At 28.2% G+C, this 67,794-nt stretch overlaps 3 protein-coding genes and 1 non-coding gene across 13 annotated transcripts; 3 read left to right on the top strand and 1 right to left on the bottom strand.

Annotated features, from left to right (window-relative positions):
• Positions 1-1,853: 1,853 nt before the first annotated feature.
• Positions 1,854-1,943, bottom strand: Trnay-gua. The gene is given in 2 exon segments: positions 1,854-1,889; positions 1,907-1,943. It is a non-coding gene; the product is annotated as a tRNA-Tyr (tRNA).
• Positions 1,944-13,294: 11,351 nt separating this feature from the next.
• On the top strand, positions 13,295-22,058 carry LOC113548241 (sodium/hydrogen exchanger 9B2-like). Of its 3 annotated transcripts, none has more exons than XM_026949019.1 (8): positions 13,295-13,384; positions 14,896-15,434; positions 17,495-17,680; positions 19,019-19,194; positions 19,673-19,827; positions 20,391-20,768; positions 21,546-21,647; positions 21,775-22,058. In XM_026949019.1, the coding sequence occupies exons 2-8, from the start codon at positions 14,992-14,994 to the stop codon at positions 21,946-21,948; spliced, it is 1,614 nt and encodes a 537-aa protein (XP_026804820.1). In that variant the 5' UTR covers positions 13,295-13,384; positions 14,896-14,991; the 3' UTR covers positions 21,949-22,058. The 3 variants fall into 3 exon arrangements, with proteins under 3 accessions (XP_026804820.1, XP_026804822.1, XP_026804821.1); XM_026949021.1 differs by having other exon boundaries at positions 13,305-13,384; positions 14,941-15,434; XM_026949020.1 differs by lacking the exon at positions 13,295-13,384 and adding an exon at positions 14,709-14,744.
• Positions 22,059-23,601: 1,543 nt separating this feature from the next.
• LOC113548028 (sodium/hydrogen exchanger 9B2-like) lies at positions 23,602-35,117 on the top strand. Its single transcript, XM_026948672.1, has 8 exons — positions 23,602-23,811; positions 29,738-30,166; positions 31,913-32,098; positions 32,180-32,355; positions 32,663-32,823; positions 33,434-33,814; positions 34,051-34,152; positions 34,737-35,117. The coding sequence occupies exons 2-8, from the start codon at positions 29,742-29,744 to the stop codon at positions 34,908-34,910; spliced, it is 1,605 nt and encodes a 534-aa protein (XP_026804473.1). The 5' UTR covers positions 23,602-23,811; positions 29,738-29,741; the 3' UTR covers positions 34,911-35,117.
• A 6,576-nt stretch (positions 35,118-41,693) lies between these two features.
• LOC113558664 (sodium/hydrogen exchanger 9B1-like) lies at positions 41,694-54,095 on the top strand. 8 transcript variants are annotated; one of them, XM_026964167.1, is made up of 8 exons: positions 41,694-41,883; positions 46,452-46,926; positions 49,742-49,927; positions 52,186-52,361; positions 52,651-52,829; positions 52,908-53,285; positions 53,461-53,562; positions 53,727-54,095. In XM_026964167.1, exons 1-8 carry the CDS (start codon positions 41,808-41,810, stop codon positions 53,901-53,903), a joined length of 1,749 nt encoding a protein of 582 aa, XP_026819968.1. In that variant the 5' UTR covers positions 41,694-41,807; the 3' UTR covers positions 53,904-54,095. The 8 variants fall into 8 exon arrangements, with proteins under 8 accessions (XP_026819968.1, XP_026819961.1, XP_026820015.1 ...); XM_026964160.1 differs by having other exon boundaries at positions 46,449-46,926; XM_026964214.1 differs by lacking the exon at positions 41,694-41,883 and adding an exon at positions 45,867-46,033.
• The last annotated feature ends 13,699 nt before the right edge of the window (positions 54,096-67,794 follow it).

The raw sequence follows: 67,794 nt of genomic DNA, 5'->3' as shown, positions 1-67,794 counted from the left end.
CGATTCGACCCGTTGTCAGATCGGATTTCGAGTTTTATCTTTTGTTTTTACTCTTCTGAAACTACACAATAAAGAGTAAAAATACAGAGCTAATATCAGGCTATATATCATAGAAACAAGCAAACCCGGATTAAGAGTTTTGATTGACTTTTGAGGCCCTAATATAAAATAAAAAAATTATGTAATATTAAATTGTTATTATCATAGAACATTGCAGTACACTTGTACGAATTGTACGAACTCGTACTTATAAATATTCAATATAAAATTGTATCATACCTTATTATTATTATTATTTTTTTTTTTTAATTTCACTGATAATAATATTAAATCATAAGAAGGAAATTGAAGAACATCAATTTTTTTTCACATATAATATTTAATAAGTAATAATTACAATATTATATATATATATGGTATCAAATTAGAGAACACTAAAATATCTCTAGACTTTTGTCCCTTCAGTAATCACGTTCCAAAAGATTTTCTTTAATCGATACAGCTAGTGTACTCTCGATTATCCGCGGAATAGAGTGATAATGCATCAACGGATAATCCGCAAAATTAAAATTACGAAAATATTTTAAATTTTATAATAAAAAATAAATTGGAAATTTAAATTTAAATTTAACAATCAAAATTGCGATATTTTGGTTATTAGGTTATAATATAGAACGACTACGTATCTCCAACGATACATGGATGGACTTTATTTTTCTTTTAACGTATCAACAATTATCAAAAAATATTAATATATGTATTAAACCGTCGTATTGTATTTTACGTCGTTATCGAATAATCGGCAATCACAACCCAATTATACCGATAATTATGAATAGGTAATGTAAAGATATATATATTTTTTGTATACATATAAGTATGTAGATGATTCCGCGGAAGACAACGGATAATCCACAACGCGGATAATCGAGAGTACACTGTAGTTATAGAAAGAAAGAAATATATAAAATAAAAATAAAACCTTGAATATCGTTTATTAACGTACAAACCATGCTATTCAAATAGTAATTATTATTACTACAACTTAAATAGAGTTTATATTCCTAAAATAAATTTAAATAACATTTATAGTACTTTTTTAAGACAATTTTGGCTACTTGTATAATATTATACTAAACAGTATGATATGCATATGATTTAATTTTACAAAAGTGATTAATATGTCAGATATTTTTCGTATACTTTAATTTTAATTACTCATATTTAATTCACTTTATTTATAAGTTCTAAGAAAAAAGAGTCATCTAATGCTTTTAACCTCTAACTATAGTCATAAATAATAATATTTACAATATAAAATCTTAAATTTTAATTATGGAATATTCTATAATTATTGTAAAACTGAATCTATCCTAGTATCATTATATATTTTAAAACTAATAATCTTTGTTGTTGATATTTAAAAAAAAAAAAAAAATAAAAATGCTAAATAGTATGTACAAATATATTTGTTGTTAATAACATTTTTCGTAACTTATTTTTGTGTTAACATTGTTTCTGGATTCATATCTGAAATATCTGTTGTGGTTGCTCAGAAAATGTTTTGTATTAAATAATAATAGTTTATAATCAATGCAACTATATAATTAGGTACTCTACGTTATACAACATAGGTACGATTTTTCTAGATATAATTGTATCTCAGAGTAGTTATAATATTTATAATAAAACTAAATGAAACATAATAATTATTATTATTATTAAAAAAAAAAATAATAAATAACAAATATATTTTAAACGGAAACGTTTGCAAATAAATAAAATACTAATAATATGTTATACTATTCAAAGCATACTAATGTAATGTGCTTAAGAAAAAATTGCAAAAAATTTCCTTCGAACCGGATTTGAACCAGTGACCTATGGATATCTGTGAATTGTACCACTACAGTCCACCGCTCTACCAACTGAGCTATCGAAGGATGCGTTTGTGACAGTAGATTAGACTATTTAAGTACATTCTGAAAAACTTTTATTTTAATTCTATTCAATATTAACATTTCATAAGTAGAAAAATGATTTATAAACATAATATAATCTATTTATTAAAATAGATATTGTATTATAAATTTATGTTAAATAATTTTTAAACAAGATTTGAATAATAAAAAATAGTATGAATTTGAATATATATTTTATGCATGACTAATGTACTACAAGTATCCATAATATTCTAAACTCGTGTAAATCTAATGTAAAAACGATATTTATTTTTATAATTTAAGCATTGAATGACACTATATCGAATGATTTTATAAATTAAATAAATAAATATTGTTTGATTAATTAATAGTTTAGTTGTCTAAAACGTGAATATATTATACATCACTACAGACAGTATTTAATAAAAATAGGAATAATATTACGATACACGTTGACAGGATATTTAGCTATTTTTTTTGTAATATTTTAACGTTGCACAATTAGTAGGTATATTATAATAGTGTAATACCTAACTACCTACCCAATACATATTGTATATAATTAAAAATTACACCCAACATATATATTGGTAAATTGAATTTTTTTAATTTAAAAAAATGCCTTACTTAAAATTAATTTTTAAAAAAATTGTTTACCCAATATTGTCGTGTGGATATGGTAAATATTTAATAATTAATATTTTTTTAAATGAACTTTTGTAAAAATATTTACAAATGTTCAATGAGGAAAAATGTATAAAAATAAGTTAAAATTCATTAAACAAATCTTATATATATGTATATATGATAATATAAGGTTAGATATTAACCTTTATACCTATAAGATCAACATTAATCAATATTATGACTATTGCATTTTTATTTTTTATGGAATAAAAATTAATTTATTAGATTATAATTGTATTTATATACTTATACCAATCAATATAAAATTTCAAATTATTTTTCTTTACAATATTTACAAAACAATTTAACTTATACATCACCACAAAAGCACGTTAAGTTGGGTATATTTTATTTTATTTTTACTTATACAGTATAATTATAAACAATTTTAAATATATTTTTAATTAACATTAACTTGCTAGTTGCGGGATTATTTTTAAATTAACTAAAATAAACTAAGTTATTTCATTATTCAATTAAACTAGTTAAATTCTTAAGTTAATTATAAAACAGTTAACTAGTTAAGTTATCATTTTGAGATAAATTTACTTTTTAACTTAACTTAAACTATTTAACTACTTAAAAACCTATCTTTGCGTAGGTACCTATACCTACACAAGTACACAACTATAACAGATTAATTCAGCTAAATTATAGATATAGGTATAGGTACTGGTACATACTACATATATATAATACAATTTATGTTATATTATCGTTTTACTCCTTTTTTGTTCAATCATAACTTATATATATATACTTACATATACTTTTTGAGAATGCTGTCTTAAGCAAAATTACCCATGCATAGATTGAATTTATTTCACATATTTTTCCGTTAATACCTATTGTGTACAATTTATATTCCTACTTGATTTTTAGTAGTAGTTGAAAAAAAACTTTTATTGGAAAAAAAATTGAATAAAAAAAAATGCAGGTATGAAGTTTCTATTGGTATTAACGATAATCATAAAACTTAAATCCATAAATAATTATTTTGGTCAATATTTTATGGTAACTTTTCAGTATCGTTGAAAGTTTTTAATTCTTTTTGTTTGTTTTTTAGCTTATACTTACATGAAACCTATACGCCTTTCTGTATTTTAAAATAAACTTCCATTAACTGTTCATCATATTATTATATGGACGTATATTTTATTATAGTTTCTAGAAACGAAAACAAACCAGCCATTTAAAGTTTGCTAATTAATTTTTTAAGTGTATCAATTATAGATTATACAAAAGCGTATGCGAAGTTTAAAGCATTTAAAATGCAATCTCATTTTGCTGAATACTGTGCATCAAAGAGTCCAATTAGTTATTTCAGTAAATTACATGGGTATAATATTGAATACCGTAAACATGCTTAAAATACCTTTATAAACAACCTTTATAAGAAATATACAATATATTAGTGTGTACCTCTATACCAATGCTATATTATAATTCGTGGTTATTGAATTTTATTGATTGAAACTGGTCAAAACTGAAAATGATTGAACAATCAAATTAATTGAAAATAATAATTACATCGTTTAAAAACAAAATATTATTAGGTACATAATATATAATATTATATGCGTATAAACCAATTGGTGTTTGTGTTCAACTAAGATCGACAGGCTTAGATAGCTCGAGGTCAAGGTCGTTGTTTAAAAAAAAAACCCTCAAGAAGAGCGTACAAATTGTATTTTAGTGTGCTATCAAATGTTTGGCTTTGGTCCACCTCGGGAGAATAGTATAGCGGAACGATTTGGATCGTGACAATAGTTATTCGATTTATTATTATTGTTTTTTCCATTCGACAGCGGAAACTTATACGGGGCGCGTGACGAACCCTAAAGACTTTACAAAATGCGTTATTGTCAACTACTAAAAATGTCAGTCCTCCCCCCATTCTGTACAGAAAATGCGTTTGAAAAAACCTTACATCTCGAACATAATCATTTTTCCAATGTACAATTTGAGTGTTTGAAAGACGATTGGATCGTTGTCTGCAATAAAGTCATATAATAATTTCCTCTACTCCGCTGACATTAAAATTGTATGAGTTTTATTGATCCAATCATTTTACAATATAATTATAGTATATATTACGTGCACACTGCACATAGGTAATTTAAAAATACAATAAATATAATATGATAAATCATATACCACACTGCGAACAAGTATACCATTTACAAACGCTACATTTTAAGTCCAAAAATACAATCCTAATTATTATTTAATTTTCAATCACTATTAATAATATTTAAAATTTTAAAAATAAATATATTAAGTAGCATAGTAAATATTGAAAAGATAAAAGATACGACATCAAATATTTGATGAATTATGTATTTACATGAAATTATAAATTAATAGTATACAATTTTATATAACGTAATTTAGTTTAAGGTAAAATAAAAGTTTATAAAAATAATGACGTTTTTGGGCACAACTCTTAATAAATAAATGATAAACTAATTAATATCATTAATGTTTATAAATTATATTATTTTTTAAATATAATATGTGACGGGTATACTATAACAGCTTATGATATATCGCATTACTCAATTGGCCATTGTGTATAGACTGATCCTGGTGGATATTTCAATAATTATATTATATTACTAGCTTTAGGGTGTAGTCATAAATTATGTATCTACTAAATATTCTATAGAATCATAATATAATTAATATATTGTTTGTTAATAAGATAATAATCTTAATAATAATGTCAGTATGTCACACTATTTAAATTGTAATATTATTGTTACAAACTTCAAGTATTGAACCAAAAGTTTTATTTTCTTATTGACCTATTAATTTGCATGTTTTAACAGAGTGATTATTACGGTATGTACAATAATTTATTTTTATTATTACATAATATTATTATCATAATTTAATTACCATGAGATAAAAATGATTTATTAATGTATATTATTTATTTGATCAGGCCAAAATATTTAATATTAATTATTATTATTTAACATAATACTTTATTAACCATTATCTATGTTGTAAGATAATATTAGAGGATAATATCTGATATCGTGTCACTTCTTCCATAGAATAAAATTAATAAAATAATAAGTAAATGTTAATTTTTTTGTAATAAATAATATACACTTTCAAAGTTTGATTAATGTCAACTTATCAGTATTTTTTTTTTTTTACATAGCTTTGCTTCACAGATTACGTTCTATTTATTTACTATTATATAGAAGAACTTAACAACACCTAACAGTTTACTATTATTTGCTTGATGACTTTGATTTCTACATCAAATCTTTGATAATTGTTAGATAACTTATGTTTATAATATTATTATATAATATTTTATGTATCGATGATTTATTCTGATTATAATATTGTTATTTATTATGCAGTTAACAAGACTCTAGTTATTAGAACGATTTAATAAAATTTAATTGATAATGGTATAAGGTGGTGATTAGTAGTTAATGGTTATTGATTATAGTATAATATATTCATATAACCTGTACTTACAACTTGGCGATAATAATCCAATTTATATTCAAAGTATCATAATAAAATATAATTTATATTTTAATTAGTGAAACATAATTATATACAAACATACAAAGTACAAGTAAATCATTGGGATTTTTTCTAACTCTTTATGATAACAATAACGAATTAAGGACTAAAGCCAACCAAATAATTGATTAAGTATAGAGCTGAAAAAATAAACTATTATCGAGTCTTGAAATAATAATAATAATAATAATAATAATAATACAAAATAAAAAACAATATGTTATACATAAATGTCAAACATGTATCAAATTATATTAATTGTGCAAAATATTATTAATATCAAATTAATAAGTATAAGAAAAATACAATTTTAATTATATATCGATATCCAAAACAAAATACAATCAATATAATTCCCTTCAAATCAAATGTACAATATATATTACTGCCAAACAGTTAGATGGATCACAGGTAATAAATTATATCATTATATAATTATGAATTATCAATGATAAATAAAATCACGTTAAATTATAGTGGGAATGTAACGGCAATCTTAGCGCGATATTCGATTATGATTTATGATAAATCATTATTTATTGTTGGGAATAATGCAGTATAATAATCGCAAATGAAATTTAGAAAAAGGAATTGTAGAGAGAAAAAAATGGGCAAGATAACTCAGAGAAAGATACCTATCTTTACATTTGCCGTTACAAAATGTATACTAGATGATTATATTATTTTGACGGTAAAGTCTTAAGACTTTAAACACTCGTTATCTGAAAAAGCATAGGTTTTTTAAAAAATATTTATTTACACAGTGTAATTCCATTTCAAAACGATAGTAGTTTTTATATTCTATCGCTATTATTATTTTTTTTAAATGTAATTTTATTTTAATATTGGACCTTCACTATTAACCCATTTATGCTTATATTATAATGTAATTTTTCAAAAAAAAAAAAAAAACAGTTTTAAGGTATTTTTTCGTGAAGTCTTAGTTTATCGAAATTATTACTGTTGTGAAAGATAAGATGACCTTTCTTTATACATTCTAGTATATTTGTAGAAGTCTCACAAACACCTTTTAACACCCTACAATTTTAAAAAGACATCAAATTATTTTTTTTTTCAAAAAACTAAAAAACCGTCAACACAGGTGATCGTGGATAATATAAGAAAAGAGTGTCTTTTTACTTTTGTATATGCTTATATTTTTTCAGCAACACACCTAATTGTAGATGTGAAGTTTCGAAATTCAAAACATACTCTTCTACTGTCTTGAGGAGTATGAACATTGAACAATATTTCTGGAATGATGATAATCCTCGCAGTTTTGGTATTGCATTTTATCTTTGCACTTGTGGGAATCTTCTTCTTTTATTTTATTATTATTTTTTTTTTTTTGTAGTAACTATGTTATGCGAAATATGTTTTTATTGATTTTGACTGAATCAAAGTACAACAAATATGAGAAGTTTATTTATTTTTTAGAACACATTTTTAACTTTATGAACTGTGAACTCAAATTCTCCCTTTGGTTGTATCTATATCTACTGTAGGAGTCGATAGATATAGATAATAAATATATTTTTTCAGAAGATTTTAATTATATTTTATAATTTATTATATAATATTTATTTTAAGAAATAAACAATATTATTACAATTTAAAAAAATCAATTCTACATAAAAAAAATAACAGTGTTGATAACTTCATTTAGGAGCTTACACTTCTAATTAAAGTTATCAAAATAGTTTGTTAGATAAGGAATAAGGATGTAATCTTTTACTTTGTTTTCAATTATAACAAGTAGAAAGAATCTATTTACAAATATGAAAATATGATTTATAATTGTATTAATATATCAGTTTTTAACCAATTAGTATTAGGTTTAGCATTGGTGTTTTTTTTTTTTTTTATTGTACCCATTTAACGATTTAACTAATAAACCATTTTACATTTTTAATATTTGAATAAAAGGATATATAGACAACATTAAAATAAAAATTAATAACGTATGAAGCGAATGACATTGCGTGTTCATTTGCTTCGAAATATAAATTTAAATATGTATGTTGTCTTTAAAAAAAGTAAAATCCTAACCCAAGAAATCGTAACAAATATTAAAGAGTATATGTTTTATTTAAATATTGTTTTGTAAATTATTCATACGCGTGTATTAATTTTTGTATCCATAAACGCTTATGCTTCTATAAATATAAGTTGATACTACTAAAAGAATCAACATGTAAAATATATTACGCATCCGTGTCATGGATGTTCATGAAGTATGATTGTCTGGTTGAACGAGATGATGAAGTTACATGATGAATAGATACTATTCGTTCTGTAAACGGATGGTTTACAGTGGTCTTGGACGTTACGACGGCCGTTAAAATTTGTTGCAATTTTTCGCACGTTTTCTTGTTTGGCGTCACCATAAAACGAAAAGCGCCAAACACTGCATACACACATTATCAAAATATATGCACATTCGCAATGTATATCGTATAACGGGAACCGAACCTGAAATCTCTATAATTATATGGTAAAGAAAAACGGCGCATGGCTATGAATACGTTATTGTGGGTCGCACAGTGGTGGGGTATATTGTTATGGTATATTACATGTTCAGTTTATAACCTAACGCCCGATATTTATATACGCGATGGTCGTTGTACACATCATTATAATACGCGCATCGTCTGTGTATATGATGGACTGAAGCGGTTAAAATGGATATAAACAAGATTGTCGTTCTTTGATAACGCGTGCGGAGATCGTGTGTGGTTTTAAATCAAAACAGCAACGTAGTATCGTAGTATTATAGTAGTAATATATGATAATATTTATAAACAACCGAGCACACGCATATACTGATCGCGTGTATAGCATGTGGTGAGGAAATATGAGAGCAAAAACACGAGTAAAAGACAAAAGATATACACGTTATAGAGAAAGAGGGAGAGAGAGAGCAATTATCATTCTCGACGATAAAATAGCTGTTCTGTATAGTAAATGGTCCGTTAACGATTTTAGTACAGTATACGTTAAGTTCAAAAGATATAAAAGCTCCACGATTGTTGATAGAATGATAATATTATGATACAACGAAAAAACTGTAAATCTCAAAATCTAAGATTAAGCTGTCTATGATAAATAATTATTATTATAAAATAATAACTGCTCACTGCAGGTTATGACAAGTTAGACTTTTTACTATAAAAAAAAAACTATTCACAACTAAAAAAATGTATACAATAGTTATACTATAACTGTAAATATACATTGTTCAGTTAGAAAATACTTCGGCACAACGTTTACCGACGAAGTTTGGTTCTTTTGCGTATCCCCACACGACACCCCATGGCCTATAATATTGGAACCAGTCTCGGTAGCATGATATCACGCGGGGATGCACAGAATCTGCGTGTTCTCTCGTTAAATAAAGTGTGATTATAAATTATATTGTTGTAATAAATGTATTTTTACTGTTAGATATTAAAAAATAATTATCATTCAAAAGCTATTCTTAAAACTGGTTTATGATTCAAAGGTATTATTAAAATGTAATTTAATTTTTTAAAGGTTGTACAGAACGGAATTAGTATATATATATATATATATAGGTTAGAATTTTTCAAATAAAAAACTTTTAATGTTATCAGTGAAAGGTATCTTAAGCAGTATATTTTGATACTAATAATAATTCGAAACACCATTTATATGTCACTGATGTACACGAATATATATATATATATATATTATAAAAGTAATAATAATCGTCAAAATATATGACTACAAAAGTGTACTCTGCCACAGGACGATTGCTGTTACGTTTATAATAATATACATTTTAATTTTTTACGACGAATAATAACACAATGAGTTTAACAAGCACTGTGAAAAACAATAAGTCTTGCAAAGGTAATGTTTGTTTTTGTTTTTTTTTTTCCAGAAAATTGTCAAAAGGCTACAATAGTAATATGACCTATTATAAATGAATAGTACACTTCGTCAGCAGTTATTAATATAATACGTAAACGGCTTATTCCAGGAATTGACGATAAAACAATCCAACAACCGACCATGCCTACAGTTGAATTCATCTCAGTATTATCTGTCGTAATTAAAATTGTTGTAACTTTCAACTTTCAATAGTTCACATCATCTGTAAACGTTTTTTGTAATTATTTTTCTGTAGAATTCTTTGTGTTACAACATAAATCCCTTTTAATACTACTATTGATATAATACCTGTAACCTGTATATGTAATATCTTCTTGGAATGAATTGATAAATCTCTTTAATTGACTGATTAAACTTTAGCTTAACACTAATTAAATAAAGATAGTATACTTACACTGAAAAAATAATTATAATTTTATTTAAATATTTGGCCAGTATTATTAAACATTATTTTTTAATATTTCTAAAATGTCTTGGTATCCGTAGTATATTCGCCAAAGATATGTAAACAAAAAACATAACAGTGAAAAGTAGAAAAAATCTATGTCAGTCCTAAACTTTAGTAAAAAAATAAAATAATTTTATTCTAAAATAAATACAAAATTTATATTAAATATTTAAAAATGAAAACTAAATAAAGTCAAAGCAAATAATTTTAGAAATTGTATTACTTATGAAAATTCAATAATAGATACATGTAAAAAAAAAAGAATTAGCAACAAAACTAAAACCTTTGAAATAGGATTTTTTTTCAGTTCTAAGGGAATTTTAAAAAAATATATAATTACTTTTGTATACTAATGTAAAAGAGAATATTTCCAAGAGTAAAGTAAAACTGGTAAACGATTCATGTTTTAACAATGTTATAAATTTAATAACATTACTGCATTACACTGTATTATTTTATAACAAAATACGCTATTGTAAACATACAAAACAAATTTCATCATAAAATAATACATGCATTTATACATAATGTATTTATAATCATTGATTGTTACAATGTAGTGGATATTATTTTCACCAGTTCACGACATTGTGTTATTTTTTAAGTGCACCTGCCAAATTTGAACTATACCTAATAATATTTCGTTGATTATCGTCATTTCACGTATTAATATTTGTTCATTATTTATACGTGTATACTTATTCATAATAATAAGGTCGTAAATTATTACTATTATGTATATTATTGTGGAGCTCAATAATTTTAGACGAAGTTCATTCATTATATTGCATTTCTTAATTCTTGTTGTAATACTATAGACATATTATTTATTCATGTAAAGCGTATTTTTATCATTTTTGGATTTTGCAAAATATTACACTACTGACGTAGCTTATATCTGGCGAACTGCATGTGCTTAGATATTTTTTTCTTAATCTAAATATAGATGTCTAAACTCAACAATTTTATAGTTATAATATAGATAGCCAGATAGGTAATGAGAAACTAAAATATATTTAAATAGAGATATTTATTTTAATGTTTTATTATTAAAAAACTTAATTTAGTAACATATCTATATTTTTCTTGCTATACATAAGAAATATATTAATACTAATACTAGTAATAAGCTTTATTTAAACTTTGAATCATTAATGATTGTCAATACATAAATGTTAAATAATTTAAATAACTATTCAAATTTTTCTAGATTGCTAAATTCTAACTTTAGATGCCAGTTAGATATAACAATTTTGTAGTTCATCTGAATACGTGTATCTCACTAAATGTATCTATTGCACATTACTGCCAAACATATGAACTAGATATTTTTATTATTTTTCCTATTAGTAAGGTGGTAGTTTTTTTGTAAAAAAAAATAAAAATAAATCATTTTATAATTTATAATTATTATGCTATTGATAATATATTTTATTATAATAATATTATTGTTGTTAGTATAATAGTCGATATACAGCGTAGGTACCGTATGAATAAGAGCGTCATAGATTTTGTTTAAAATTACTCTAAATATTTTGAAAATTTAATTGTACATAGAAATTAATAACATCATACATAATGGTAAAAAGTTTTAATTCCCTCAGATAAATATTTTATTTTTTTTTTTTTGAATTAAAACATAATAACTGAAATCAATTTTTCATTAAAATTGTATAATTTATGAATTCGTTTATAAAAAAACACCTAGATATGAATGATATGATGTATTATGTTAATTATTTTTAAAATACAGTAAGAGCAGCTTATAAAGAACCATGTATTTAATTATCAAACTTTAACTATAAATAAAATCATATAATAATATAGTCACGATTTTTTTTTTGACAGGACGTGTTTAAAGTTCAAATTTTGACGAAAATATATATGCACGTGTAAAATTACGATTTACCCTCCGGCAATTCTTGTTGTTTTGTTATAATTCAAAAAATATTTGTCTTAGAAACTTCAAACATTCAACTACTACTAAGATTATTATTTTCCACGCACATCGAAAATTTTAGATTATTTATACTTATTTACGATGCCATTCACACGAGTGTAAAGTACGTCGGTGATCGCTAATTACAATCGGTATTGTCTTATGAGTTGAAGTCTCCATTCAAAATCATTTTTCGTGTATTGTAATAATTTATTATTAAATTCAAGTTTAACAAATCAATTTCAACAACCTTCTTAATGACTATAGATATTCTTTAAACCTATTATACAAAAGGTATAAAACATAAAAGAATAGACAGTAAAAAAATACACATTGAAAATTGCGTAGGTACCTTTTCTGGAAAAATTTAGCGAGCTCCCATCTGCAATAATAATACGTATTAAATTTCTAAATGCCATAAACGTCAAAGTATTGTTTTTACCCGAAATCGTTGTGGATATTAAAACTTAATAATATATGATATTATCTTAACGTAACGGCATTGATTTCCGGCACATGTGTGAGGTTGGAACAAAATTATATCAAAATACGCGTTTATAAATGAACGCACCATATTTTCGGTTCACCCTATGTGAACCACATCGAAAGCAAAAATAATAATAATTATTACTTTTGACTTTAAGAACAAAAATATGTTACCGACACGCATCGTATTATTATAATAATATTACGCTATCCGGAAACACCACGTGCGCTAGACGCCTTAAATCCAAACCTCAATCATTAGACCCGTTTTTGGATAGGCGCTTGCGAGACCAACAGACCGGTTTTTCATGTCAGTACTCGCTACTCGGTAAGCCGATGATGTCGTAACTCGTAATATATACGTATATAATAGTCCTAAGTCGTATATAGTGTGCAATTCACGGAATTGGCGACGTAAGTATACAGTTATTTTTTCATGCTCTCTCGAGCGATTTTTCAATTTTTTTTATTTATGAATATATCATATTTTGTAACATATACTTACGAAATAATGAAACGTTCTACAACTGTTGACGAGTTAGTTATAATATAATATTATATAATAATTGATCGCTATCCACATACTGGACATTTGTATCACACTAATTGATATTTTGATAGTCAATCACCTTGGCGGTGGACATGGGTATTTTTTTATCGTTTATTACTTTATGAAATTATAATAAAAATGTGTTGTTTAAAATGAATATACTAATTGTGGAAGATCGTACTTTTGTGTGGTGGTTCTTCGATTAACCGCGTTCTTGTTAAGATATTACTCCTATAATGTGTTTTCGTACCTAACGTATTGCAACAATGTGTTCGTTTTCTATCCAAGTAATTATAGAGGTTAAGTTAGACATTTTATTTTACATGTCTAATATTTACCGTGTACGTTGGTAATTTTATTAATACACGTAGTAACTATAATAATTATAGTGCAATAATATTCTTAATAAATATGTTTTTTTATATACAATGTGCATACATAAAATAGTGAGTATAGTTAGTATGACATTCTTTACTGTCTGAAGTATCTTTCAAAAATAAATACCTTTATGTTTCTTGAACATAATAATAATTGATAAAACATCAAACATGTACCTTGCAGGTTTAAATCATGCTGTATTATTACTACGCTACTACGCTAGTATAATTAAATAGTGAATATTAGATATATTTTCAAATTCTGGAATTAACTATAATCTCTGTAAATGTACATGTTTATGTTTCATCATTAAATTTATTACATTTCTAAACTTTAACAAAACTATAACGAAGGTATAGTTGGCTAATATAATACGAGTACAATATAAAATTTAGCTCTGTCGACCAATTCACTTTGATGTATATATAATGTATAAAATACTATATACTTATACTACGATTTTTACAAACTTTGAATTATTTTAATTAAAATAATATTTCAATTGCTATAATATGGTTTCTAGTGGCTTTTTACTTTTATTTCAATGCTTAATTACTGATAGCGTATAGGGTATAGCATGAAATGTTGTTTTAATCTATATAAATTGAACAAATCTAATTGTAATTATTACATATGAATAAAATGATGTGTTTCGACTGTCGTATTTTAAATATGAATAAACTGAATGGAGTTTTTTGTAAGTCGTAATAATTCCATAGATATTTGATATTGGTTTGATTTGAATTACATAAACAATTTGTACGTCATAATATCGATTTGTGTTTTTTCATTATTTTCAGCAGAAAAACGATATATCTAATAATTACAACAAATAGCGACTTGCAGGTTTCAGTTAATGTTATTATATTTATTTAATATATTTAGTTTTTAATTTTGAAATTAGTTTTATAAAACTGCAATGTAAAAAAGTTCAATCTGATAAAGATAAATATCAACTTAGTAAATTTAATTATGTATATATTATTCTATCGGATAGTTTCTTAACAACAACAAAAAATACACAAACTGTATACGTGTACAGCGAAGTGATCAACTTATCGGGAAGACGTCGTGCCGGACAGGTGCAGTTGAAATGGGAGACAGCGTCCTGCGGTTATCGGACCCACCGGACGAACAGCCACTGCAGTTGCAACGGCGTGACGACGGCGACGGACAATGGCGATTCGACCACAGTGACGACGCCCGCGAAAACGGCACAGGCGACGTGGTTGCCATGTCGTGGTGCGACGACCGACTGCCGGCCACCGTGGCCAACGTTGCGGCCGCGATCATCGGTGTGGCCATAGCGTGGTCGCTGCTGTACGTGAACGTTTCGCCGGAGCTGATGGCCGTGCCCGGCGGCAGTCTGTCTTCCATATTCATGCTGTACGTTATCGGCGCGGCGGCCGGCTGGGTTATCAACAAAATTATTGGCCTGCCGCCGCGGTTTGGCATGCTGTTAGCCGGCATCGCACTCCAGAACGCCGGTCTGTACACTGTCACCGGATGGTGTTCACATCTGGTATCCTTTATCAGGTGATCCGATAACATTAATTATTGTTAAAAAAAATACTTTTAAAAATTATTTCCTGTTTATTAACTGTGTATTAAAACCATAGGGTAATTATAGAGTATTATTAAAACACTTCAATCGAAACAAATTTAAAATTCTTTCTTTTACCTATTGAATTGTCGGACTAACAAATCGTAAAATAAATAAAACTAATAAAATTTATAACTAAATATTATGTAGAGACAAAGTTGATTAATAATGCAAATTAATTCTATTATCATATACATATTTTATAATATTGTTAGAATAGTTGTACTAATTTTAAGTGGGTATGATGTTGAAATTAAAAAAAAAATCTAATCTAAACTTTTGTTTTATACTAAGAAATACAAAAAATACTAAAAGAGAGTATTTATGTATAGTATTTCAATTATTTATTTATCAAAATATTTTAAGTATAATACAACGAAGGTATTTAAATACTTAAAAGTTACAATAGCATGATTATTATTTTGTTCTCAGTAGGTGTTATATAAAAAAATCAAAAAAATCTATTAAGATGAGACGTCACACACCCGTTAGTTCAGTAAAATGAAATTTAAGAAAATTTTAAATGTATTTCAATGCTAATTCAAAGTTTAAAAGTAGTTCTATATCAGTACTGCAAATTACAATACTTGTTAATAAGATTATACAGGAAAACGGTTTCGCACAAAATACACAACCTACTTACATAAAATTTATTAATTCTTTACTTTTAAGTAATGAAAAAAAAAATATTTAAGTTCCATAGTGTTTTTCTTGTTCTGCCATACCAATACTCACAAATTAATAATAAACATAAATGAATCGTTACAAACAAATTACTGTATTAGATAGGCTTTAGGTTAAAAAAAGGTTACGATACGTACAAAGCTTTTTTTCACCATTACAATTTGGTTAAACTATCAAGAATTCTATTTCCATTAGTTTTTCCTATGTGAAACTGGAAATGCATGGATAAATTACTGGCGGTGTGAAAATGCGGCGTCTTCTTAAAAAGACGTCGTACCCGCATACATATGGTGTTGACTCAATGGCGCCATTTAGGTTTTTAATATGGGTGCCAAAATTTAAGAAGTCTAATTTTTTTCATCGTCAGACTACTTTTTTCTTTATCACAGTAAATACATATATTTTATGTGCGTATAGCGCATGCATAGTGTTGAATAGTTATATAATATTTAATGAATTAATGAATTAAAAGATAAATATTACAGTTGGAAGTTGTAAATAACATTTATTATACATACTAATGATATACATCTATAAACAATAAATCTATTAAATAATCAACTCGCTTTACCTGTATACATATATTTTGTATTATTATATTATAGGAATTGTTGTTATCATATAATAAAAAAATATTTTTATTTTTATTCATCAGCCGTCGGTGTATATATACATTTTATGACAGGACATGAGACGTAGAAGAAAATAGGAGTTTCAAAATTTTAGTACGTTGCCCCTCTCTTTATGGCACCTCTATGTCGTTCCATCCTTCCAATTCATGTAATAGATTTTACTTTAAAATTTTAGAAGAAAACATTTTACTCTGTTATTTTTATTATTATTAGTATTTATACTAATCAACGGGCATTAGTTCTTTAACAAAATATTATATATTTAATTTTTTATCAAATGTAAAGATAGTGGTAGGTAGAAAGAAAAATATGATGATAAATTCAGAAAAATTTCGTTTTGAGTTGTATCGTAACTCATATCTAAGAACCGCTGACTAACTTTTTGAGTCAGAAAAATACATTTGTGTACATAAAATTAATTTAATTGCAATAAAACTAAAAATTAATTATAATTTTATTTATTTATTTATTATCACTAATTAAAATAAATATATAATATATTATATTATATTTTCATAGTTTATTTAAATTAACCGAATCTATTAATTGTTGATTAAATGCAGTTAAATTAAACGTTTTGAGTTTTTCAGTAAATTTAATGCGTTTCGGTTTGGTATATAACTATGCGCTACTTTGGCCATAAACCGTGTGCGGAATTTCAATCATTACGTTTTCAGAGAAGTCTCACTTGCCGTGACATTGATCAACGGCGGACTGGAGCTGGATGCCAGTCAGTTGCGTCGGCTCAGCGGTGTCGTAGCCAAACTCACGTTGTTGCCTTGCTTAGCTGAAGCCGCCGCCGTAGGAATCGCCGCACATCTAATTTTGCCCGGTTTTTCGTGGCAGTGGAGCCTGGTTCTCGGGTTAGTACGGAAATATTACTATCAATCGTAATGATTTTGGATTCTGAGCGTAACGATATATGTACTGATTTTTAACAATGATGTGTCTGAGTACACGATACGCAGTCGATAAAATGTTACAATTTTCATTTTGAGGGTGGTTTAGGATAATCGGGTAACAAAATGGATTTAATTTTTTTATAACTTTATTGGATAACTTATTCGAACAAAAAAATGTTTTGTACATATTATCATAATATAATATATAGTATAATATACGACCCTTCCATTAATAAATGGAATATACTAAACATAGATGTATGTTCGTCTTGACTACACTAGCAACCTTAAATTCTGGTCAATAAATGTAATTACTGATGAAAATGGTTCGTTGTTTAATTTTCTAGATACGAAATTTTATAATATATCTTCAAATTAAAAAGCCTAGCTGTGTAACTTGGGAGGCTATTAAATTTTTTTCGTAATAACGTGATATTCATATAAGCTATATAGTAAGTGGCACTATGAACCACATACCACTAGTATTAATATTTAAGAAAACTGGACATAAAAAAAAAATTAGTCACGCAGTTCAAATTTGAAATTTGTAATGAAACAATCATCTCTACTTAGAAAAGTTCAAAAGTTCAAAAGTTGTTCGTATTTATATCGCACATATTTCGCGTTTTTGTTGAAAACGGAGAAAGGGATAAAAAATGAAAGTCTCTCGTTATGTATGGAAGATGATATAGTAATTTTTTTGGGTGCAGTATGACGTTATTTTTATCTGATCGTTTTTTCTTTAGATTATCTAGGTTGCTTCGAGAAATACGTTACCATAGCAACCTCTAAAACGGTTTCGTAGACAAATTCCCCCACTTAAAATCTATGATTAATTGTTTTGCCTGAGATTTTATTGAGAATTAACAATATTTGATTTTGATTGAAATTTAGATTTTCTTTTTCTCTTCTGCATATTTTAAGTAAAATAATCAATTAATATTTGGAAACATTATATTATTTCCTAGAACAAAATACCTGAAGTATTTTCCAGATTATTTGTATCCATGCTTTGCTTTATATAATACATAATATATACATATGCAATATGTATATTGTATATTATGTCATAGACTCTGTAACTCACATTAAAGTATAAATTATTATTTTTATTTTAAATTATAAATTATAAATATATTTTTACTGTTTATTGTTTTGCATATTTTCTTATCTTAACGTAATTATGGTAGTTTATTGAATAATTCGTACTATATAATATTAAATAGAACATTATTATTTGATATACTATGTTGTTTTTCAAGAATTATCTTTGATCGGTTGCAATTTGTTGTTCTAAAGGTTCACACTGTCTGCCGTTAGTCCAGCTATATTAGTGCCGGGCCTATTCCAACTGAAACGTTTGGGCTATGGTGAAGTAAAAGGCGTTAATACTCTGTTAATTGCCGCGTCGAGCCTGGATAATATTGTTTCCATATGCGCATTTCGAATAGTACTAGGTGTTCTATTTATGACTGGTGAGTTTACAATGAGTGACGTCAACATCATCTATAGCAACAATTGATACTATTTAATTTTAAACTTAAAAACGTATTACGAGTACATACAGAAAACTATTATTTTGATTTCACTTCAAAGTTATAAATTAATATATAATTAGTTTATTTTTTATTATAATTGTAAATTGTATATTATCCTGGTAATTTTATTATAAAATTATAAAATTGAAAAATGTAAAAAATAAATTCAATTTATTATACTTTAATTGATTAAAATAATAATATTATTATTTGCCATAGACGAAGGTGCGATTAATTTTAGAAGTTACTCAAACAAAATTATGTATTAAAAATAAATAATTGTATTGAAAAGTTAATAAAGTTAATATAAGTTAATATATGATTAATTTAATATTACAATGTTATTCACACCATTAATTTAATTTAATTATTAAATTCAATATTTTATTTTTTGCGTTTATTTCTATTCTATTAGGTAGTGTGACTAGTAAAATAATTCAAGGACTCATCGACGTATCTTTAGGAACCGTGTTGGGAGTCATATGGGGTTTCTTTTTGATTTTTGTGCCTCCATCACCGTGGGCCATGATATATAAAAAACCAAAAACCGAAAACAGTATCACTTCACAAGTAAATATTTAATAATATATTTATAAACATAAAAATTCTTAATAACGATTATTTAGTTCAACTAATAAATATAAAATTTCTTAATTATATTTTTAATTTTACTAATACTTAATTTGTTTCTAAATCTAACTATGCATCGTGAAAAACTTTTTATGGATTTTAAGTTTTATACCTACTTATTAGTTATCATGTACCTATATTTTAGCTATTATAGTTTCCTACAAAAGCTTCTATATTTAATTTTATACTTTGAGTAAACATATCATAATAATTAAAAGTAATAGTGCAATTTTTATAAGTACCTATCTAGTATCTATTATGATGACATTGAAAAAAATAAAGGTCCAATTACATTTCATTAAACATTACCTATTAGCTAATTTATAAAAAGTTTTCATTTGTTACTGTATAATAATTTCTTAATAATCTTATTAACCAGAATTTCTCATGTGCGTTAATTCAAGTTGGTTAAAATTACGACCAAATACAATTGTAAAGATAAATTTCAATTATAATATCTGTACCACAATTATATGATAACCTGTTTTTGTATTCCAAAATAGCGGTTGAACCGGTTGATAACAGCTAAAAGGTCGTTCCTACTGGGTGCTGGTGGATTTCTAGTGATGACCGGCAGCCGATGGTGTGGTTATCCTGTGGCTGGTCCACTGGCGTGTATCATATCAGCGTTTGTGGCTAGTACCGGTTGGAGGTGGAGATTGAAAATGCAAAATCGAAATAATTCAACGATTTCAGTCGATGAAAATTGTGATGACGAGGATCAGGACCAGGAAAAACCGGTCGAAAAGGTTTTCGAATATATATGGGACGGTCTCCAACCGTCCGTCTTCGCGTTTTTGGGTACTGACATAAAATTTGAATTACTCAAGAACTTAGACAAGGTTTTAGGCGGATTACTTGTGCTCACGTTTGGAATCACAGTACGTATTTAAACAATAAATTAATTTATTCCTCATTGTGGCATACAAAAGTCAACAGTAGATAAATTGTATATATAGTAAGCAGTATAATATATTTAACGTTGCACTTATACTATATTTTTATTTTTATATGCGTTTACTATTTAACACACTGTTATATGATAATATTTTGAAGTAGAATGAATAAGTACGTGAACACATATTATATACGATGTACACATATCTGTACTACCTATAAATTTCAAAACAATTAGTAGAATTTCTATCCTTAAAATGTATGTTTAATGATAAAAAATAATGACAACAGATGTTAGAACTACTACATGAATATATTTTAAAATATTCTACAATAATTAAAAAAAAAAAAAAATTGAATTATATAAGTAAACCTGCTTTGAGATTTATGCAAAAGAATAAATATGGAACTATATAACTTTTTTCGTTCAGCTTAAAATTTAAAACGATGCATGGATTTGAACAATTAAATACGGCTGATGTTTGCTTTTCAGTTTAAATTTCAAATAGAAAATTCACAAACTAAACATTTTAATACAACACACATACTATTTCTATTTTACTGTTAAAGTAAATTTAAAGTACATGTATAGTATGTCAAGTCGTTAAAATGTTTTTAGACTTATTTTTAATATATGTAATGTATATATTATACATTTATTGTTAAACATAAATAAATAATATCAAATAGCTTAGAATAAAAAATATACCTCAGTAACTTAACTAAAATAAATATTTAAATAATATTCATGCATTTTATAGGTTCGTATGATTGTCACTACATGTTCGGTATTAGGCTCGGGATTCAGTCGTAAGGAAATCATATTCGTCAACATTTCGTGGCTTCCCAAGGCTACCATACAGGTAAGTGGCCACGAATTAACCAAAAGTATTAGGTGTAGGTACTATATCACGCCTGTGTACGAAATTATTTAATAAATCAATGTTTTTAAATTGTCATATTCATTTTTTGTTCTCAATTTTTTTGCAGGCTATTCTAGCTCCGTTTGCATTAATCATAGCGAAAGACTTGGGTACGCCAGAAGACGTCGAATGTGGAACTCGACTGGTGACCATCGCAGTGATCTCCATTTTGTTCACTGCGCCTATAGGGTCGATCGGCATAAAACTATTCGGTCCTCGTCTATTGCCTAGAGCCAATTGACTGATGGAGGTATAATGGAAATAACCGTGTTTGAATTTTTTTTTTTGTTTTTACATTATTTTATAACATTTTATTAGTAGGATTTAATTATTTTGAAATATTGACGCATTAAAACACAAATATATAATATGTTATATGTTTAATCATTAAAAATATATACATATTTTAAAATAATTGCTGTCTGATTATTGTAACATTATTGTTTAAGCACATCATACATCAGCTACCTATCTAATAAAGTACCTTATTATCCGCGTACATATTTATTTTATCGGCTTTGCTTAACAAAAATATATACGGTTAAAAAATATAAACTATTATCATATATCTACTTACTATGACGACAATCTTAGCGTTTAGCTAAACTTATTTTTACGGCACCTATACTGGTCCTACAAACGATCAAAATATTTTCGTCACAAATGGTACGAAAACTATAAAATGGCAATATATTCCAAAAGAAATATTCACGAAGGTAACGTTGTGCTTGGGTCGGTCACACAACTTAACATACAATTAAAACCACCGTATCACCAGATTTAGACAGACTTGTTTATGCTAAATCGCAGCTGATATTATGCCGATGACGGTTTGAATTTAAGCGATATGGTCGTTATGAAATACTAAAAAATAAGTGACCAAACCATGGCTGGTGTTTTCACGAAATACTCACGTGATGTTTGTTTATTTATTCGTAGAAACAGATATGGCCTAAAAAAAAATTCAAAATTAAAATGTTAACACAACTACATTGTTAAAAACATTATCAGCTAAATAATTTACTGTAGAAAAAGGAACTTCTCATTTGAAAAACAGAATTTCGTATTTCTACAGAACACTACTAGGGTGTCCTACATTTATGATTGAATATAATTTTAGACCTATATTTTATATTTGTTAACAACATAAACAACTCAAATAGCTATGTTAAAAATCTTTACAATGTACATTTGTCAGAATTTCAGTAATACATTTACAGACATTTGTTTAATTTGTCACCGGCAACACCGTGCGGCGTGCAGGATCAGCTAATAGCTTATGATAGTAAATACTAAAACCAATAATCAAATGATATTGTCACTTCCGAGTAACGAAACGATTTAAAATTGAAATACGTTTCACTTGAAATGTTTTTCTAATCATTTTAGTTGGTAATCGTGATCCATCACAATAATTGGATACTACGAAACTAATTTTGGGAATTATTTACATAGGATAAAATGCAATAAGTAATGACTTGTTGATTGGTTTAACAAAAATAATATATACATAATGATGTAGTATATACAATGTATATTATGTATGTATATTACAAACATGCACTATCGTAAAACCAGTAATCTTTGATGACGTTCCGCTCACGACTGTAAAATATATGATACATTAAATGTATACAATATAATAATACACAATAAATAATGTGTTGTTATACATCTATTTTCGGAATTAGTTCGCATAATTCTAGTCCGAAACACATTGATCTATCTGTGTAAACATGTAAATATTGAAAAATAAAAGTAATTAAAATACCTGCAAACTCCAATATATACGTATATCATAATGTATCTAACCTGTGTGATGGTAGGGTCATCCACGAGATAAATTGTAAAAATATAACTTATTCTTTTAAGACAGCAATACTCGTTAGTCTGCGTTTGCCGATCCTAACGACAACATGATCTGCTACACTGCAATTCAATCGCGTATTTACCATGGTCGTAATAAGTTCCAACCAAACGCGTATTTTTGATGTGCCCGTTAATACATTACGACGTTGAACTAGCACGAATTACAATTTTTCAGGTTGAATTTAGAAAAGAACAAATCCAAAAATTGATTTGAAAAAATATTGTTATTGACTGAGTGAGTACCAATTCAACAAACATTTTAATATATTTCACATATATAATAATGTTATATACTGAGGTCATTCTTTTTGTATCATGTCCAGATGCATATTTCATTATATTATAAAAGTATAATATGATGTACACACACTATTTTTGTAGGTACCATTTATATAATAATGTATAAGGTATAAATTGAATACATTTATTTTCAATACATTTTCGAATAACAATTAGATTAATAATAAATAGGTATATTTTAGTTAGCCGCGAATTCACGACATGGCCTTTTTTAATTTTTCACATTACTATTAATTAGTTTTAATAATATTTTTTTAATATCGTCTACCGTCTTTTGCGTTTAAATTGGTGTACGAATATAAATATTATAGTATATTATGATAATAAAATTTAACAGAGTGATTTCGACTATTAATTGAATAGTAAAATTGAACCGAATACTTGACGTATCTTTTTTTTTTGTATACAATGTTATAGATCTTGGTCATAATAAAATCTATTTATTTAAATCAAAAATATCCGTTATTTTCCATGTAATTTAGCGAGGAAATCGCGGACAAAAAACTATGAAATTCCTAAGTAATTTTTTAGCGTACAACGGAATTCTCAACGATTTAATACCAGTATTTAGACATTTGACGTAAATATTTTTTAATAATATTATAAATGTAAATTTGATTTTTTTACCAGAAAATATTAGCTTAAATTTTAAAACAACACACATAAATATAATACTATTTTAAGTTCTATTTATTTTTTTTATATAATTAATGATTTTTTACCAATAAACAAACTATTATTGTAAATCGACTCATGTTTTTATTTTTATACTAATTATAATTTTAGATTATCTGTTTATTTAAAATAAATTTCAAACCTACTTTTAACACGCCCATATGAATGTGCTATTAAACTCAAGTATGTGTTTTGTTTCAAATAATCGCAATAATTATTATTTTAACTAAAAACATTTATCTATTTTTCTAATTGAATAGTAGGTCATTATACGTACTTACATAGTATATTTTTACTTATACGAGAACAAAGATTTTTTCGTAAATATTATTCAAGATTTCCGACACAATCTAAGTATAATATTGGTACAAAGTAATCTATGTGTAAACCATTACCTTAATCAAAATCGCCTATCATAATATTGTTATTATTATTATTATTATTATTATTATTATATATAACATTACAAGCTCATGCATTCCATATTTTTGGATAAAATCCAATTTTTTTTCCGTCTACAGCTATCTAAATGAAAAATGAAATGTACAATCTGAATACTTTACAGCCACGCAGACTAAAACTTACCTAAGTAAGGTCACTATAAATTAAAAACTCGTTTTTATGGCTTGTTAAAGACTGACGAAGATTACAAATATTTTTTTATACATATTTATAATACTCTATTGTATATGTACGACGATTCAATATAACATCGTTATTACTGTATATTTATCGTGGAATCTTGTAGAACTATCTATAATTTATCTATCCGCCCGTGAACATTGAACATATCATTATTATAAATAAATGTTTTGTCATGTATAAAGAATACAATATCTATAAGAGCTTAAACATAATACATATTATTATTATTATCTTAAGATAATACAAAACATCTATAAACATCAACATTCTTATTATTGTATTTTGTATTTAGGAATTTATACTGTATGATTTGAATAGGGGTTTTGGGATAAATATATATAGTAAAAAAAATATTAAATAATGTAAAATGGAAAACTATGAAAATATTAACTTGAATTTTCAGTTGACTTATTTTTTTTATATAATACAGAAAATATATAATTTTTTTATTTAAAAATCTTGAGATGAATATACTATTTTTACAGTAGGGTGGAGCCTTTATCCGTTAAACTGCAATTGATATGTATAAAACAACGGAGTGTAATTTATTTTAGTTTTTATTTTCATTTTTTTATACAAAATATAATCAAAAATAGTTCAGCTTACAGAATAAATAAAAAATACAATGCACATTTTGTACTCAATCATTCTAAATCAAATGTTCTTTATTCTTTTAAAATTAACTTTAAAACGTATTAATGGAAAACAACTAGTATCATATTTATCTTAGATATAAATAACAATATATATTGTTGGTATGTGTTTTTATTTCAAAGTTTGAAAACCTATAAAAGTCGAACTATGGAGATTTATTGTCGCGACTTTTTAAACGGCTATCGTCATTACAGTTTTGAAGAAACTTTAATTTTCAATCTCAATACTAATACAGAACATGGAGTGAATTGTACGTACCTATATTATATTATAATATAAAATATCTGCTACATGAGTATACTGTTAAGTATTATGACGGGTTGAATATACTAACTGGTTAACGTGAGTCGATAATAACATGGAAAAAGTATAATAGTAATGTATATTGTATATAAAATAAAAAAAATATTCAAATGTCCCGATGCAATTCAAATCATTTTATACTTAACGTTTACGACCGGCAAAACTCGGTAATATATTATTATGTATATCATACCAACCAAAGTCTCAGAAAACAAAAGATCGGTACAGAATGCGAAAACCATTTTACATTCGTCGGCGGGATATAATATATACGAGTGGGAATTGACGAGTGTCGTCGAGGAGTTAAATTGTTAAATCGCTGGTGTACGCGAGTGTTGCGTAATGGTCGATTACTTTAGAAACGCGTAGGGGAGGAAAGGAAAGAACGTGTAATTGTTTCTGTTCGTCGAAAAGGTTGATAAAAAAAAAAAAAAAGCTAGAAAAAACTGCGCAGAAAATACGTGTGTTTGTGTGTAAGAGAGAGAGAGAAAGAGAGATAAACGCATAAGCGTCCCGTACACATATTATACATGTATAAAAGCGGAAAAAAGAAAGAGAGCTTCGATCCAATCGTGATTCCGTTTGCGTTTTGTCTATTTCGTTATTCTTTTATTTCGCTCGTTTATATATATATATGTGTGTATGTGTGTGTGTGTGTGTGTGTGTGTGTGTGTGTGTGTGTGTGTGTGTGTGTACTTAGTTCGTTCAGGGTTTTTTTTCGGGTCGTTTGTTTTCAGACTGGAGTGGATGTTGAACGGGACTACAGATATATACATATATACTAGCATCTTGGAATCCTACCCCTTCTTCGCTCTCGCGCACCATCGCGTTGCCCACCAATTCCGTCGGCTGTATAATGTCATTAGGTATGCAATAGTAGTTGCATGGGACGAGAAAAGAAAACCTCCCCGAATGATCGTAAGAAGGTGATGACTTGTTCGCGGGATGTCTTCTGCACGGGGTCTCCCGGACCAAACGAAATAATGGTGTGGAGTGAGTGGACCCACGGCGGGGGAGGGGAGGACACGATTGTAGCTTAACTTATGTAAATTAGTGAGCACTCGACAGTGTATATACAATCGAGGCGAAAAGCTTCTTGTCGTACAGTCGGTGTGGCCGAGTCGTTAGCTTTTTATTCACCGTTTCGTTTTTTGCATGTATACACGCTGCACGCAGCCATGACTTTCCGTTTAATAGGATTTTTTCACTCTATATCCGTGCGCCTCACTACTGTTCTGTGTAATAATATACGCGCCCGTAAAAGGAACTTTTCAATTTTTTTTTATTTCGTTTTTATTTTTTTTTCCGCGAATTTTCTTTTATCTAAACCAGCTACGGCCGAATGTGGACCACTAACAAACTGTAATCGCACTTCAGATCGTTGCATATTTCACGACGTTAGAATACTATAACAATAACATAATATATCCGCAATATCCATAAAGGTAATACAGTGTATTTTCGCTTACAAACTATATGAATAGTAATATTGTTGTACAAACGATACTCGTCAACGCCGATTTATATAATTCAATAGTATCAGCTGGCTGGTACTATTGGATGTTAAATATTTATATTATATTATATTCTCGACACAGTTATCTATTCTGATATATATATGGTGTTAGACTATTGAATTATTTGTGGTCATGTATTCGGCAAGAAAGATACTAATACTATTTTTTTTATATTATTTAATTTCAAATAAAAAACTAAAATACGGATAATTTAATATGATTAGTATATGTTTCCTATTGTTATAAGCACCATGTACACTCAATTCAAACGTTTTTGAAGTAAATAATAAATAAAAATAATAATTTTCGCTGTATCAAAAAAAAAAAAATAATAATAATATAATACTGATAGATCATAAAATATTTTTTTGTGCATTAATTTCAAAGATCAGAACATATTTTTAAAAGCAATACTTATTGTTAAAGCGGCTTTTACTTTTATGTTTGTTTTTAAGTAGAAAAAAGCCGAATTCACCTGTTAAAAACTTGAATTAATTCCAATCTAAATACATAAAAACGTTTTATTTAAATATTTATACGTGTTTTTCAAGATAGTTTCCCAGAGGATAAAACTTTTAAAAGTTTATTTAGTCAACTTTTTTAAACTCGTTTTATTACAGTTCAAGGGTTTTTATAATATCGTTTTTATTTCTGAAATGTTCTGCTCAAAAACACAAAAATCCAAACAGGTAGTAATAATAGTGTTATAAGAATTATATCGGTGTGCATGTTAGACGCATTTTGTTCGGCTGTAACAGCCGTACTCAACTGTGGCTTTCTAAACTTTTTTGTGAAACTTAACAAAATTAAATTTAAAATCTAATGTCACATAATAATTGATAAATAATTTTAAACATTTTTCAATAATCATAAAATTGTAATTTTAATTTTTTTTTTTTTATAAAAATTATCTTTCATAAAAACTTCTTGATTTCTATATTTAAGCTTATGAATATTAAAACAAAAATATGTTAGTGACTCAAACTCCTTTTAAAGACGGAACAATGACAATAGTTTTAGTGATAAGGCTGACATAGTTAGGCTGATTTACAATTAATAAGTATAAATTATGTAATGTTTCATTCAATATAGTCTATCGGATAGACTATATCATTATTATTATTATGTTATAATAGTTAACATTTTAATGCGATTTCAAGTTATAGTAAATGTGTATCTATAATATAGGTATATGCAAGTTAAATAAATAATATGTTTATTGTTTAGAAAATCCATTCAACGTTAGTTGTTTTTTGAACGACGAATAAAAAAATGGACAATGGTAAAACAACAGTAAATACACGTATTTTATAATAAAAATAATAAATAGTTCAAATTCGTAGTTTATAAGAAAAAGTTCAAAATAAATTTAAAAAAAAAAATTAGACAATACAATGTGATATTCTTACACTTTAAACAAGGCATTAACAAATATTTTTCAAAATATTTAAGAAAGTTTATCTTAATCGACTTGAAAACACGTTTAAATAACGACAAAGTACGAGTCAAAGGTTTCAAAGTGCACTTAACTCAAATGCTGCACCTAACAAAAGTATTGAACGAGTATCCTATATATTATATCCAGTAGAGATAAAATAAATATTTGTAGAATGTGAACTAAATGAAAATTATCCAAATGAATATAACATTTATAGTAATAATATAATTGAATTTCGTGTAAATTGTATACCTACTTATTATTTCAAAATATTTTAACATTTTATTCTACACTCGCCTACTGTTTGTAGCGTATAGTCATATACAACTAGTACAGTAGTAAACAATAATTTATTTAAAAATGATACATTTTAAATCAAAATAAAATAGGTATTTTTTTTATTTTAACCTAAAAAAAGATTTATTTTGATTTAGCAATTACTTTTTAAAATGTACCATTATTACAATGAGTAATAAACTCTATAACATTTTGTGAATGAATTTCTTTGGACATTATTTTGTTTTTTAATTTATAATGTTTAAACTTTCATCAAACTAATCATAATATCACCTCACAAGCCACGTTAGATGTATGTTTATTAACTATCGAGGAAAACTTTCGGCCGACAGGACTATGACGGGCGACGTAAACGGTAAAAAGCGCGGCCAGGAACTGCATCACCACCAAGACGACGCCCGCGTGCAGTTCACGGACAGCTGTAATGCAGGCGTCAGTAACGGTGACGGTTCAACTTCCACGAGCTGTTTCGACGAACGGCTTCCGTCCATTGCGGCCAACGTCGTGGCGATGATTCTGGCCGTGGCCATTGCGTGGACGCTGCTGTACGTGAACGTGTCGCCGGAGCTGATGGCCGTGCCCGGCGGCAGTCTGGCGTCTATATTCATGCTGTACGTGACTGGCACGGTGGCCGGTCAGCTCATCACGAAGGTGGGCGGTCTGCCTCCGCTGCTGGGCATGATGCTGGCCGGTATCGCTCTCCAGAATTCCGGTCTGTACAACGTCACCGGTTGGTGTTTCCATTTGGTGTCTACAATGAGGTGAGCCGCTTAAAATAGAATTTTAAATTTCTATGGAAATACCGCTCCGCATCGCACCCTTGAAAAATAAACGATTACCACCTACTTTTCATATTTTTCAATTGCGATGAAATATCGACGTACGTGAAATATTATCGATTAGTTTTTTCTCTTCTTGTCATTCATCGCCTTATGTACTGAAGTATCGTTGTGCATAATACTTGGTATGTTGGTTGCTATTTAAGAACTCAGTTATAATAACTAGTAAAGGTCATGCGGTTGTATCTTCCTCAGATTTTCGATTACAATTTCCACCAATATTTGTCTTTCAATTTTTTGTTCATTATTATTACTCATAATATGGTGACGTTTACCATTTAATGCTTGAAATTATTTACCAGTTTTGGATAAAATATTAGCACTACAATATTTATTAGAACACTCCCATTTCATTTGTCCACCTCTACATAGTCTAAAAAATTAATATTTACCTATTATTAATAATTATTTTCTAAGTTTAGACTTTTAGAGATAATAATTTCAAAATTGTTCCATTATACTTATAGTAAATACTTTTTAATACTGTCACGCTGTCTTCTAAACAATTACGAATATACGGTTTCTCCGAAAATAGGTCTTTAAAGGCAATATTATTATCTATATTTACTATTTTCAATGGTGGTTACGATAGGTATCGCGTATTTATTATTTTTATTATCTCTATAAAAATATACATTGACTTAAACAATTAAAATTAATTCAAAAAACCATTTGAAATTGTTTGAATTTTAGGTTTATAATGTAATTTCTTTGATCTACTGATAATCGTTCGTAATCACGTGTGTTATCAATAAGGTAAAACATTCGCAACTATGTAGCGTTGTAGCGCATTACCACCGATATTAAATGCCTGAAATTACCTTTATGAAAATAATCTTGAGGTTATACGTATTACAAATGTTACAATTGAATATTATATTATTTTGAACTTTTATTACTGCTGTAATGAATTTATTTATACTTTTTTATCGTAAAATTATTATTGTTACATTTAATTTAATCGTAATTATTGATACACTATTACGATATAAGTTCAGATGTATGTATAGATAAATGAAATATTATTATTACGAGTGTAATAATATTATTAATTGTTATGTTCATACTTTTTTATACTAATTATTTACATCGTCCGCTTCAAAATACAAATCCCGTTATAGCACCAATCGCAATATAAATCATCGATAAAAGTACAATTTCTATATTATATTTTACATCATAAATTAATGTATTTTTGTAGTTTATGCACTCAAAAATTATCAAACAGAATTCAACGAAATTTTTAGAGATTGTTATTAGAGATATCAGCAATGTTTTTGAGAGTAATTTTAATCGTGTTAAAAATATACCAAGTTCTACATCCAATTTACCACAGGTGGGTTGCCTATTTTGGTTGAATTAGGCAACAGTTTACTGCAAGGCTAGATACATCGGGTCCGATTCGCCAGAGAAATGAGGTACACTAAAACCGAGATGCACCTATGTATTTTATATTCATTCATTTTTTTCACAGCCGAATTCGAACTATATAGTATTATGTAAATATGTATTTATAAATATTGAATACTTATATAAAATATAACTTATTTTCTAAATTTCGTAAAAACTGAATGAAATGAAATTGTGTATCTTAAAAGACTAAGTATTATGTTTTCACTTAATATTTCCATAGAAATAAATTACAACTGAATTTTCGGTGTTATGCAGAGAAGCCGCACTAACTGTCATATTGATCAAAGGCGGTTTGGAATTGAACGCTGGTCAGTTGCGCCGGCTAAGTGGTGTCGTGGCCAGGCTAACGGTGTTGCCGTGTGTGGCCGAAGCCGTGGCCGTAGGTGTGGCTGCACATTTCATTTTACCCGATTTCTCGTTAGTTTGGGGCCTTACACTCGGGTAAGTACCTAATTTACTATAGTAACAAAATATATTTTTTTCTGCTTTTTTCACATTAAATATTAATTTATTTATTTTAAGGTTTACCTTATCAGCCGTCAGCCCCGCTGTATTAGTTCCAAGTCTTTTCCGACTAAAGCGCTTAGGGTATGGCGAAGTAAAAGGCATTAACACGTTGTTGATTGCTGCTTCAAGTTTGGACGATGCTGTATCTATCAGCGCTTTTGGTATTTTATTAGGTGTCTTATTCTCAACTGGTATGTATAATACGACTATTTTTTTCTTTTTAATTTTTGGAAATCCATGAAATGATAATGTAATTTGAAGCAATTAGACTAAAAGACTAAATTAGAGTTGTATTATTATATTATATATTTTAAAATAAAATATAAAATTTTGCATTATCAATATAATATTTTTTTCCGCGAAACTAATTTTCAATATAATAATTGGTTTATTAATAATTGATACACGCTCATACTTATATTTTTAAAACTTTCATAAAATAATTAAATAAATATTATTTTGATTAAAATTAATTTTTTTTTTTGTATATTAATATAGGTAGCTTGACCAGTAAGATAATACAAGGACCTATAGATGTGTCAATTGGAACCGTGATAGGACTTATGTGGGGTTGCGTTTTGATTTTTGTGCCTCCATCGCCTTGGGCCTTGATATACAATAAACGGGAAAGCAATTATCAAAACACCAAAAAATCAGAAGTAAATTTATTGTGGTTTTAAAATAGTTTTTATACCATAGAGTAATTGTATCAGTTTCATACTGAAAATAGATAAAATATTAGTAGCTTAAATAAAACTGTACATTGCAAAAACAAATCATTTAAGTACGTGTACCTTCTATTCTATTCCAATGACAAATCTTCCCTAACAAATTATAAGTTGTAGTTTTTAATAATCAGTAATATTTGAATATTCATTCCTTAAATTTGTATAATCTTAAGTTTAAGCCTACAAACTGTTAGGATTAATTTGGAGTAGTGAGAGGCTGCCTTGTTTAACTGAGTTCGCCTCACAAATTCTAGGAAAGAATTTACTATTAATTACTTACTGCAACTGCGATAGCCGACAGGTAACTTATATTTTGTTCGGAAAATTCTACTATGAAAATAACAGGAAAATCCACATATAGGTACGTGATACTCTAACTATTAAAATTTTATATTATGTTCAATCTGTTTAATTTTCTCTATTCTCCATTTCCAATACGCACCTATCTGTATACACTGATACAATATTATTTATAACGTTATAATAATAAATGCGTATAATATTCATTACAGTAAATTGAATTATTTTTACCGGAATATAGATTGAAAATTCCGTGACAACCAAAAGATCGTTTCTATTAGGCATGGGCGGGTTCTTAGCAGTGACCGGAAGTCAATGGTGTGGATATCCGGGAGCAGGGCCACTGGCGTGTATTATATCGGCGTTCGTGGCGGGCACTGGTTGGAGAAAACGATCATCTCAACATAAACGAAACAACTCAGTGATTTCAGCTGACGGAGTGGATGGGGATGACGAGAAAATCGAGGACGACGAGCTTCCAATAGTACAGGTGTTCGAACATGCCTGGACATGTCTACAGCCAGTGCTATTCGCCTTTATAGGCACCGACCTTAAGTTTGAATTACTTAAAAGAGGCGACATGATCTTTCTCGGGTTGCTCGTATTAGCGTTCGGGCTCACGGTATGTCACGCGTATATATTTAATTATATTATTGGTATTGATGATATGTGATTAAGATACATTTTAATTATATGATTTTAAATTTAATAATATTATGGGTAGGTACCAGAAACATCTAATGGTATAAATATCACATACATATTATATTTATTTATTCATAAATTGACTTAAAATCTAAAATATATCGCAATCAAATATTTGGTTTTAGTATAATAGTACAATGTTATCGATTTTAGATTCGCCTAATTGTTACCACGTGTTCAGTGGTTGGCACAGGTTTCAGTCGTAAGGAAGTATTATTCGTTAATATCGCGTGGCTTCCAAAGGCTACAGTACAGGTAACGTAAATCAAATTGTATATATTTTTTTTATGAAATGAATACTACGCTTGATAAATTAAGCATAGAACAGTTATTATACAATAGAGCCATATTATTTAAATGTGAGAAACTAAATGCATGCTTAAATTGTGTAAATTAACAATATTATAAAAGTAATTTATTCTTTCTTAACTAAATAAACTATAGTTTTTTCGATAGTAAAAAGCGTAAGACACGTGTAAACATCAATATTAACACGAGATACATTCATTGGTACAATTATAATTGTAATGCATTTAGGATATATTATAAATTGAGTAACATATAAATTATAAAATCAATACTAAACATTAAACTTTCTTACAAGCGATTCAAAATATAATATATATAGTAGGGTAGCTCTGCTAAATTATCGGTTAGAGACGTTTGTGTTTTCTGGTAAAAACCCGTTTGTAGTATGGCTATAAAGTGGTCAAAGTGGTTTAAATACAATGGTACTTATAGTACTAGGACAAACAATTAGACGTATGGACTAAGATTTCTATTGGTTCTGATTATTTTTCTATTTAAGAAATGATTGATTATTATGTTTTTTATTATAGGCAGCTTTGGCACCAGTGGCTTTGGACATCGCGAGGAATTTAGGTACAGCAGAAGATATCGAATGTGCAACTAGATTAGTAACAATAGCTGTGATATCCATTTTATTGACGGCACCTGTAGGTGCATTTGGCATACAGTTATTTGGTCCCAGATTGTTACCCAGAAGCAGTTAATTACGCAAATTTTTTTTAAACTATCGCGTAAAAAATTAATTAAATTGTACCTCAGCGTATTTTAAAATAATTCAAAAGCTGTTGTAAATCAAAACTATTTCCCAAAACAAGATGACTACAGAAACTCGTTTAATTCATAAGTTTTGTTGTTTGTTTCAAATTACCTATATATTGTGTTAAAAATCTATTAAACTGTTTAACAACGAATTTGATTAATAATATGTTTATGTATTATATACAATTTAAAAGTATACTTAATTACTTTTAAACTATTAAAAAAATTATTATTGATTTGGAAGTTCGTAATTCGTATGGATTATAATGGTTTGGTACAGTATCGTTTTCTCCATAACAAAAGGCTAATGGTGTGAATGAGAATCTATTAAAAAAAAATTAATATTTTTTTTAACTAGATTGTATAATATAATATGTTTATCTATGATATTACCAACAATTATATTTTATTTTTACAAAATAACTTACTGTTTAAATATATTTTATGCATGTCAACTGTTAAACGATAATTAATAGAATAAATTAAAAATTACCTAATATTTGTTATATTTTATGGTTTTTTGAACTAATTATATCTGTTTAAAACAATACAACAAAAAAATAATGTATAATAATTAAGCTTGATGATATAAATTATTGTAGTATACCAAAATAAAAATATTTGTTAATGAGCACACTAATCAACGTCATCTGCCCAAGAACTCGTGTTAATTGTTAAAAATTGATTTTGTTATCTCAGAAAATGTCTAAGCCAATTGCTTCCAAGTCTTCTTTGGAAATGAGTAGGGGGACAAAGAGTTAGATACTGAGATTTATGATACATGTTTGATATGTGCTTAACTAATACCTATAAGTAATAGGTGCATATAGTAATAAGTAAATTATGTAATTAGTAATAGCTAGGCTATTACACATTAGCAAGTGCCTATAGTGTAATTTAATTTTTTTTAAATTTTAATAGCAATTCATTATAATTATTATTATTAATACACATAACTGTATTGGAAAACCTTGTTGACGCCAAGTTTGATATGTATAGACATGATTTTCTTGTTATGTTATACAATTCGGTTAGGTTAAAATTAATATTACTGAGGAATTCTAGTGCATGCATAAACAATTCATAATTAGTTAAGATAATTAAAAGTGTTTTATTTTTATTGTTTGTTAATATAATAAACTACAGTTTAATACACCAAACGTTTTACAGTATTAGATATCCATCAAAATTGTACCAAGGGAATACATAAAAAAAGTTTTATATATCTGCCCAATTCATGATTATACGTATAAACCTATTAGTATTTTATTTTAAAAGATACTGCAGTTACCAATCTCACTTAGACATTCATTAAATCGTTTTTCTGTAAAAATAAACAATTACAATCAATAAATTACATATTTTAAAAGGTGTTATAAATATACTACAAAGTTATATTATTGTACGTTCATATTAAGGTAAAACAGTTTTATTATATAATGTTATTTATATATCACCGATTAATTAAATGCAATTTTGTAATAATATAATCACTGACACGGAAACTCTTAAGTCGGATTTTATTTTTGTGTTGATACAGAATTATTTTAGGAACTTTAAGTTTTTAAAATATTCATATATATATATAATTTTTCTAAATATGATATTATAATTTATTTAATGTTCTGACTATTTCAAAGTTATATACAAAAATATTATTTTATTGGTTTATTGCAAATAATGTTAAAACAATAATAAAAACAATGCATATAAGATTTAATACAGCAAACAATTAAAATTAATTTAATTTTTAAATTCTTACCATAAACTAAAAAACAAAATAAAAAAATATATATTATGAATTAAAATTCAAATAAAAATTCATAATTAATTTAAATTTATTGTCATGGAAAAATATTTATAGTATATAATAAAATTATTTATATATTTCACATATTATTATATAAAAAAAACGTACCAACACAAAGCCCTGGAAAAGATTAATAACTAATCAAAAATATATAGTGTAATATTTTTCAATTAATATTATAAAAAAAAACAAAACAACTTGAGTATAATATATGAGTATTTGAGTAAAAATTACAATAATTTAACTGATATATTTTGTATTATCCACGCAATTGTGTAATTTTGATATAATTCAATTCAATTATATAAATTTAGACACCAAGGAATCAAGATCAAAAAAATTTTAGTAATAAATAATGTAATCAAATTTGAAGAAAAATTAATTTACGATTTAAAATAAAATATACATTTTCAAATATTTTATTCATATAAACGAAATCAATCCATACATCGTAGTTGAATCTATCTAAATTTAATAAAATATAAATATATTTTAGGTAATTACAAAGAAAAACAGCTATATTTACATAACTCAAATATACTTAAAGTAAAACCAAGTATTGACAAATAGCCTAACCAGGGCCTGATTTAGGCATTTTGTGGATTTAGGCAAAATAATAAATGTCGCGCCTTATTGTCAACAGTAGCATATTAAACCATAGCTTCTCTCTACAAATGAGATGTATAAAACAAAATAATAATTTATTACAATTTAGTATTTACTTATATATTTTCACAAACATAATAAATTATAATGTTATACATTTTTTTATCTCTACAGGCTACAGATTTTATGTACCTATTATTTTTATTTACATTTTACGCTGATAAGGATTAATTATTTTATTTTTTTGAAATATAATATGTTTCTCATATTTATTTTATGTGATGAAAGTAGTATTCTAAAAAAAAAATAAGGTTCATAAAAATCCGAGGCTTTTTAATAACGGAGGCCATAGACAGTTGCCTATCCTGCCTAATTGTAAATATGGCCCTAGGTATAGGATACGAATGTTATTCGTATTCACCTATAGTATGGAATACGAATATTATTCGTACATAACTAGTAAACGATACGAATATTATTCGTGTATACCTATAGTATGAGATACGAACAGTGTTGCAAATAGGATTCTTGGGGCCCCGGATACAGTCCATGTATGAGGCCTTAAAGTCTATCTATATTATATTTTTTCTAGGTTACTTATACAAAAATAAATAATGATGGTGATTTTTTTTTTTTAAAAAAAAGCCTAAAAATATAATTTTAAGGCTCACCACCCAATGTATTATTATTAAAATATAACTTCTACTTCACTTCAACAAGTGTTTTTTTATTATAAAATAAATATTAATTAAAGCTTTTGTAAAAATGTATGGTTCTAAAAAAAATATTGCATAAGGAATAACATAAAGATTGTATGTACCTATATTATATTTAAACATATAATTATAAAAAACAATCTTTACCACATTTAAAAGTATGAAAAATTTATCACAAACATATACAAATAATAATAACTTATAAGATATCAATTGATTAAACTTATTACTTGATATTATCTGCAATAGACAAAAATTCAACAAATTATATAACTATGCTTTGAAGGAATTAGAACTTATGTCACGGGGCATGGGCGGCAATTACTGATTAGTCTAGCCATCTAGGGTTAGGATATTTATGATTTTGCAATTTTCGCATATTTTTTATGTTATCCAATACTTTTCATTTTTATATAGAAATGTGTTTCATGATATCTATATTCAAAATATCAATTTAAATTTTGCATACAATTGCATACTTTACCATTTTTTATTTATAAGTGCATTATTTGTGTTTTTTTCTGTTTTTAATCGGTTTTTGATAAAAAATGCTGAAAATATATTTTATTAACCGAATCTGATATAAGATTGATTATCTGTATTTTTTAAATTATCGCTTATTTTATTTTTAATTAATAAAAGTGACCTAACGGAGTAAAGGTACCTGCTTAAATATACACGTATTAACTATTAGCACCAAACAGACGAAGATTTACAACAGAACATTAAAAACAAACAATAACTACTCAATATAATACTTTTTTAAATATGTGTTTTTTATATTTAATTTAATTTTATATGGTAAATAAGAAAATTCGAAAATATAATAGACATAGTCACATAGACAATACAACGAGCACATAAAAATAGTACGGATTCAATTTGTTTATATTCTATTAATAAATAAATTTGTCTCTACATAATATGTATTTATTGTATTTTTTCTCCATATTTCTTTAATTTTTAAAGCATATTTTTCAACATTTTCACGTATATTTAGTTGTTTTTTAGTGCATAAATCCTTATATTATCATACATTTTAGTGCATCAACATTCTTACCTTAATGATTACAAAGATTATTTCGGGAAATCTCAATTCTTCTCATAAAAGTAACTCAATAAAAATAAAACAAAAAACACTATAAAAATATAATTATACGATAAATATAGATAAATCGTATAGATAAATATAGACATTATTATGGACCAATAGGGGCCCCGTTCTTCGACAACAAATTAAATAGCATAAAAATAATAAAAATAAATATTTTCAATAACATTTTTATTAAAATATATTTGATTTGACGTAAACATTAGACTACAAAGGAATTATTTAAAATAGATTCGAGGCGCTGTCGGGGCTCTCTGATCCAACCATTAGTGGCCCTCTATAGGGACACAGGGGTATTGCCTGGATGGATAGGATGGAATATTATTCGTGTATAATTGGTATATGATGAAATATTATTCGTGTATAATTGATATACGATACGAATATTATTCGTACAATTTTACTGTGGTTAAAAAAAGTTTTAGAAAAAGAGCGTTTAACTTTATATTTCTCTAATAGTAATTTAAAACGTTGTCATTATAATTTTTACCATTATTAATTATGAGTAATGAATTATTACTAATAACGATGAACGATGATACAACTTTCGGCGACATAAGGTTTGTGAGTACTGTTACTATTATAACAGTATCATTTTTCACTGTGAAAGTGTGGAATATACCCTTATACTTTATAGTATGAGTATATAGATTTGCTAATTAGTCTACCACTATTTGAATGTATTCATGTTTTATATTTGAAGACATTTTTTCATTGCGACTGTGACAATATTCATAGTTTTAAATTGATTCATAGTCTATCAGTCATAAGACATTTCAGAACTATAACTTACTGGTGGGTTGATTGATTTCTTAACAACTTTACATTGACTGAAAAATTAAACGCGTGGTCCTTAATACCTTGTATTGTTTTTAGCCGCCGGTTGTCTCCGTTATAAATAGAACTTTTTTGTTTATCTTTATACACAGATGGACTAATTAATTAACATGTCAATTGTAAAAGCAATATATTCATCGCTTTGCTCAGAATGTAAAAGTATTATAATTATAGAGCTACAGTACTATAGTGTATACGTTTAGGATCTGTACTTAACATCTATGTAAATCTGACCTCATTTTTCTATTATTAAATATGCAATTTTTCAATAAATATAATTCATAAAATACCCAATATTCATCAATGATTTTGGTGTATGACGATATTCCCCGATAGAATACATTCGCAGTCACACTTGTCGGTTAATACTTCAGTTAATGTAGATTTGTTATTTTGTAATAAAGTTATGATTTATAATCTATATGTATAGTAAGTATACTAAATATCATTTTATAATCCAACTTAAATCTTAGCTTAAAATGTACAATATATACAGTAGTTTCAATTGTATGTTTCAATCAAGTACGACGCATCGATCTAATTATTTTGCTGACTGTTACTATAATTATTTTGTTTATAATTATATTTAAATAAAAAATGTTGGCTGTGAATAAAAAAAAGCTTGAATATTTAACACCAAATTCTCGAGATATCTAATGAAACATTAAATATACGTATAGGCGTATAAATATTTTTATACTGATATTATAACTTTATGGTACTTATTTATTTATAGCACTCGTGGATATTTCATCTGCCGATTAAACCCTAATATAATAATTGTTATTGTTTAAAAAAATAAATAATATGACAGTTAAAATCATAATTAATTTACCTCTTTATAGCGTTTATACATAATATTTTTATTTTTACTCACTTTTACAATATTATGGTAGGTAATTTAGGAAATTTTAACTGTGATTTATTCAAATCTCGTATGGGAACTAAATACAAAATTGTTGAAAGAAAATACTTTTTTTACTTGATTGCTGCTTCACTGCGTTGTGTGTGCCTATCTACATATTAATATTCAGGTACCATACAATATATTTAGGTATATTATCGTGTAAGTATTGGATATAATAAAAGATAAGCTGACTAATCAACGTGTTTGCAATAAAGAAATTAAAAAAGCGTTTTATACACTTTATCAGTGTAATTATGATAATATATTATACATATATATATAGGTATATATATGATATATGCTTAACAAAACATTACAAGAACGTAAAATGTAATTATTGGTAAAATTATTGTTGTTAGTGTTTTTTTGATTTCTTTCTCTTATCTTCGACCATACCCCTCTTCTCGTGGTACTACTGTCCTCGTTGATATCCTAATCGTACTTTTGACGGCCTTTGGTCAAATTCGTTACAGTAATTTAAATATTTGCGTATAAAATATGTACAACAGTCGTAATTTCAAGAACAGTGGGAGTCTCGTGATGTCTAAAACACGATAATACTATAATAAACAACAACATTTATTTGTGTAGAACATTTAACTGATTTACAACACTATCAGCTATCGTTTTTCCCTTTAGTAATTTATTATATTCGACACAGTCGTGATATTATGATAATCGTGTAAATAAATTTAAAAACATCGGTACCGTAATTTATTATTGTTTTTATAATATTAATTTATGAACACCGTGTTTGAATTACGTAGATATTATATTGTGACGTATAAGTAACAATAGTTCCAATATTTTATAATTCTTAAAACTGTAAGTTTTTGCGTCTTGTACTATTAAATTATGTCAAACGACAAGGAGAAAATCTGTATTAATAAATACGATTCACAAATATCTATCTATGGCAGTTTTTCTACAGGTAGTGTTTAAAATATTTTTCTTACGAATTTAAGATTTATTGTTTTTTTTTTTTTTTTAAAAAAACATATAAATAAGCCAAGTATTCAAATATTTCATATCTCTTTTTTAATGCTTTATTATTTATAAATTTACAACTACACAATAACTAAATATGATCACCATTTTAAGAAAAAAACAGTTAGAATGATAAATTATAATAACATAAAACATAAAAGTAATATTATTATGTCTACTACTTTATTATCAAATAATATTTAATTTGTTTTTAATATATTTCCTAAGTTCTTTTATAAATTATAATAATGCTTCGATGAAAAAGAATTAATATTTGAACGTGAATCATTTTTTCTTTTATCGATTTTTGATTATGTACTATTTCAATAACTAGGAAAAACAAAAAAAATATTAAGAAAAATAAGAATTTTCAAACCGAAATCAGTATTAAACAAAATCTATTTTTTTTTTTTTTTTTGGTGTACCTACCTCCAAAACGAATAGCCGTAATTTTTAGAAATGTTTACCATTGTTTATGTTAGCATTTCTATATTTTAACTCTTTTGAGATTAAAAGTTTTTTTTAATTTATTAAAAGTCCTTTACATTTAATACAAGGTTGCTTAAAATTTATATGTTATAAGTGTTTATTATAATTATAACCATTAAAAAATATTAAAGATACACACGAATTTATTTTTATAAGGCATTAGAAGATCAAATTTTCAAAAAAATTGTTTAAATAACGTAAATTTTTGTTATTATTTTCTAGTTATAATAGTTTATAAAATGTTCAACTTTTATAAGCAAAATTTGACAATTTAAAATCTGGTTTCTCAAAAGTGATTAATATTGTAACTAAAAAATTCTAAAAAATATATAATCACAATATTTTTTTTTTTTATAGATATTTGAATTTGAATATTCGACGAAATTAGATATTTAAACTATGAATAAAATGTAAAATATGTTATAATTTGAAAATTCGTGAGAACTTAAAACTCTTGTATAAATACTATAAATTTTACTATACACTATAAAATTTTAAAATGCGTAGATTAATTCATATATTATAGTATAATAATAAATAAGTATCAATATAATATTTATAATACAATGTTTTTGGAAAGAATTTAACCATCCTATTCTAATGTAATTAGTAAAGTAAATTATTTTAATAGCAATTTAAAAAACATATTATGAAATATACTTAGTGATATGGACTGGCTGGCAGATCCAGAGTCATATTTTATACTATAGAATGATAGCAGTGTTTTCTACTCAACACAATTCAAAGTTAAACCAAGTGGTTGCTTTTTTTCTTCAAATATGAGCATCCGGCTTAGAATACATTCCATTACACAAATAAACATGTGACTTTATTTTATTTCACATAATTAAAAAAATTACAAATTTTATATCAGTGAAAAAGAGTTAAGAGCGGTTAAATGTTATTTGACAATTTAACGTGTCTGCTATACCCTATACCATACTTAAGTCTTTTAATTAAAACACGACTTCAGATTTCGATGGCATATTGAAAAAATAGTAACATTCACCGATAGTTTAACTACTCTTGGATAAGTATGTGGCTAATTACGTAAAATTGTTATCACAAAAGAACAATGATGCGTCTATATTTATATTTAACCTATACACTGATAGTAACTGTTACAACAAATTGTAACAGTAGAAATACTAACAAAGGAATAAAATCTATTTAAGTATTATTAAAATAATCTTAAGAGGACGTCACAATAAAAGGGAATATTACATATAACATTCGTATGTCGCATATTCGTATTTTTATACCTCAATTTCACCACATCTGCTCATTACCAGTCGATCACTGTCTTTGTAACAGAATCACGCGTAAATATAATACTACGTTAATAAAAATTTTTAATGTCAAAGGAGAGGGGGTATTATTTCATAAACATTCGTATCGAATATTTGGCGCCAATGCTTTTGATTGTTTCAAATTTATTAATTCTTATAATAGCACTCGAACACTCACACGAGTCACGCGCCATCAGACTATAATATTGTTAATTTAAGTTACCGTTTGTTATAATTATGTATGCCAATACATAGCTGATAATATTGATAATAGAAACTAAATTACAATATACAGTATTGATTAAATCCTTGATTTATATTAATCCTGTTTTTACTTTTTGTAATACAAATAAAATAGTGAATACCTACGTTACACATTTACAATCAAATAAATATTTACGTTACGTTACTTTTTAGTTATGAATTTAAGTAGTATGGTAACCAAAATACTTATCATATTATTTTATGACTACTGAATGACTTAAATAAGTAAGTACTGATTATGAAAAAAGTTTAAAATAAATTAATATTTAATTTATTATAATGTAATCTGTTTGATTTTTTTCCTTTTAAAATATTTTATCTTTCTGATAATAAACGTTTTGGTTCTAAAACATCAGATTTTAATATCCTTTTTATATACCATGGCTCACCCAGCTCATTAACATTATGTTGTTTATACTTATAAAATTCAATAATTATTCAGCCAGTACTTGCAATCTAAGTTTCACCTACTTTTCATTTTTTATCACGGTAATGTATACGTGAAAAAGCTTTAATTTACTTTTTGTATATCGTATAGGTACTCAGGTGCATTTTATTTTATTTTTATTTCATTTCGTATTTTACCGTTAAAAAAATCAAATTATAACCACGGAGAATTAAAATAACTACTTATTGAAAAAAAAATCTTGCAAGTTGTTAAAACATATTATTTTTTTTTCAATATTCTTATATATAACTTAAAACCATTTTATAAACGAATAGCTGTACTATCGGGTGTCGCCTGCCTGGGCATAAACGAAACCGAGGCGAGCAATCCGTCCATTTGTGGTGCTCAGTAATAAAGAACTTTTTCTCTTTCATGAAACAACCACAAACTAAAATAAAAGAGTATGCGATTTTAATTGTATTAAAAGTGAATAAGACACTCTAAAATAATTGGTTAAATCTAGTATCTTAACTTATCTTGAACCGTCAAATTCGTCGAGTATTTTTATAAGCCTTAGACATACGCTTTGCCTCTATTATATGAACAAGCTGTTATTTTATCTTACATTTATATAGTATAGCTTTATTTGCTTAAATGACAAAATATATTATAATACAAAAAAATATATCCAATCATAATAACTATTTCAATATATATCTGTAATCATTGACAATCATCATATAGGTACATAAACAAAATATACTTGATGAAACAAAATTCATATGTGTACAACCTATATGGTTTAAAAAACAAAATTACAAACCCTCCTTGGGTCTCAAAAACTCTATTGATGTAACTGTAATTTAAAACTAAACAGTAATTATCGAGTCCATAAAGGACAAAGAAACAAACATACATATATAATTGATGTATAGGTACTTATAGGATAGATGTAATTATTAATAATATCTCTAATATAAATTCCAAAGCCTTAAAATATATTTTTCTATATAAAAATTATTGTTTTAATACAAATAAATAACCGTGAATCTTATTTAAACCTATAATGTCATATATTGTAAATACTAAATTTTAGAATGACAAAATGTTTGATGCCCTATTCTGGATTTCAATCGAGATCAATTTAAAATACAAAAATTAAATTATGTACAACATTATATAGCTGAATGAATAATCTCAAAACTTAAACTCGTTACACTAAACATATATTTGTTTTTGCAAGTTAAGTAAATAAATAAATCAGTCAAGTTGCCCAGCCTTAACAATATTATAACATCGCTATACTCACGCATCGTATTTATTAGCACTTGCCCACAGTCAATATTATCTCGACACGCGCTCCCGCCACGTGTTTGTTATCATCGCATTCTATATTGCTTTTACTGTTGTCTTAAATAAATCCCCCACTCGCAATTTTCGTTCCTTGTGGGACACATTATAATAATCCGTGTCGTATTTTGTCAACGTCGCGAACTCTTACACACACGCTAGTGACGTCTACCGGCTTGACGCACACTCGCGAGTAACCAAAATATGAGTGCATAATATTTGTTGTGCGTCTTAATCTTTTTCTAGTTTTTATTTTATTTTTTTACGAAAAACAACAATAAACGATCCGAAGACGTTATAGTATCGCCTCGACTGTAATAATAACCATATAGTATTATAATAGTAGTACAGTTACTTCGAATTGCATTAAGTAGACGCCACACCCGAACGTATTGTTCTTCGTCTTGCAAATGTGTACAACATTATGATGATTTTACTGTTTACAATAAATTTACAATTTTAAAACGCTCATTACTTGCTCCAACACTAAAATCATCTCGAAAAAAGCCTCAGATTTACCCGATAGACATACTTTTAAATTGTATAATATACAGGTAAATTGATTCACTCTAATTTCAAACACGACAAAGTAAAATAGATTGCATTCTGAACGTAAAATTTGCTATGTTGTAAGATATGTTTGTAAGTTGGTGTCTATACAGCACGTATACGGTCGTGACGTCGCCTCAATACAGTATATCGTTATCTTTCCTCTTGTTTTTGCCGCAGAAGGACCGCGACCACGAGAAATGGGAGACGAGAACAACGGCGGCAGTTCGGCGGCACAACCGCAACTCGGTCTGCGGCCACTGAAACAGTACAACGTGCGCGTCGGCCACGACACCGACAATGGCCGTTACGGCAGTGGCCCGAGCGGCCGGCCTTCGCAGTCGTCATCGTTTTTGGCCTGGTCCGATGGTCGGTGGCCGGCAACCGCGGCGGACGCAATCGCCGTCCTGTTATCCGTGATCGTGGCCTGGTGTCTGCTATGGGTCAACGTGACGCCGGCGCTGATGGCTGTGCCCGGCGGCAGCGTGGCGTCCATATTCTTGCTGTACGTGGCAGGGCTGGCCGCGGGTTATGCCGTTGACGCGGTGGGCGGCCTGCCGCCGCTGTTGGGCATGATGGTGGCCGGCATTGCTCTTCAAAACTTCGGCCTGTACACCGTCACCGCCAACTGGTGCATCCATCTGGTGGCAATCATGCGGTAATAACGATGCGACTGTGTTAGATTTTCTTCTTTCTTAAATCTCAGTTTAACGCACACGAGTGATTAAGCCGACGGTGTTATACGGCATGTGATCGGCCTATAATCCGTAATATTACTATCGCAATTCCAAAAACTCACAATTTCACCAAGTCCATCGATGAGATGGTTTTGAAATGTAGTACATAGGTAATACTTGACGCCTTGAGAATGTGTATCCCTCAAAGTTGAGTTTTTAAATTTTAAATTTTGAAGAGGAATTCATACAAGAAATTGTTAATTCGTAAAAACCAATATTGTTTCGTTTGTATAGGGTTGCTATTGATGACAAAAAATAAAACAATTTTTAAATTAGATACAACTTTGGTCTTGAATTTAATAATTGGCTAAAACTACTCAAATAACTGTGTTAAAAGTCTTTATAGCTTATAAGTGCATGTGCAACGCTGTGTGTAAAAAAATAAAATTGGACAATATATTAAGTAGGACGTAGTTAAATTGTGTGATTTTTTTATAGTGAATACTAATCGCTTCAAATATATTTTTTACATCACTTGAAGTCAATTCAACAACCTTTTTTAAGATTTTTAATTTTTTTTAATGAAAACACGCTATTTAATTAATATTGTTTTAGACTAAATGTCGAACTGGTGAACTAGTATAGTTAATTAATAATAAATATATTAATTTGGGGTTAGTTTATTAGTTTCGTACAGGGGCAACTTGTAAGAAGTTTCTCATAAAGTCAAAAAACATAAATTAAATTCATTAATAATTAATTTTTTAACATATAATTTTGTAAGCATTTCTATTTTAAAATCATTTATAGTTGATAAGAAATGTTTATTTAAAATAATCAATGTTATTCGTATTAATGTCGGTTTTTTTTTAAAAACCGTTATAAGTATTATTTGCATTATACAAATTTAAATAATATTTATCTATATTATATTATTGGTTATATTATTTATGTTTTTACTGTTTTTTAAAGATAATATCGTGCACAATTTTCGATCAAAGCGTTGAATAAAAATATTAATACTCAAATATATAAAAATTTATAAGTAATAACAGTCGGTGATTAATTTAGTACAGGGATGGCAAATAGGATTTTTTCTACGTGCCAATTTATGACATAATTCAAAAAAAATTTTTCAGCCGTGCCATAATTATTTTTATTAATACGGCAAAATACAAATACAAAATATAAATGAAAAATTATTGATTTTAATGTAGAAAATTATGTAAAACTGGAAATAATGTGAAAAAAATATTAAATTATTATTGTTTGTTAGAAATCTTTTGCTTCATTTTGGTTGAAAGGTTTTTTATATCTGGTTGATATGATGTTGATTGCAAGGCAATACATGCTGCCGAATCTTCCTCCGTTAATCTGTTCCTAGCCTTTGAATGTGTATGATTTAATACCGAAAAGAGACTTTCGCAAGCATATGTTGAAGAAAAAATTGTTAACAATGAAATTGCTAATTTTTTGACAGAAGAAAAATTTTCCGGAATATTATTCCATACTTCTAATATTATGTTGTCAACACCGCAATCTGTTTCTTCGTTATGTATTCGATGACGTTCCAATTCTTCGATACGCTCTCGCATATTCACAAATTTATTTGTCCAAATTGGATTAGTTTGCAAATCGATTAACTGCATTTCTAAATTTTCTAATCCCATCCAATTAAGATAGTAATCATTAAAATCTTGCACATCGAATAAATCGGGATAATTAATAATTTTTATTAATTTTTCAATTTTTTTAAAACCATGAAAATATGGACAAATGAAAGTTTTTCGAGTGCCATCGAAAATCTCTTGGCACGCGTGCCACCTATTTGCCATCCCTGACTTAGTATAAAAATTGGTCTGTATTAAAAATTATTACAAGTGTATTATTAATGTGACTTAAAGTATCTCATATTGAGTTATTAAACTCTTTTCAGTTACCAACTTAGACATCGAGAGATAAATTCTATTGTACATATTGATAAACTCTGATAAATATAATAATTCGATGTATGTTTTTTATGAATGGATAAAGGAAGGGGTCTGAGAGTGGAAAAGTTTGTATGTGAACCTTTAAAGTATAAATTGTATTTCTCAAATTTACTCAATCTGAATATTTGGCTAAAAATAATACTATTTTTTGTTCTACGCATATAATTATTAACATTTTAAGTACGCCTTTAGGCTTTAATGTCAATAAGAGGAGTAGAGATTTGACACGGTTTAATACTTAAAGAACTTTTTGATTTTCATCACACCGTGCCGTCATAAAGACACTACATTGCACGAGTGGTAAATCTACACTAGACACACAACTATGGTTACACATTTTGAACAGGACAAGAATATTTTAATTTTAAACCAATCTTAAGAAAAAGACCAAAATATACTTTGTATAGTATAGGTTCAGGGTCTGAATTAATTAATTTCTAAAAATTAAACTTTTCTAGTCTAATAGAATAAACGATGTAAATACGTCAAAAAAATCGAACGTTATGGTAACGTTTTCAAAAGTCTTCATCGTAAGTCAAATGTTTACACGATCTTCTTGTCAAACCGAAATCACAAACCAAAACGGAACTTTTTTTGTAATAATTTCAAATTTGAAACTCGTGATTTTTAAACGTAACAATCACAATTTGTCGTGGTTAATGGTTACTTTGTATAATGTATGTCGTCACGCGTCTAATATATATATATAATCAAATCCGAGTACATCATGAAACGTGTATAATAATATTGTTATACTGTGGATTATTGATTGATCGTCACATGTCATCGACATGATTGTTCACAGAGAGGCTGCCCTGTCGGTGATCTTGATCAAAGGTGGCTTGGAAATGAACGCAGCCCAGTTACGTCGCCTCAGCGGTGCCGTGACCAGACTGGCGCTGTTGCCGTGTGTGGCCGAAGCAGCGGCAGCGGCCGTAGCAGCTCATTACATTTTGCCCAATTTCTCCTGGGAATGGGGTCTGATGCTCGGGTGAGTATGTAATAATAACGATTTAGTTTATGTCTATAGACAAATATTGTTTTGGTTAATTGTTACTGCGATGGATTGTCTCGCGATAAATTATTAATGACGAATCGTCATGTCATGAATTATTTACGATAAAATGATGGGATATATGTCTGCAGCTAGTATCGCTACTGCTGTTGTGAAATCGCCGTCACCGAATGAAAAAAAAAACTCCCAATATAACTGATAAAGTCGATTTGAACTTATGAATAGCTTCAAGAACAGCCATCTGTACCATTTACATAAACATCAGAAACAAGAATAACACCGACAAAAACTTTTGTGCTTTTTCGACTTGAAAATGTAAACAACCAAAGTCGGTTCATTTTTTATGGAACGAACTGATGTATTATAATAACATTATCATAATTGACATTATATATTGTAAGCATCATACCTAACATCAATTGATCAATTTTCGGTGATATTTTTAACTACAATTAAAAAAAAAAACAAAAAAACAAAACAAAAAATTAATGCGTGGACGGGCATTTATACGATTTTATTGTGTGGAAGGTTGATGACCACCGACATACGCATAGTCATAATATATTATTCGTTGTGGGATATTTAAAGTATTTTTCTAATGCTGTTTAACATGTCAACCGTACACGCAATGCAATGTGTATTGTGCCTATAACGTTGTACCATGTAATATTGTAGTTCAAAATTGCGTTAAATTATTATGATCATGATTTTATCATTTAGTCGCATGCATATTCGTTTTTAACCAACGCATCATACCGAAATGAGTGGATCGTGTTTTAATTATATTGTACGTCGTTGAATTCATTTAAATCGTCGTCATGAATTTTAGTATACCTAAATAAATATAGGAAATTAAATTTACATCCGAACACTAAATTAATCAAAGAAACCACAAATAGCAATAGCATTTATACAATTTTGAATCACTTGCACAATTGATTACAATATATGATGTTATTTATCAATTTTAGATTGGTTATGAATTATCGAATCATTCAATTTAATTTTATGTTCAAATAATTTTAAGCCTCTAATGTTTCAATTTTAAATGAAAGGTACCAATTTATTATATTCTAAAAATCCAATTAATAACTTTTAATAAACCATTTTAGGCGTAGTGTCATATGTACAGTAACTAATATTATTCTAATCGTAAAACTTGTGATAAATAATAGGTATGCTATGTACCTATTTATATGTTAATAAAGTTAATATAATAAAGTAAACAATAAAATATATTTACTGTCTTATTTATAACATTTTACTAGTTTAATGGTTGATGACGAATATTTCAATATGAATATTATAATAATCTAAAAATATGCTACAAAGCAAGGCTTACAAACTTTATAATAACGTTATACAAGACAAAATATGATTAAAATGTTTAAATATAATTAAAAAGTAAATCGATAAACAAAAAAATCAAATACTACAATAATTAACTTAATGGTTGACAAAACATGATAAACAACGAAATAATTTAAAAAAAACTATTTTCTATTAATTTGTATCATAAAAATATTTATAGTTTATTTTTAATAATTATCTTAGCGAAAAATCTAAGCATAATATCCTGTATCTGAGCATCATCAATTAAATACTATTGTTACATTTTTAATATTATCAGTAATTTTAAATATAGTCAATTTTAAATTTAATATTACACCTTGAAGGCCTGAATCTTTAGCCCCTATATCAAATTTAAAGGCAAGAATATTATTTAAGGTATTAAAAATATAATTCTTGATGTATTAATTTTAAAACAAGAAGATAATTATTATATATTTATACATTTTTAAAATGTTCATAACTTGGTTCAAAAAAAGCTTTCAAGGTGCTTTGAGATAATATATTATTTCCTTTAAATTTTATAACAGATCAATTAATTTTAACTTATAATATTAGAGTAAACTAGTACAATTTACCATGTTGTGTGTAAATAAGATGAAGACAACATATACGGGTATAATGTTCATCAAATTTAAAAAACCTAAAACATTTTAATTTTAATAAACAATAAACGCATAATTCGTAGATGTTTAATTTCTATAAATAACGTAAAACGAAAATGTTTTTCAGTTTAATTATTATTAAATTAATGACATATGTCTAGGGCATTTTACATTCTATCCTTTTAGTTTATTTCATATTATATTGGTTATTGACATTTACGTTTTAAGGATATGATCGAAAGAATTCTATGAAAACCGTATGTATATTTGATTTGTAAGGTTCGTCTTGTCAGCCGTCAGCCCGGCTGTATTAGTGCCGAATCTATTACGATTGAAACATATGGGTTATGGTGAAAAAAATGGGGTCAACACGCTGGTGATAGCTGCATCAAGTTTAGATGACATCGTGTCGATCAGCGCTTTTGGTGTTTTGTCGGGCATCGTTTTTTCAACTGGTACGTCGATGTTGTATTCAAATATTTAATGTTATAATATTACCCGTGTTACACTGAACGACGCAACCGATTATGTATACTCCCATGAATTGACTTGGACAACAGTGCTGTATGAATTTTGTAGAATAAACATTTAATGGAATGTTGTGAACTGTGCGTTTTAAATAAATAAGTTGTCCGACCATTTTATATAATATTTTAAATAGATATTTAAAATACGATGATACAATAAGTACAACAATATATATATATATATATATTGCTATAGATCATTGCTATTTGTAAACAGGTAACTTAACCAGTAAGATCGTTCAAGGACCTGAAGACGTCTGCATTGGGACTGTATTGGGACTCGTGTGGGGATTCCTTTTAATTTTCGTGCCACCCGCACCGTGGGCAAATGTGTCCTACACCGCCCGAAAAGATCAACGACAAAATGACGGAACAAAATGTATTGATGAAGAACAAGTAGGTCGATGAAACTAGAACGATGTGAAGTCGATAAGGTGCAACTATAATGTCTAAAGTTTGCAACGTGTCATTCAGGAAGACCAATCGGTAACAGCGAAGAGAGCATTTCTGTTAGGCTCCGGTGGTTTTCTGGCCGTGACCGGCAGTCAGTGGTACGGGTATCCGGGGGCTGGTCCTCTAGCTTGTATCATATCGTCGTTCGTGGCAGGTACCGGTTGGAAGTGGAGGGAAGAAAAACAAAACTGTGACAGACCAACCACGGTTTCGATACACGAAGACGAAGACGATGGAGCCCATGACAAAGCAAACCCAGTTGAATCGGTGTTCGAGTGCATTTGGTTCGGACTCCAACCGGTTCTGTTTGCGTCTATAGGCACTGAAGTCAAATTCGAACTTCTCAAAGGTGGTGACATAGTCATTGCTGGACTGTTGGTACTTATTTGCGGATTGATAGTAAGTTATATTCTCACGCAACCAAATATTATTAGTTAACGTTTTAGTGTGATAATACTATAATGTATACATACACATTATTTGTTCATATAAAATTGTATTATTCTAGTTTAATATTAATATCGTGGATAAAACAGATACTTAATTCTATAAAATAAACTATATTATATTTTAGATGCGTTTGATTGTAACATCGTGTGCAGTTTGGGGAGCAGGACTCAACATTAAAGAAGTAACATTCATTAATATCGCGTGGCTTCCCAAGGCAACTGTCCAGGTAAGTAACATATTTATACTTTATAGTATTATTATCTTCGTAATCCTATTACAATAAGAATTTTTAATACAATTAATATACAATGCTTATAGGTTTATCACAGACGAATTTACTCTTAATTGTTCATATATTGTATACTCCAAGTAACATTTTTTTTTATTCAGGCCGCTCTTGCTCCGGTAGCGTTGGACATGGCAAGAATGATGGGTACAGACGAGGATAAAGAAAGTGCTAGTCAATTGTTAACCATCTCTGTAATCTCCATACTCGTTACAGCTCCTTTAGGGGCATTCGGCATTCAGTGGTTTGGTCCCAAGTTGTTATCCCATTCCGGTCGATAGCTATAAACTTATTAAACTCTTTGTCTTGAAATGTGTGAAATATTTGTATACGCTCATTTGCGTGTTTATATTGTTTTACCGTATTATATTGAGTTAATTTTATTTATTATAACGTACATACTATGTATTAATATTATATGATTATATTATAAAAGTATTACTCACAAATAAAGAAAGCTATAATCACTTCAATGGAAGTGCATTTAAATAAAAAATTCTAAATTTAACTATTATACTATGACATCTAAAAATTATCGAGTTATATAATAATAATATAACTATATTTTAATAATGATGAGCTTCTCGACAAAAACCACCTTTAGAATGATAGTCCAATAAATATTTCATGTAGCTTATGTTTTTTCGACTATATTTTGTAATAATTTATATTTTATATATTGTATTATCCACCAATCATAATCCTCGAGCAATCGTAGATGTTCATTGATTTTTTTCATGATCAATACATTTCCAGATTTCCTTTTAAATTATAAAGGTATTAATATTATAACTAAAAGCTAGTCCCACAATCACAACAGGTATAGATATAATCTAGTCAAAAATATGAATAATATTATATAATTAAATATAAAAATTTAACCTTTTTCAATTTAAATCTTAATACTAAAAGAAACAAACACTTCTATAGTCATAAAATTGTGTACAAATATATTAATTAGATAATTAATATAAAATGTTATTACCTATTATAGATATTGGTTTTTATGTAAATGGCATAAATATTACACATATTTCTAATTATTTTGTTTTTGATTTTAAGATATAATATACATAATTTAAGAGATTCGCGGGAATATATAATAACGTGACAATATGGGTATTTAGTGCCTAATATAGTACAAGGTGAATGAAACTTGTTAATGTACAACACTTATTATTAAACACTAAAATAATTAGTATATAATATATATTATATTATATTATACGTTTAAAATTACAACAAGAAGTATTAAGCCGTAATATATTATACAGAGTGTGCCTAATATATTACCTATGCTATACGCCGTGTCACATAATATTATATATTTTTTTAAAGCTTGTACAATTATAAGGTATTGGAAAGTATTGTATTTGAAACAACAATAAATTTAATTATTTTGAAAATAAATCTAGCTTACCTCATAGTTTATGGATACCTTAGTTTATTAATTATTTGGTACTAAAAATAAAACGGCCAATCTATATTGAAAATTAGTCAATTTCTATAATATTATTCTATGAATACTCTTAGTTTTGAACAATTTAAAATAAATCGACAGATACAAAGAGTCAATATATTTATACATTTTAAATAGTAAAAAACAACATTATAATGATTAGTCTAAAAATCGTAAAAACGCTTTTTTATATTAATGATCATTAAGTCATTAATAAGTATTTAAATACCGGTAAAAATCATTAACACCAATTTTAAATTTACATTGTGTACTGTTGCTTAGTAAAATGTTGATATAATTCTTATCATCCAAATATTGAATACATAATGTACTGCACGAGTAGAAAGACAAATTAATAACAATAAAAACTATCAACATATATAATAGTGAATAGTTTAAAAAAATAGTAAAATAAATATAAATATAAATATAATAGTTTGAATAGTTTACTAGCGATAGTTTAAAACTATCTTAATAAATTCTCTATGCTGTATATTATCATTTTACAAGTAATATTACTAAACACGCATTTGTCATATAATTACATGCTGATGGTGTGCACAGTTGACGGTCACCAATAATAATCACATCAAAAATCATTGGAGACATAGAATATTGGTTGAAATAAATTTATATACTGTTCAATGAATACAACAGCAATAATATTATGTCCCGAACGTATAAATTGTACATCTATATTCTATATCTTTTATACATTAAATAACATTTGTTCGGTTTTATTTTCCTTTTTACTCGCGTCCTGAATGTATATGTAGTAGTATAGTGGCGTCGTTCATGATGTTTTTGTTGTTGTTGGTTTTTATTTTATCACCGTGAGTTTTCGTTTATACGCGGTCGCTCTGGGAAGTATAGGACGAAGTAGGAAGGAAAAATTTCTCAGGTCAAAAAACCAAAAAAAAATGCGAGAAAATTTTTTCAAGGCGTTGACGTCTCGCCGCACAATTCCGTTTTGTTTTCACGGCGCGCGCAAAACGATAAAGGCGGCGGTCGAGACGTCGGTCGGTCACGGGTTTTTGGTTCCGCGGAATGCGATTTCATCAGCGAGAAAGCTATCCCGAGAAACCCTCCTCTCCAGTACCCGAACAACCACCCCACCACTGCATCGAGTACCGCCACCGTCATCACCATCCAACAGAAGTTTTTTGTAATACGATTTTGCGTATTTCTATATATATATATATATATGTATATCCTTTGTCAGCCCACCTCACTTCAGCACTAGCGTAGTGCGCGAAACGCCATATACTACACAACACTGGGCGAGAGATGCACAGACTACTCCGCGCCCGCAAACGCGGAAAGAGATCGCGGATGAACCTTCCACGAGAGGACTGCCGCGTACCGGTGACGGATATAATATGAATAAAAGAAGAGGCAGCGGTGGCGTCAGCGAACAGAGATTGCTTTCTAAACGTTAAATTCCTACGACGTGTGTGTGTGTGTGTGTTTAAGCGCGATTATAATACGTGTAGAAGAACAATACGCCGTTGTTGTCGTCACAATATTGCAACTATAACGCTACTACTATTACTTCTACTACTACTATAGCTGATGGCGACATTCTTTTTTTGCCTACCCTTCGGAGTATATTATATTTTATATTTGCGTCGGTTCGATGTACCGCACTAAATTACTAACGCCGACGTGTTTCGAAAACTATGTTATTTCGTATATTACGGTACATCTACGTGTATAGACAAAAAACATACTTATTGTGCACTTATATCAATATACCTAGTACCTATGACCTACCTATAACCTATATTATGGTTTTAATATAAATCGTGAAATAAATTCAAAATATCCAACACCATAATAACTACACTATATCATAAAGAAATAAACCACAATAATTGCATTTATGACCGCGATATGTCTGTAGGTAAAAAAAGAAATTATTCTTACGAATATAGTGATTTATACTGATATGTGTAGTAACTAGTCATGCAGAGGCATGGTCCAAAAACATTTTCTGTTAATTTATTTGTTACTATAGCATTTACTTATAAAATTGTAGGCTTCATAAAATCATTGTGATCAAGGGCACACATTAAGAGGTGCAAAGAGGTGACATGTCACCCCCCTAGAATAGAAAAAATATTGTTATTTTTTTAGTTATGAATAATAAATTAATTTTTCTAACGATAATATTACGAAAATTTACTTATGAGTCTAATTGTTACCCCCTAGGTTTCAACAAACGGGCGCCTTTGATCGTGATCACACATATAATATATAAATATATTTATTATTGAAGTGTAATAAATATGTTGTGGAAAAAAATTGTTATATAATATATTAATATTATAGAAGCATTATACAATATATTTAATAATATATTATTATTTAATACACGTTTGTAACATTTACATTAAATGTTTTGAAGTTAAATAAATAAGAATATATATATGACTGAAATTATTATACGTCTTAAAGTTTATTACGGTTCGCTATCCACAAGGGTTGTCTCCCATAGAGATTGGCGTTTCGCCATCTGTAGAGAAGGTCATCGTTTTAAATTATTATTGTTTTTATTATCATCATCATCATCGTCCTCGCTACGGCAGTATTGTATGCCGGAGAGCAGCTACCGTGTAACGTAAAAGAAAGCAGTGTATATATATATATATTATTATAGCTGTATATAGTAATCGACGAAAATGTACAAACCTCATCGGTATAGGTATGGAAAACCCCGTTAGGATTTCCTCCGGGCACGCACACACACACACAATCTAATATACCGATTTATTTGATTTATTTATACGCCGTCTTTATTGCACGGTAGCGTACACGAATGTTTAGTGTCGGGATCTGCAGAGATTGGTCTCCCACGACACAACCGTACATGTCAAAAGATTTTACGAAATTTTCTATAGAGAGACATCGTTATTTCGATGGGAATTTTTCGGCATCGCAATCATCTCGGTCCGTATCGATCGCGCGTTGACTATTGAAATCGTACCGGCAACTACTACGTCCCGTGTGCGCGGATTAATTTTTCGCGATAAAAGCGCTTCCGTGTCAAGCGGCGCGTGAACAGTTGTAGACAGGAGCGATAATAATATAAACCTAGTACGAGTCTCCTGCCCCGATTGTCGTGACATAACGACAGCGCAGCAGCAGTGGCTATATAAATAATTTATAGTGAGGACGCGCATTCTCTCCGTCTTGTCGTTCCGCTAAACAGTATCGCGAAACGTGTGCGTGTGTGTGTGTGTGTGTGTGTGTGCATCGTCTGGTGTACCCGACACAGTACACGGAAGCTGTACGGCGACCACACACTTGCATTCGCATGTACACGTCCCGACAAGATTGTACATACGGGAGTCGTCACTGTATATAGGTTGTTTAGCGAGCTTTGTTTGATGAAAATTATTGATGACTGTAACACCCTTCGCGGTTCCGCACGCAGCGGTGCACAGCAGTTATCCGGCGCCGCGGGACAGACGCGCCCTGCACGTTCTGCCGGATAATCCTTTAGACGAATCGCATACATTATTGTTGTTAAAAAATCGGAAAGGGAAAATCACCAGCATAAAAATCGATCAATTTACTCGTTTTCTCGATGATAAATCAATAATTTCAACACCGAAATAAAATATTAAACACGATATTTTAGATTAATAACTAACAAGTATATTATACCTATAACGGTACTATTACTATATATAATATGAGTATTGAGAGTGTTTTTCTTGTTTACCTACTACCTAAGTACACAATTTGTGATAATAAACTTATTCGGGTTTTGAGCAATCATAATTTATCACGCTAATAATAAGCTTTAAAAGGTGGCATAGAACCACGGCATACCACGCTACACGTCTGCAGTTGATCGGTTAGTGCTTAGGTATAATAGGTAGCACGCGAGGATTATTGGGTCGGTGCGCGCGTTATATAATTGTATGCACCCGACCGCTCCTATACTTGTTGGCCACGTGACGATTGGCAACATTATAAAGAAAGGGTTGTTATTATAATAAGCCATTTTCCATTTGCATAAGTATTATGTGGTTAGATTTTACTATAGATACCTACATACACTGATACCTGTTATTTCGGTTGAAAGTATATATAACTAGACGCGTAATTAAGAGGTTGCTAATTGCCATTACATTAATTTAACCTTATATTATAAATTATAATTTTAGATTACACCTGAATTACAATAATAGTTTAACGCCCCGCTCGTTTTATTCATTTCGTCATTGTTGACTTGTGATTATTGTCGTCCTACTATACTTCTACTGCAATTTATTGTGTTCATTTAATGTGTCCTTTATATTATTTTGTTAAATGCTTATTGTTTAAAAATATACACAGTCGTTAAACTTAAATGTCTCTTACGCAGACTTAAGTACTCCAATACGCCGTGTATACTATATAATGTATCATTACTCAGTCACTTAAATTTACCAATAACATGTTTAAAAATACTCTTCTGGTGTAATTCCAATAATAACTATATTGCAGAAATAAATTGTTGTTTTCTACTAAGGTCAATGATGTATAACAACAAACTATAATATTAATAATTACTAATAGACAATCGTTCGATTGGTGCATATTAAAATACATTCGGACAATAAGAAAATGAATGATGTACTCTAAATTCTAATATCATGATTTCCAAAAATAATATTGAGATGTAGTAGTTTATTACACATTATTCTTTCGATACGATTCGATGTTCAAACGATAAAGGATTACATTCCCTATTTACTTAAACCATTGTTAATATTATACATCATATTCAACGACAATTCAATTAGTTGGTATATTTTAGTAAATGTTATTTCTCTGTTTAAACTATATATTTAATACATCCGATGTCGATAAATGTATGATTTTGAGTTTTTTTTATCAACCTTACTTATTCCATTATCTTTAACACTCTCCTGTAATGTTTTTTTTTTTTTTTGTACACATTATTTTCGATTTGGTGTTGCAAGATTCCAAGTAGGTTTATCATTACAATAAATGTGTTATATACTATATATAACTATTAAGATATTATAATATTTAAATAGATGGCTTTAATAAATAATATTAACCGCGGGTTTTTTTTTTTAACCATAAAGCATCAGGTATAGTCAGGTATTCAGTATTTTCATTTTAAAACCAAGCGATGGTTTAGTTTTAATATAATGTATTATTGTCTCGAATAATCCATTCGTCGGTTAACTCGTTTTTTCACATCTATAGACAAAAATTTGTACGCACGAGATGTTTAAGAAGAAAAGAAAATTTACGGATCGCATCAGGACGAGAACAGACATTGGGCTAGAAGGCGGAAATAAATAAATAAGACACGCGCGCGTATATTATACGGGACCGTGTACATCGCGGTAGGACCTGCGACGGTGGCGGTGGCCGCGGGAGGGCTCGGGATTTAACATGGTTGAGATTTATCGGCCGTCGGACCACCACGCGAGCGGTCACCGGTGTAGGAAAACGCCCTTAAGTCGTACCGCGATTGTATATATGTAGCTATATAAATGTATTAATTTCAATTTAACGAAAATTCGTCGACGTTTCGCACGTTTTCGTTGAACTCATTTTTCACGCGGGTTATACCTGCAGTGTTTGCAGGCGGAGGAGTGGCGAGCGGACTAAAATAATAATTCTCCGCCCGCTTGTCCACCGTCTGGCCCATGTAAACTATACAGCTACCTACCATTTCGGCCTACGGGTATAACAGTAATAATAACAATAATTGGGATTAAGACACACACGCCGCACGCACACGTACGCGTTATTCCAACTTCGCACCGAAGCAACTCGGCGACGACGGTGGTGGCGTGCAACCCCCTCCCCCCCATTCCGTGTGTCTATTTGACTTGGTGATTAAATTAACGACGCAAAAGCTTGCAGTGTAAAGCAGTGAGCGAGGAAGAGCGAGAGAGAGGAGAGAGCGAGAGAACGTTTGTGTGTTCTCAGCGTGTGCTTTTATGAAACAAAAAAAAAAAAAAAAAAAAAACGAGAGGCCGTGTAGTCGACAATATAGTGCCTACCTATATATGCGACGCGACGATGATATTATAATATTATACACGCAATAATATGCCAACAGGATTTATTGTATTAAATAAGCTTATCAAAAGTTTGACGAATAATTTGAGCGACGTAGGCGAATAAAATTGATAACTTCGGCGCGCATGCATTATTTATCACGCAGTGTTTAAAATTCGGCCGTGTATACATTTTGCGAATTACAAGCATAATATACCCGTGTGTACGGTTTACGTCTATATGTACAGGTTATATACACATTTATGTACGCGTATCGCACGTGCCTTTTGAATAAATAATGTGCCGCCCCCGCCTTTAGGTATTATTGTGACACACACTCGCGTGCGCACACCACGGCCGCGTTGTATAGGTGTAAAAGTGTCTCCGATTCCTCGCGCCCGCCGTGCCACCGCCAACGTCGTCGACCGACACGGGTCACGTGAAATGCACAATTATTGCGAGTCGTGTTGTTCCCTTACGCGTCTCACACACTCCAGCCGTGTACAATAACAATAATAATATTATATAATATGAAGTCTTCATAATAATAATATTATTATTATTATTGTTATTGATGTAGGTGGGTGTATATTACGTCTCCACGCGCACACGCGTGTGTCGAATATAAGCAATATACAATTATTATACGCATTGCCGAAGGTATCTAATAAAATATAATTGGAAGGTCGAAAGGAAAAAAAAATTTTAAAAATTAAATTTCGTAGATTGACGGTTTTCTGGCTAATTTTAACATTCGTCACCTTCGTAGCGTCATCTTAAATTAATGAAATTCAAAAACAAGTATCAGAATAAAAATTCGAACGAATAGTTTTTGATATATTATTAAATATGTGTAATCAGGATAATAGATCTATTATTATGGGTGTGGAAGATATGATGGAGGCGATGCAAATTTTAAGGATTAAATAATAATAGTTTATCAACATTTATTAATAGTTCTTAAAATGGTCTTAAAAAACTCTTATAAAACAAATACTATTTATTTTAGAAAAATATAGTAAAAATGAAAAAAAATATTACCTACTTATTACAATTGCATAGGTGTTTTATTTTATATCAGATACCTATACATGTATGAACACTTTTTTGGCTACATTTCCTTTGTTTTGCTTTAATCCATTCGTATAATATATACAAAAAGATACGACTCCTGCTAGGTTTCGTGGTATTTCGAGTATTTTAAAATTACGAATTTCCTAAAGCTTTATTGTAAACAAACAATAAAAAGAAAGAAAAAACCACTAAAAACGCCGAAAATGTCAAACTACAATTTACAACTTGTGTAATAATGAAATGTTCGAGGTATTTGTTTATTTTCCATTTTGTGTTTAGACAATTGGAATTCGGATCGAATAGTTTTATTAAATGCACAACTCTGAATTCAGAGAAGCGTCTTAAAATACGGAGACATTCCTTAATGTCTTAATTCTATAGGGTCCATACACGTTTGACTACAATTCATGCGTCATCAAAAATATTTTATAATTTAATAATAACTAAAGTATCCGGTAGGTATTGTAATATGATAATAATTATTTAAACATCACCCTTTAATGTTTATGTACCCGTCCGTAGCAGGAAACCATTAACCAATCGACCAGGTCAGTCGATATTATAAAATAACAATATTTTAATATAGCAATATACTACATAATAATAAATTATTGTTTCAGTTTATAATTTTGTCTAAAAATAACACACATATATATATATATATATATTACAATACATTCCGGTTAAGGTGTATTTCTATATATAATAATATGTAATCCACTGTGTCCGAAATGTATCTTACAAAAATGGAGAAAAATGTAATAAAAATAGCTCACGCTCAGATATTATAATTTATAGCGAGTTGACTGCCGAAAATGTGCGAAAAATCACATAAGATAAGCTGCGAATACAAATGCACAATATAACGCTGATATTATGACTTTGTAATAATAGTTTAATAATAATAATATAAACGGTTATACATATATATATAATGCAATGTAAATAATGACGATAAAAATAATAGTAATAGATGTGTCGTCGGTCCGTCGCCATCGTTTCCAGCTGATACGTTTGTCGGAAAACAACTGAACCGAACGCGCGAACATGGTCTTATCTTTATCGCACTGGCCGCAAAAAGACGGGCTTTTAACAAATCGTCTATAACCACACGACAACCGTGGTTCGTACATTATACTATTGTAGTGCAACATATATTATTATTGTATGTGTACGTATTTCTACGAGAGGGTGGTTATTTTTTTGTTTTAAAAACATTTGACAAATTCATATTTTTGAAAACGATTTGCTAATCAATATTAATTTATTGATATTAATATAGTATATTATATATTACATTTTGAAAATAAAGCACGTTTTTTAAATGAAAAATACATATTTAGTGAGGTATTTGAGTTTAAGTTTGAGAGTTTTTATTCTATTTAACAATAGAGACTTGAAATGTTCGATGATTATTCATACGTTAAGGTATTTCATTTTTATAATAAAAAAACAATACATTTTGATGAAATTCAAGTACTAATTGCTTGTAGTAAATTAAGAATATACTATTAACTATTATATTATAAAATAATATAAATTTAATCATAATGATAAAAAAATAAAAATGTTACTGTTTTTATAAATTACAATGAATTAGATATGTTGTCATTGACCATTGTTGAATTCCACCTATGGAAATTAAAACTTACTCGTCTATATTACAACTAGAATACAATTTAAATTAATATTTAAACGTTTTTGACCGCTTTTCTTTGTATAACCGATAACCTTATTAAAATGATTGTATGACTGAATTACTGTAAAACCCGGCGATTAAAACTTATTGCGTGTATCACTGTATAGTAGTGTACACGCTTTGCTAATAAAGTTTTATCCGCTTGTAATAATTGTAATGTATATGTCTAAAGGAGCGCAGGTACCTATTGAAAAAAAAATATTACTGCACGTTGATGATGTATAGTAAAAGAAGAAACATATTCCAGAAAATAATTATTTTTACCAGAAATATTTTAGCTACTGACAAGTGAATCTGAGGTTTTTTTAATTTAATATAATATATAAGAACGTATTATATACATGTTGATAAGATCATCTAATTAATGTAGGTTTTCAAAAATGTTCACGTAAAAATATCGAGTATATAATAATATTATACTGCTAATTTAATTTCCCTAGCTTCAACTTAAGATTACATATATGTGTTGTTTATTCATGTACTTTGTACATTGTACAAAAAACTACAACAAAATCAATTCACGAACTAATTTCCATTAGAGCTTTTTTAAAAAAATGTCATTATTTGGATACAGTTTTTGTTCCTGAATTTTTTGATAACAAACATATAATTTGTTTATACCTTTTTAAAGTAATATAGGGTGATTAGCCAAGTATGCACACCCCCTTAAATTTTTGATTAAGTAATAAATGTCTTTAAAATTATGTAATATAAATCTACCATTATAATTGATTAGTAATTTCAATGTTATAAATTTGTCAGTATCAATATAAAATGTTTTAAAATAAATTTCACAGTTTGTACAAAATATAAGTATACATACCTTACCTTCTCACCTTATTGGCACCTTTATTTGATAAATGGTCGTTCGATCGATAAAATAGATTCACAACACCCACGAAACGTGGTTAAATAAATTGTTAAACTACATTTTTTTTAAAAAAAAGATTTCCACGGTTAATGTACGAGTACTTCTACAATTCTACGTCAATTTGTACACAGTAAAATGTCATGAATAAATCGTACACGTTATTATCATTACCTATTCTGCGACGTAATTGAATACAATGAGTATGTTGAATTCACCATTTGGTAGAAGGTAGAACTATATAATATTCGATTGAATATAATTTGTTGCGCTAGAATAGTCTTAAATTGAGTAATTTTGAAATTATAACTGTTCGAGTAATAATAATTAAATCCGTGCATGCATTGCATATAGTTGAACAGTATCTAGGTAAAATCTTATTATTCTGTATCCGTCATCATCTAGATGAATAAATATAGATACCTACGCATCCAACATATAGATATTATAGTATTGTATTATGTAAGTATAAACTATAAAAGAAAAACACATCAATATGTACGTAAGTACAATTATTTACGCCAAAAAAATAAGAAAATATTACTCCCACGTATGACTTTACGAGTTCTCCACCCTAAATCCAACCCTTAAACAGAAACGCGCGTTTATAAATATAATATTTTTAACAGAACGTTTTACAGCCATACGCTATTTAATCAACGAACTAACTTAAGATCCATTATATCCACGTGCGTGAATCTTCGGTTGAGATAATATGATCCCCTAAAAATGTAAATAAATAAATAATAATATGTTCTTCGCCGTTGCAGATATCAACCAATAATATTAGGCAAACGCGTGTCATTCAGGTGACAATAGACGTCATTATCGGTATCTGAGCAATACTCGCAATATTCGCCACATTAGTATTGTTTTTTAAATTATTTACAAAATTATCTAATTATTGTCACATTTTTTTTCTAGCCTTGGTTGTAGCAAAAATTTCAATCAGTTTATTAAAATTTAATTAGTCAGTAACTTTTTGTACACATGACATCATGACCAATGTCAATCGTAAGCTCGTAAAATGAAAAACGAATATAACAATAACACGAGTATTAGACAGGCCAAAAATTTTCTGTTGGTTATTGTATGATAATATTATACTACTAAACATAATACTGAAATTCAAAAATTAAATACCCTACACATTTTCACATGACAGACGGCATTTGATTTTTAATTTGAAAAACAAAATTATAGGCTTAAAAATTATTAAATCTCACTTCAATCGATAAACCCTGAGCAGCTGCTTCTTCTGTCCTGCACTTCTGCCCTTTCGTCAGCGCTGTGTATGTGTGTATGTATGTGTAGTAAATATTAAACAAATTTATAATACAGCTTGTGTTACATTTTCAGATCTTGATATTATTAATATTAAGTGTGTCGGCGTCGGCCATTTATTGAGGAGTAAAATTTAGGCAATTAAATTCGCAAGTATAGTATCGGTCGTGCGTGTGTGTGTGTGTGTGTGTGTGTGTGTGTGTGTGTGTGTGCGAGTGTATATAAATTAGTCCGCGCATTATCGTTTCATAGAAATGATATTATGTTATTAGCAAGGTGAATATAATATATCTATTTATTTTATTCTTTCGCAAATAATTGTAGACATGAAAGACAAGAAATGTATCAACTTATCGGAAGATAAGAGATCCCAAAAAAATGCAGTAGGTAAGTACATTATTTAAATTACCTATAATAAAGAGAATACAAATAATGTACAGTATACAGTTAATATTACCGTGAACAAATTAATTTATTTATTTACACGTAAAATGTATGATAATGTTCGTGAAATATTAATTATTTGTTTTATTTATGTTTAGTGTTTTTAAAAAAGTTAATCATTTTTCACATGATGCAACACACGATAAACCATGTGGCATGTTGTTCTAAAACATTAGACGTATTATCAACAAATACTTATTCTAGCAAAAAAATTATATCTGATAGTTTAAATCAGTTATATGTTGTTTTTTTTTCAATTATATTTAGAAAATTTAAAATCATATCATTTATTACAATAAAGTTTTTATTTTCTTTCTGTATTATCGCGTTTAACCAGGACTACTCATTTGGTACAGCTAATTCATCTAAAAGTGATTTAAAGGTTATATAAGAGATGAAGATATTCCTAATGTTCTTTGTGGAAGGAGGGAGGTGTCCCAAATTTTAATTTTACTTTGAATAATGCTAAAATGATTTTATAGAAACAATAAATATTTTGAATTATTTAAAAGCATAATGCATATTATAGCTTCTATAATTATTATAATTTCGAAAATCGGCCTTTGATCCGACCTGCGAAATATTGTCTTATTTTAAATAAAAAAAAATCAACAAAATCTGACTTTTCTACAGAGCATGAATGTTTTTCCTATAATACGTCTATTAATACTAAAAATGCATCGGCTCCGACCTCCTTAATGAATAATGTTTCCCAATTGTATTAGCTCCAAAATATCATCAAATTTTCATAAAATCACAAGATTTATAAAAACAGTAAAAATCTGTGTCCATTTATACCATCAAGAATAAATATTACTATTTGTTCTTATTCAAAAATGACTGCGTTAATGATAAAAAAGCATACAAAATGCATTTTAATTTTATGCACTATAAGCTAAATAGTAAAAATAAATTTTTCACGATTCGTGACAAATTAACTGCACATTATTGTAATATGTTATTATAAGATGATATTATTCGTTATATAATAGCAGTATGTTATTTGATATATTAAATTATAATGATATGTAGGCAAGTAGGAGGCTAAAACTAAAAATAACGGAATAGATTCAAATATCAAATTTCAACCCGCGCGTGATAATAATATTATTCAGAAATCGGTACTCGGCCAAATTGTTAGCGACTCCATCTGGAGGACGGATAGCGCTCACGCATTTGGCCGTCTCCGTCAAAAAATCACGACGGATACGTTCACCACCGCAGTACGGTTTTCGGCCGATAGAGCGCGCCGAACGGACAGTTGCCTTCCGGTCTGTCCACCGACGTCCCATAATCCGGTGGACGGAC

The sequence above is a fragment of the Rhopalosiphum maidis genome, chromosome 1 (assembly GCF_003676215.2).
Source record: "Rhopalosiphum maidis isolate BTI-1 chromosome 1, ASM367621v3, whole genome shotgun sequence".
Taxonomy (NCBI): Eukaryota; Metazoa; Arthropoda; class Insecta; order Hemiptera; family Aphididae; genus Rhopalosiphum; species Rhopalosiphum maidis.
Note: the sequence above shows the minus strand (reverse complement) of the source record. Positions and strands in the feature narration are given on the sequence as shown.

Excerpts from the sequence above, each read along its gene's own strand:
- LOC113558664 (XM_026964160.1), top strand. The coding sequence starts at position 41,808 with ATGTCAAACGACAAGGAGAAAATCTGTATTAATAAATACGATTCACAA. Across the intron at positions 49,928-52,185 it reads GAATGGGGTCTGATGCTCGG|GTTCGTCTTGTCAGCCGTCA; the intron begins GTGAGTATGTAA and ends TTGATTTGTAAG. Across the intron at positions 52,362-52,650 it reads GGGCATCGTTTTTTCAACTG|GTAACTTAACCAGTAAGATC; the intron begins GTACGTCGATGT and ends ATTTGTAAACAG.
- LOC113548241 (XM_026949019.1), top strand. The coding sequence starts at position 14,992 with ATGGGAGACAGCGTCCTGCGGTTATCGGACCCACCGGACGAACAGCCA. Across the intron at positions 19,195-19,672 it reads AGGTGTTCTATTTATGACTG|GTAGTGTGACTAGTAAAATA; the intron begins GTGAGTTTACAA and ends CTATTCTATTAG. Across the intron at positions 21,648-21,774 it reads TTCCCAAGGCTACCATACAG|GCTATTCTAGCTCCGTTTGC; the intron begins GTAAGTGGCCAC and ends ATTTTTTTGCAG.
- LOC113548028 (XM_026948672.1), top strand. The coding sequence starts at position 29,742 with ATGACGGGCGACGTAAACGGTAAAAAGCGCGGCCAGGAACTGCATCAC. Across the intron at positions 32,099-32,179 it reads GTTTGGGGCCTTACACTCGG|GTTTACCTTATCAGCCGTCA; the intron begins GTAAGTACCTAA and ends ATTTATTTTAAG. Across the intron at positions 32,824-33,433 it reads AAAACACCAAAAAATCAGAA|ATTGAAAATTCCGTGACAAC; the intron begins GTAAATTTATTG and ends ACCGGAATATAG.